The 71,854-nt window shown below is 43.3% G+C and overlaps 1 protein-coding gene and 1 non-coding gene across 2 annotated transcripts; one reads left to right on the forward strand and one right to left on the reverse strand.

The window, feature by feature from the left end:
- Nucleotides 1-6,789: 6,789 nt before the first annotated feature.
- Nucleotides 6,790-6,894, reverse strand: LOC123462533. Its single transcript, XR_006638345.1, has one exon. It is a non-coding gene; the product is annotated as a U6 spliceosomal RNA (small nuclear RNA).
- An 866-nt stretch (nucleotides 6,895-7,760) lies between these two features.
- Nucleotides 7,761-52,055, forward strand: Snx3 (sorting nexin 3). The gene is made up of 4 exons (XM_004660613.3): nucleotides 7,761-7,998; nucleotides 39,595-39,690; nucleotides 49,204-49,328; nucleotides 51,334-52,055. The coding sequence occupies exons 1-4, from the start codon at nucleotides 7,837-7,839 to the stop codon at nucleotides 51,437-51,439; spliced, it is 489 nt and encodes a 162-aa protein (XP_004660670.1). The 5' UTR covers nucleotides 7,761-7,836; the 3' UTR covers nucleotides 51,440-52,055.
- The last annotated feature ends 19,799 nt before the right edge of the window (nucleotides 52,056-71,854 follow it).

Raw genomic sequence — 71,854 nt, forward strand, 5'->3', positions numbered from 1 at the left:
ACACCATATGCTGACCCTGGTGCTTTCCCGACCTTCTAGGTGCCCAGTTGAACAATGCTATTACCAGAGGTTTGGGACAGCTGTGCTATTCTGAGTGCCCAGCTCAGCGATCGACCCCTGACCACGCCCTGCTTGTGCAACTCCTCAGGTGGCTGCTGATTGTAAAGAAGAGAGAGACACCAAGAAGAACCAAGCTGCCATACGCCTAAACACCCATGTTGTCCCTTTCTAAAAAACATTTTATTTGCCGGGTATGGTGGTGCACGCCTTTAATCCCAGGACTCAGGAGGCAGAGGTAGGAGGATGGCCATGAGTTTGAGGCCACCCTGAGACTACATAATGAATTCCAGGTCAGCCTGGGCCAGAGTGAAACCCTATCTTGAAAAAAAAAAAAGACTCAGGGCTGGAGGAGATGGGTTAGCGTTTAAGGCACTTGCCTGCGAAGCCTAAGGACCCAGGTTTGATTCCCGGTCCCCACATAAGCCAGATGCACAAGGTGGCTCATGTGGCTTGAGTCCGTTCGAAGTGGCTGGAGGCCCTGATGTGTGTGCTATCTCCCTCCTTTCTCTCTCTCTCTCTCTCTCTCTCTCTGTTTTTTGCGAGGCAGGATCACACTCTAGTCCAGACTGACCTGGTACTCACTTTGTAGTCCCAGGCTGGCCTTAAATTCACATGGATCCTCCTAATTCTGCCTCCAAGTGCTAGGATTAAAGATATAAACCACCATGCCTGGCCTATCTCTCTCTCTCTCTCCACCTCTCTCTCTCTCTCTCTTCCTCTCTCTCTCATATAAATAAATTAAAAAAAAAGAGTTAGGCAGGAGACTTAGCAGGTAAAGGGCACTTGATGTGCAAACATGAGGACCTGAGTTTGAATGTCAGCACCTGTATAAAAAGCCAGTATAGCCTCACACACCTGTTCTCCCAGCAGTAAGGGTGACAGTGACAGAGGGATTGCTGGGGCTTATTGGTCGGCCAGTCTAACTAAAAATGGCACAAGCTTTATGTTCAGTGAGAGACTCTATCTTAAGGAAATAAGGCAGAAGTCCTCCTGTGGCCTCCACATGCATTTGTACAGAACACATGCATTTGCACACATACATATGTGTACACTGTGTAAACATACATCACACATTGCCCCCTGCCACACACACAATCCAGACCAATTTCAAGTTTCTGCTTTTTTATGTTAAGGTTTTATTTTTATTTATTTGAGAGAGGGAAAGAGGCAGAATGAGAGAGAGAGAGAGAGAGAATGGGCGCACCAGGGCTTCCAGCCACTGCAAATGAACTCCAGATGTGTGCACAATGTTGTGCATCTGGCTTACGTAGGTTCTGGGGAATCGAACCGAGGTCCTTTGGCTTTGCAGGCAAGTGCCTTAATGGCTAAACCATCTCTCCAGTCCTGTTTTAATTTTTTTAATTAATTTTTTATTTATTTGAGAGCGACAGACACAGAAAGACAGATAGAGGGGGAGAGAGAGAGAATGGGCATGCCAGGGCCTCCAGCCTCTGCAAACGAACTCCAGAAGCGTGCGCCCCCTTGTGCATCTGGCTAACGTGGGACCTGGGGAACCGAGCCTCGAACCTGGGTCCTTAGGCTTCACAGGCAAGCGCTTAACTGCTAAGCCATCTCTCCAGCCCAATTTTTTTAAAATATATTATTTATTTATTGGAGAGAGAGAGAGAGAGAGGGAAAGAGGGGTGGGGAAGAATGGGTACACCAGGGCCTCCAGACTCCAATGTATGTGCCACTATGTGCATGTGGCTTATGTGGGTACTGGGGAATGAAACTGGGTCCTTAGGCTTCATAGGCAAGTACCTTAACAGCTAAGCCACCTCTCTAGCCTAAGTTTTATTTATTTATTTATATTTAGAAGTAGAGTCTCATTCTGTAGCCCAGGCTTACCTGGAATTCACTATATAGTCTCAGGGTGGCTTCTAACTCACAGTAATTCTACCTCTGCCTCCTGAGTGCTGGGATTTAAGGCATGCGCCCCACCATGCCTGGTTTAAATATTTTATTTATTTACAAACAGAAAGACAGCGAGACAGAAAGAGAAAGAGAGAGTAAGAATGGGCATATCAAGGCCTTTAGCCACTGCAAACAAACTCCAGATGCATGTGCTACTTTGTGCATCTGGCTTATGTGGGTACTGGGGAATCAAATCTGGGTTGTTAGACTTTGTAGGCAAGTGCCTTAACCGCTGATCCATTTCTCATGTTTCTGTTTTATTATTGCTTACTCTGAAACCCATTCCCAAGACTGTGGTATGTGGTTCTTATAGTTTATTGATATGATTTGTTACTTTTGTTATTTTTGAGATAGGATTTTAAAAATATTTTGTTTTTACTTATTTACTTCAGAGAGAAGGAAGGAGGCAGGGGAGAAGGAGGGAGAGAATGAGCACACTAGGGCTTCTAGCTGCTGCAAATGAACTCCAGACACATGCACAACCTTGTGTACCTGGCTAACATGGGACTGGGGAATTGAACCTTGGTTCTTTGGCTTTGCAGGTAAATGCTGTAACCACTAAGCCATCTCTCCAGCCCAAGACAAGATTTTATGTAGCCAGACTGTCCTCACATTTCATGATGATCAAGGTTTCCTTGAACTTCTGCCCCTCCTGCCTCTGCCTCCTGATTGCTAGGATTATGGCATGGTCATTTTTCTGTCCATATAGTACTAAAAGATTATAGAAGGGCTGGAGAGATGGCTTAGTGGTTAAGCACTTGCCTGTGAAGCCTAAGGACCCTGGTTCGAGGCTCGGTTCCCCAGGTCCCACGTTAGCCAGATGCACAAGGGGGGCGCACACGTCTGGAGTTCGTTTGCAGAGGCTGGAGGCCCTGGCGCGCCCATTCTCTCTTCCTCTAGGTCTGTCGCTCTCAAATAAATAAATAATTAATTAAAAAAAGAAAGATTATAGAAGCAAAAACTGTCTCATTTACCATCTTCCCTCCCCTTGTCCTGCTCACCTCTCATTCCATTCTTAATACAGTTTACTTAATACATATTTGATATATAAATGGTCAAAACGATCCCAGAATCCTGAGGAGGATATATTTATTCAGAGATCACAAGATGACATTGGTCTTGGAATAGGACCTTCTTTCATACCTACTAATAAATCAAATATATTTGTTTGTTTGTTTGTTTTTGCTTTTTTGAGGTAGGGTCTCACTGTAGCCCAGGCTGAATTGGAATTCACAATGTAATCTAAGAGTGGTTTTGAACTCATGGGTGATTCTTCTACCAGAGCATCCCCAGTGCTAGGATTAAAGGCGTTCACCACCACACCTGGCTGCCTTTTTTTTTTCAAGGTAGGGTCTCACTCTAGCTCAGGCTGACCTGGAAATCACTCTGTAGTCTAAGGGTGACCTTGAACTCATGGCAATCCTCCTACCTCTGCCTCCTGAGTGCTGGGGGATTAAAGGTGTGCACCACGCCTTTTTTTTTTTTTTTAATATAAAGCCGGGTGTGGTGACGCACGCTTTGAATTTTTTTTTTTTTGTTCATTTTTTATTTATTTATTTGAGAGCGACAGACACAGAGAGAAAGACAGGTAGAGGGAGAGAGAGAGAATGGGCGCGCCAGGGCTTCCAGCCTCTGCAAACGAACTCCAGACGCGTGCACCCCCTTGTGCATCTGGCTAACGTGGGACCTGGGGAACCGAGCCTCGAACCGGGGTCCTTAGGCTTCATAGGCAAGCGCTTAACCTCTAAGCCATCTCTCCAGCCCTTTTTTTTTTTTTTTTTTTGAGACAGGCTCTCACTACATGGCCCAGACTCACAATCCTACTGCTCCAGCTTCCCAACTAAAGGGTTTACAGATGTGTGCTGCCTCACACCCTCTCACCAAAAGCTGTTTATGAAGTTAAAGTCTCTCAGGTGATCTTTAAGAGTTGTCCTGCACTTGGAAGGCAAAGATAGGAGGATTGTCATGAGTTTAAGGCCACCCTGAAGCTATATAGTAAATTTCAGGTCAGCCTGGGCTAGAGCAAGACCCTACCTTGAAAGAAGAAAAAAGAAAGAAGAAAAAAAGAAAAAGAAAATTTATAGAGCCAGGTGTGGTGGCACATGCTTTTAATCCCAGCACTCAGGAGGCAGAGGCAGGAGGATCATCATGAGTTCAAGGCCACACTGATGGTTACTCTTTCCTATGAAGTCAGATTTCCTAATACTTGTATTCCTCTTGCAAAGAGAGCTCAGACTACAAGTCTCCTTGAGCTTTAAGGGAGACCATTAGGAGATTGGGCAATGGAGGGAACTGGGTGTTTATCCTTCAAAGCCACAATTCTTTGAGGCTTGGGATATCATTTTCTGAGCCCTAACACTGTTGGAAAAGATTCTCACCTTAAACAAACTGGTCAGTCAGGCTTCCTTGACTCTCCTGACAGCTCGTCCAGAGAACTGTTCTAGCAGAGAAACAGCTGCTCATACATCCTTTCATTCATTGGTTTAAGAAAAGGAATGGGTGCACCAGGACCCCTTGGCACTGCAGATTAAGAGTGAAAGAGGCAGATAGAGAGAGGGAGAGAATGGGCACACCAGGGCCTCCAGCCACTGCAAATGAGCTACAGATACATGCGCCACCTTGTGCATCTGGCTTACATAAATCCTGGGGAGTCAAACCAAGGTTCTTTGGCTTTCCTGGCAAACACCTGAACTACTAAGCCATCTCTCCAGCCCCCCCCCCTTTTTCCTTGTTTTTGGATTTTTTTCCATCTCCATTCTATTTTTTAAATTTTATTTATTTATTTGCTAGTAGAGAGAGAGATAGAAGAGAGACAGACAGAGAATGGGCACACCAGGACTTCTAGCCATTGCAAATTCCAGATGCATGTACCCCTTGTGCGTCTGGCTTACATGGGTCTTGGGGAGTCAAACCTGGGTCCTTTGGCTTTGCAGGTAAATGCCTTAATAACCACTAAGCCATTTCTCCAGCCCAATCTCCATTCTATTTCTTCTTTCTTTCTTTTTCTTTCTTTCTTCCTTCCTTCCATTCTCTCTCTCTCTCTCTCTCTTTTTTTTTTTTTTTTTGAGGTATGGTTTTGCTGTGGCCCAGGCAGACCTAGAATTCCTGTGTAGTCTCAGGGTGGCCTTGAACTCACCTCCATCCTCTTACCTCTGCCTCCCAAGTTATGGGATTAAGGGCATATGCCACCACACTCAGGGCCCATCTCCATTCTAAACAGACATTTTCATAGACAAAATAAGTTTGTTATTTTCACTGAGCCACTATATTCTCTTTTTTTAAAACTTTTTTTAATTTTTATTTATTTGAGAGTGACAGACAGAGAAACAGGCAGATAGATAGAGACAGAATGGGTGTGCCATGGCCTCCAGCCATTGCAAACTCCAGATGCACGTGCTACCTTGTGCATCTGGCTTATGTAAATCTTGGGAAGTCAAACCAAGGTCCTTTGGCTTTCCTGGCAAAAACCTTAACCCTTAAGCCACCTCTCCGGCCCCACTATATTCTCTTGATTCTAGTTATTTTTAGATTTCTATTCTACACTCTAGAAATACAATGGCTACTGAAAAATAAACAAGTTTTTCCTGATATTTACAGCAGAAAGGTCATTGTTAACAGTTTTCCTGTGCTTTCTTTTCTAGTGGCTTCCACACTGGGGGCATTTGCTGCTGCTCCAGGGTGCCCTGAACCTCAATGAACCAGACAGAAACTGTTTCTGAGAGTATTCCAAGATTGCTTTGTTCGATGTCACAATAGACAAAACAATGTTCTTGGAGTCCTTTTTCTCACCTCCTCTCTCTGCAGGGTCCTTCTGTGTGTTCCCTTTTCTCTTTCATATAAAGCCTTACCTGAGTTGTACATCCCAAGTGCAGTAGACACATTTACCACTTTAAAAACTTGTCAGGCCAGGCGTGGTGGCACAGCCTTTAGTCCCAGCCCTCTACAGCAGAGGTAGGAGAATCACCTGGAGTTCAAGGCCACCCTGAGACTTCATAATGAATTCCAGGTCAGCCTGTGCCAGAGTGAAACCCTACCTTGAAAAACAAACAACTTATCAGACAAAAGATTTTCAAGGCACCTTTTGGCCAGTCCATTATCTGTTAGTTTGTTTCAGGCAGGAAAATCTGTCTCCAGACAGATTTTGGCCATAGTTTGAACTTACCCAGGTTTAAAAAATTCCACTTTTAGTTTACCATCTTGGATTTATTCATCCAGATATGTGCCTGGTAAAATGTAGGTTTGTGTCAAGATTATTTGAGACCATTTGTCTGAAAGGATCTCAGTGACCTCAAATTTATTATTATTATTATTTTTGGTTTTTCGAGGTAGGGTCTCACTCTAGCCCAGGCTGACCTGGAATTCACTATGTAGTCTCAGGGTAGCCTTAAACTCAAGGTGATCCTCCTACCTCTGCCTCTGGAGTGCTAGGATTAAAGGTGTGCACCACCACGCCCGGCTTGACCTTGAACTTTTGATCCTCTTGCTTCCATATCTGTAGTGCTGGCATGACAAATGTGCACCATCATACCTGATTTTATGAGGGGCTGGGGATCCAACCTAGGCAAGCACTGTACCAAATAAGCTACATCCTCAACCCCCTTGTTTTTGTTTTTAACATTTTATTTTTTATTTGGGAGAAAGAGACAGAGATCAGGCAAGGCAGAGCCTATAGCCACTGCAAACGACCCCTAGACACATGTGTCACCTTGTGCATCTGACTTTATGTGGGTACTGGGGAATTGAACCTGGGTCCTTACGCTTTGCGGGTAAGTGCCTTAACCACTAAGGCATTTCTCCAGATGATTTTTTTTTTTTTTGAATATGGAACGTTTCACTAATTTGCGTGTGGGCCTTGGGCAGGGGCCATGCTAATCTTTTCTGTATTGTTCCACTTTTTTGTTTTTTCAAGATAGGGTCTCACTTTGGCCCAGGCTGACCTGGAATTCACTGTGTAGTCGCAGGGTGGCCTCAAACTCACTGATCCTCTATTGCTGACTCCTGAGTGCTGGTATTAAAGGTGTGTGTCACCACTTCAGGCTTTTTTTTTTTTTTTTTTTGAGGAAAAGAATCATGTAGCCTAGGCTGGCCTCGAACCCATTACACAGCCTTAGAAAACTTAACTCCTGATCCACCTGCTTCCACAAGGGCACGCGCCCCGACTCGAAGATCCCATTTGAGACATTTACTCGCGTCCATCTCAGAGTGGCATCTTTCCAGGGTACCCTCTCCCCCCATGAGGCAGTGGGCAGGTTGACTTAAGAGGCGGTTATGCCATCATCATTTACAGAGACACACTGCTCACTCCCTATGGCGTAGGACTTCTGCCCTCAAGCCAAGAGTGTTTCCGGTACGCTCCCGCAGGCCTAGAGGCACTCACAGAAACCGGAAGCAAGCGCCCATCCCAGAGCGTCCCGCCCTATACAGGGCCTCCGCCGTCGCTCGGCGGGGGCGCGCTCGCCCCGATGCATTGTGGGCGTTGTAGTTCGGGCCGGAACGTGAGCGTGACCGCAAGTCCCATGACAACAGGCTCGTCAGGAGCCTCCCCGTCCGCCCCCCCTCCCCCGCCGCGGCAGCAGCAGCAGCAGGAGTAGGTCGGTTGGGCCCGGCGGACGCGGCGTCCCTGCGGGTCAGCCGGGTCTTCTCCGCCCCGGGGGTTCACAGGCGGAAGCCGCAGCCGCTGGGGAGGAGCTTGGCGGGCCCCGCGGGTACGCCCGTCTACGTGCTCGTTCGCCTGGCAGCGCGGCGCGCGAGCCCCGGGTCCCCGCGGCGGCGGCGGCGGCGGCGGAACGCGGAGGGGGCGGAGGAGCGAGCGAGCGAGCGAGAGAGCGCGAGCGAGTCCGCGGCGGCCGCGGCCACAGAGAAATGGCGGAGACCGTAGCGGACACCCGGCGGCTCATCACCAAGCCGCAGAACCTGAACGACGCCTACGGGCCGCCCAGCAACTTCCTGGAGATCGACGTGAGCAACCCGCAGACCGTGGGGGTCGGCCGCGGCCGCTTCACCACCTACGAGATCAGGGTCAAGGTGAGACGTCCCTTCCCCTCCGCTGGGTCGCCGTCGCCGGGTCGCGGCGGCCTCGGCGTACCCCCATCTTCTCCCCTGGGTGGCCGCAGCCGCCCAGGCCCCCACCACCCTCCGCACGCAGACTGCGCAGCCCAGTTGCGGGGGAGGGGGTCCCCGAGCCAAGGTTCCCTCTTCATAACACCATTTGAATGGGGACAGCCCCGCGCTGGCACTTGGAGAAAGAAGAAGGTACTCGAAGAAGAAGAAGAAGAGGGCGTAGGTTGAGCGCCGTTTACCTCTCGAGGATCTTTGATCTGGAGAATGACATTTAAGTTGGAAAGTGCTAGATCTTTCGAGAAACAGTCCTCCGGGGAAGGGAGTTAGGTGTGTCTGAGAAAAGGGTTTGCGTCAAAGTTGAAGCCTTCCCAGTTTTCTTTTTCCTGGAGACTTCCCAAGACGTGGCCAAACCCAAGCTGGGCCGCTGCAGGCCCTTCTTAAGCTGCCCGCTAAGCTAGGCTGTTCTCAGCAAGAACTTGGTGGGACTTGACAAGAGGGTGACACATTCTTGGTAGGGTTGAGCCAGGCATGGACAGGGATTGGAAGTGGTTGACCTGAGCGCTCTTGGCCGTGGTCCTGCTGATGAAGGCCTAAGTGTGGAGAATGTCACCTGCCTCATTGTGTAAAAGTACAACTGCTTTAGAAACACCTATTCACTTATTTATTTGAGTGAGTGAGAGAGAGAGAATGGGCGTGCCAGGGCTTCCAGCCATGGCAAAGGAACGCCAAGATGCATGCGCTACCTTGCGCATCTGGCCTTATGTGGGTATTGGAGGATCGAACCTGGAGCCTTGGGCTTTACAAGGCAGGCGACATAACTGCTAAAACATCTCTCCAGCCCGATCTTGGACCCGTCCGTGTTTCCCTCCACCACCACCCCCCCAAGTGGGGTTTCACTCTAGTCCAGGCTGACCTGGAATTCACTATATAGTCTCAGGATGGCCTCTAACTCATGGCAATCCTCCTGCCTTTGCCTCCTGAGTGCTGGGATTAAAGGTGTGCACTACCAGGTCCGGCCCCAATCTTGCTCTTTTTATTTCGAGATTTTCGCTTCTTTGAATGGAGGAATCAACTGAAGTAGAAACATACCCTTGTAATTTCAAAACTAGTGTTTTTTGGCAGTAAGTAAATTCAGGAGATTTGAAAGCTATTAATTGAAAATAATGCTTCACTTTCACCTTGTAGTTTAGGATTAAGGATCTTGCCCCATTTTTGAAAGATGTTTAAAAATTAAGTATGGTAGGGCTGGAAAGATGGCTCAGAGGTTAAATACACTTTCTTGCAAACCCTTCAGGCCTGTGTTGGATTCCCCAGTACCCATGTAAAGCCAGATGCACAAAGTGGCACATGCATATGGAGTTCATTTGCAGTGGCAAAATTTCCCCCTCCCTCTCAAATTAATAAAAAAGTTTTAGCTTTAGAGAAATCAAAGTTTGCACAACAAGTTACTACTAGCATTTAAGGAGTAATTTTTATTTTGTTTATTTACTTATTGGTTTTTCATGGTAGGGTCTCACTCTAGCCCACGCTGATCTGGAATTTACTCTGTATTCTCAGGGTAGCCTTGAACTCATGATGATCCTCCTACCTCTGCCTTCTGAGTGTTGGGATTAAAGGTGTGTGCCACCACACCCTGCTTTTTTAAAAAAATTATTTATTTATTTGAGAGGGAAAGAAGCAGAGAGAGAGAGAATGGGCATGCCACGGCCTTTAGCCATTCCAAACTAACTCCAGGCACATACATAGGTCCTAGGGGAATCGAACCTGGGTTCTTTGGCTTTGCAGGCAAGCTCCTTAACTGCTAAACCATCCCTCAACCCTCTATTTTATTTTTATTTTTATTGGTTTTTCGAGGTAAGGTTTCACTCTAGCCCAGGCTGACCTTGAATTCACTATGGAGTCTCAGGGTGGCCTCAAACTCGCGGCGATCATCCTACCTCTGCCTCCTGAGTGCTGGGATTAAAGGCGTGCGCCACCACGCCCGGCACAACCCTCTTTTTAAAAATAAAGTTTATGAAATATGTTTTATTTATTTATTTTTGGTTTTTTTGAGGTAGGGTCTCACTCTAGCCCAGGCTGACCTGGAATTCACTGTGTAGTCTCAGGGTGGCCTCGAACTCTTGGTGATCTTCCTACCTCTGCCTCCCTGAGTGCTGAGAGAGAGAGAGAATGGTCATGCCAGGGCCTCCAGCCACTGCAAACAAACTCCAGATGCGAGCGCCCCCTTGTGCATTTGGCTTATGTGGATCTTGGAGAGTGGAACTGGGATCCTTGGGCTTTGCAGGGAAGTGCCTTAACTGCTAAGCCATCTCTCCAGCCCCCTTTTAAAGTTTTTTTTTTAGAGAGAGTAAGAGAGAGAGTCTGAGGGAGGAGAGAGGGAATTGGTGGGCCAATTAAACTCCAAATGCTTACTCCACCTGGTGGGCATGTCCGACCTTGCACTTGCCTCACCTTTGTGCATCTGGCTAAAATGGGATCTGGAGAGTAGAACATGGGTCCTTAGGCTTCACAGGCCAGTTCCTTAACCGCTAAGCTATCTCTCCAGCCCCCTCTTTTACTATTATTATTGATAACTTCCATAATTATAGTCAATAAGCCATGATAATTCCTGCCCCCTCACTTTCTCCTTCATAGCTACATTCTCTATCATATCCCCTCCCCCTCTCAGTCTGTCTTTTACTTTGATGTCATCTTTTCCTCCTGTTATGGTAGTCTTATATTGGTAGTGCCAGGCACTGTGAGATCATAGATAATCCAGGCCATTTTGTGTCTGGAAGAGTGTGTTTGTTGTAAGGAGTTTTACCTTTCCTTTGGCTCTTACATTCTTTCCGCCACTTCTTCCACAATGGGCCCTGAGCCTTGGAAGGTGTGAAAGAGATGTTTCAGTGCTGAGCACTCCTCTGTCACTTCTTCTCAGCACTGTGGTGCCTTCTGAGTCATCCCAGAGATCACAGCCATCTGAAAAGAGAAGCTTCTCTAACCAAAAGTGAGAGTAGAGCTGGGCGTAGTGGCCCATGCCTTTAATTCCAGTACTTGGAGGCAGAGGTAGGAGGATCTCCATGAGTTCGAGGCCACCCTGAGACTACGTAGTGAATTCCAGGTCAGACTGGACTAGAGTGAAACCCTGCCTCGAAAAACAAAACAACAATAAAAAGAAGTGAGAGTAGCGTGAGGAGTAATTTCTTTTGTGAGTGTGATGAACAAAATTTGTCATCTTTTTGGGGGGGGGGCGGTTTCAATATAGTTTCTGTAGACCCAGGCGCTATGGTACACGCCTTTAATCCCACCACTCAGGAGGCAGAGGTAGGAGGATCACTGTGAGTTCAAGGCCACCCTGAAACTACATAGTGAATTCCAGGGCAGCTTGGGCTGGAGTGACACCCTACCTTGAAAAACAAACAATACATATAATGTCTTTAGTCTAGTCACTTTATGCATCTGGTTTTATGTTGGTAGTGGGTAATTGAACTCCGGTTATTAGGCTTTGTAGGCAAACGCCTTAATTGCTAAACAGCTTGCATATATACGTGTGTGTGTGTGTGTGTGTGCGTGCGTGCGCGCGCGTTTTTTTAGAGGTAGTGTCTCTCTGGTCCAGGCTGACCTATAATTCACTATGTGATCTTAGCGTGGCCTCAAACTCACTGTGATCCATCTACCTCTGCCTACTGAGTGCTGGGCTTAAAGACAAGTGCCACCATGCCTGGTTTGCCATCACCTTTGTTTTTTTTTATTTTGGTTTTTTGAGGTAGCATCTCACTGTGGCTCAGGCTGACCTGGAATTCACTATGTAGTCTCAGGGTGGCCTCGAACTCACTGTGATCCTCCTACCTTTGCCTCCCGAGTGCTGGGATTAAAGGTGTGTGCCACCATGCCTGTCCTTAGTTTTGTTTTTTTTTTTTTTTAATGTCTCTTATTTATTTATTAGAGAGAGACTGGACTGCCAGGGCCTTCAGCCACTGCAAACAAATTCCAGATGCATGTGCCCTCATGTGCAGCTGGCTTATGTGGGTACTGGGGAATTGAACCTGGGTCCTTAGGCCTCATAGGCAAATGCCTTAACTGCTAAAGTCATCTCTCCAGCCCCCTTGTTAGTTTTTTTTTTTTGAGGTTAGGTCTCACTGTATCCCAGGTTGACCTGGAACTCACTCTGTTGTGACAGGCTGGACTCAGACTCACAGGGATCCTGCAGCTTGCCTCCCCAGTGAGTGCTGGGATTAAAGGCATGTGCCACTATGCAAGGCTAATTTATACACTTTCAATGGACTGTTTCTAATGTCAGTGTGTTGGAAAAATGCTAATCAACCACAACAACAAAGCTAATCATCAAACTTTAAGATCTGAAACTTCATAGTTTTATCTTACAGTCTACTGCTTCCCTTGACTGTATGAAACATGAGCTATAACTGTCTTGTTACAGGCAAACTGCAGAGTGTCTGCTCCAGTAGACCTAGGAAGTACACTGTTATATAAGCCTAGTAAAAAAGAAAAGGAAGCCGGGCGTGATGGCGCACACCTTTAATCCCAGCACTTAGGAGGCAGAAGTAGGAGGATCACCATGAGTTCAAGGCCACCCTGAGACTACATAGTGAATTCAGGTCAGCCTGGGCTAGAGCGAGACCCTACATTGAAAAAATAAAAAATAAAATAAAAAGACATAAAAAGGGGTTCTGTTGTTTGGTTTTAACTTTTGGAATGATTTTTAGTTGTCTTTAACGCGTGGCTGATACTAAAAACAACTTCCTGTCTTGTCCTTACTCACTAGCATGTTTCCCCAATTTTTTTCCTTGCACCAACACAAAACTTGGAATTCCTGTTTCTAAATTTCCATAGCTAGTACTTCCTGTCATACAGTTGAGCTGGAATCTCCGCCTACACTTCCTCCACTTAACAACTTTGTGCTCATCTTGCTGAATACATTGTTAAGTAGATTCTAGCATGATAATTCTCTTTCTAAAAATACATGATACCTTATTACCAAATTGTTGCTATGATAGTGGATATAAATTGTTTATGGCATGGTCATTTACAGGTATAGAAAAATAATTATTTTAAGAGTGATTAGTGAGTTAAGGAATTAATAAATTATATACCTATCCTGGTTTTTATTTTTATATAAACCAGTTGGTTATGTGTTAATGACTGTTATGGTCATAAATGTAAGAGCCCAATAATAAAACATAATTTAGTTTTCAAGCTTATGAAATGCTGCTGGAGTGTCTTGGAGTATCTCTTAGTGGGCAGTGTATTAATTTACAACTCACGATGCCCTGTAGAAAGACCATTTAAGCAGCCTATGATTTTTGGAGAGTTACTTTGATCTTATGTTAAGGTAGTTTGGCTATGAGATGAATAGGTTAATCATTTTGTAATTTATTAGTACTTTTGAAATTTATTATTTTTGTTAGTAGTTTTATCTTTTAAAATATTTATCTGAAAGCCAGGTGTGGTGGTGCATGCCTTTAATTCCAGCACTTGGGAGGCAGAGGTAGGAGGATCGCTGTGAGTTTGAGGCCACCCTGAGAATACAGAGTGAATTCCAGGCCAGCCTGGGCTAGAGTGAGACCCTACCTTGAAAAAAAAAAAAATTATCTGAGAGGGAGAGGAAGACATAGGTGTGTGTGTGTGTGTGTATGTATGTGTACACACACACACACACACACACACACACACACACACACATAGAGAGAGAGAGAAGAAAGGGTGCTCCAGGGCCTCCTGCCACTGCAAATGAATTTCGTGTACATATGTGCATATAGCTTATGTGGGTACTGGGGAATGGAACCTGGGTCCTTAGGCTTCATAGGCAAGCACCTTAATGGCTAAGCCATCTCTCCAGCCCTATTTTTGTTTGTTTCTTTGTTTTGAGGTAGGGTCTCTCTGTAGCCCAGGCTGTCCTCAAACTCACAGTGAACCTCTAGAGTGCTGGGATTAAAGTTGAGCACCACCATGCCCAGCCCTGTTTTGGTTTTTTGAGGTAGGGTCGGTCTCTAGCCTGGGCTGACCTGGAATTCACTCTGTAGTCTCAGGCTGGCCTTGAACTCAGTGATTCTCCTACCTCTGCCTCCCAAGTGCCGGGACTAAAGGTGTCACCAGCATACCTGGCTCATCTGGAGCTCTTTTGCAGTGGGCAAGAGGTCCTGGTGTACCCATTTTCAAGGTAGGGTCTTTACACTCTAGGCCAGGCTGACCTGGAATTAGTCCCAGGTCTAAGGGTGGCCTTGAACTCATGGCAGTCCTCCTACCTCTGCCTCCCAAGTCTGGGATTAAAGGCGTGTGCCACACCTGGCTCCAGCTTGTAATTTTATTTACTTATACTTACTGACTTAATTATTTTGTTTTTTTCGAGTAGGGTCTCACTCTAGCCCAGGTGGACCTGGAATTCACTATGTTCGAGTAGGTCTCACTCTAGCCCTGGACTCATGGGGATCCTTCTACCTCTGCCACCCAAGTGCTGGGATTAAAGGCGTGCACCACCACGCCCAGCTTTGTAATTCTGTTTATTGCTACTGTTCTCAACTGTTGCTGTTCTCCCTATTCTACTGCCTGCCTTTTGCTATTGAACTTGCCCTGTAGAAAACCATTTTATGTTTCAGAATTTGGGCCCTTAAACTGTCTTATAGTTACTCTAAATCTTGAGAAAAATGTTCAATTTTACAGGATCTGATTGAAATTACTCCAATTTACAGGGTAATTTTCTCTGGATGGTGGTACTTTAGAATACAAGCCTCCCGATCTCCATTTATCTTTTTTGGTTTGAGAATAGTGTTTAAGACTATTAGGATCACTTGATTAGTATCTCTGGGCTGCTTTTGAAAATAATTGGCTCAGTGTTAATGTTTTTTGAAAATTGTTCTAATGGGTAGGTACAGCACAGAGCACCATACGTGATTAAAGGTTTAGGAAAGCTGGGCGTGGTGGCGCACACCTTTAATCCTAGCACTCAGGAGGCAGAGGTAGGAGTATTGCTGTGAGTTCAAGGCCACCCTGAGACTACATAGTGAATTCCAGGTCAGCCTGAGCTAGAGTGAGACCCTACCTCGGAAAAACAAACAAAAATAAATAAAAGGTTTAAGAAAGACTTGGGTCTAGAATTATTTTGCCATCTTAAAAGAGAAGGCTGAAAGGGAAATTCATTTGCTGTTTTTGAAGTTTGTCCTATAAGTTTTGAGGGTTTTACATTATTTAAGATCTGTTGTCATTCTTGGAGACAACTATTCAAACAAGAGTGGTGATAAGGATCTTTTTTGAGTTTTGAGATCTTCTTGGGTTCAAAGAATAAGTATCATTTTCCATAGGGTAAGGTACAAAAAGAAAATCAGTGTTCCACTTCCTCTCTGAAATATATATCTGAAGGCTGGAGATGGTTCAGTGGTTAAAGGCTCTTTCTTGCAAAGCCTGACAGTTGGGTTCAGTTCCCCAGTATCCATGTAAAGCCAGATGCACAAAGTAGTACATGCATCTAGAGTGCATTTGCAGTGGCTAATGGAACTGAAGCACTCATTCTCTCTCTGCAGATAAATAATAAAAAGCAGGGCTGGGGAAATGGCTTAGTGGTTAAGGCACTTGCTGGCAAAGACAAGGGACTCAGGTTCAATTCCCCAGTACTCATGTAAAACTGGATATACAATGTGTATATGGAGTCTGTTTGCAGTGTTAGAAGCTCTGGTGTGCTCATTGTCTCTATCTGCCTCTTTCCTCTCTGTCAAATAGGAAAATGAATAAATAAAAAATTCTCTGTTTGGTTTTTCAAGGTAGGGTCTCGCTTAGCCCAGGCTGACCTGAAATGCACTAAGTAGTCTCAGAGTGGCCTCAAACTCATGGTGATCCTCCTACTTCTACCTCCCTAGTGCTGGGATTAAAGGCGTGCGCCACCATGCCCAGCTTAAATTAAAATACATTAAAAAAATTTATTTGATGTTAGTACCTTCTTCATAGGACTCAAATAAAAAATAAATATAAATAACCAAATAAAATATAAAGCTATATATTTGAATAAGTGTAACCATAAAGATTAATAATGTTGGCTGGTAAAAAGTTTTGACAAGATGCTCATTAAAGTGACAACTTGATAGCAGTTACTATTCTAACCTTATATAGGTTATTTTTCTTTGGTCAGCTCTCTAATAATAAACTTCACATCATTAGTGTCCATGTTTGCAACTGAGAAATGAATGCTAATTTATGGCCTTATTCTTAGGATAGACGTTTTACTAAAGGGTCAAAAATAATAGTTACTGGATACCGTCTTGTAACAACCATTTGCCAAGTGCATCTGTTGTTTAATTTGATGCACCTCTGGATCTGGGATGAAACATTGAATTGTCTTCCCTGGTTCTCCATTGGGTGTACAGTCTATGAACTTTCAGTGGCATTTTAAGTCCTCTGAAGCAGTATGGTATTATGTGTGTGATCCATAGCACATACAAGCAGAGTTTCCACTGTAGGATGTCTGCAGATAGTTGAATAAATAAATCTTTAATGGAAAAAAATAATAGTTACTAGTATTTTTATACATATATACCTATACGTATATTAGTATATATTTTTTCTTTATCCCAACAGAATCGCATTTATATTTGAAAGTAAACAACTCATTTGACAAACAAATATCAAAGATTTGCTAAAGGACTGAGAGAAAAAAAAGAACCAGGTATGGTAGCACATACCTGCAGTCCCAACACTGGGGAAACTAAGGCAGCAGGATCATGAGTTCAATGCCTGCATAGATTACATAGTAAGACCCTACCTCAAAAAATAAAAACATGTAGCCAGGTATGCTGGCACCTGCCTTCAGTCCCAGCACTCAGGAGGCCAAGATAGGAGGCTCACCATGAGAAAGATTCTGGAACTGGGGATGGAAACCACAGCAGGGTGGCCAGGTATCTGCCCTTTGGAATGTGGGGACAAGGAGGTGCTAGGCCATCCTATCATTTCATGATATAACTCACTTCCAAGTTCAGGTCCAGAGCAAGGCACTGCAAGCAGTCAGGGTCCCTATTGCACCTGTCTTGGTCTTGCTGGCTGAACCTGCTGCCTACTTGATGGCTACCATGGTGAGCTCTAATCCCTGACTACACTTCATGCCATACCACAGGATGGCTTTAAACTGGACTCAAAGACAGGTCGCCTCAGCTGCCGCTCCTTGCCCGCCAGCATGCTGGCCTTCCAACCTGGGAAAGTCAAGAGAAACAGTGCCCTCTAGCCTGGTCAGTCCCTGTGCCCAGTCCTATTTTGTTTTTGTTTTTAAAAAATATTTATTTATTTGGAGAATGGGCACACTAGGGGCTCCAGCCACTGCATACAAACTCCAGATGCATGCACCACCACATGCATGTGGGTTATGGGGAATCGAACCTGGGTACTTAGGCTTTGCAGGCAAATGCCTTAACTGTTAAGCTATCTCTGCAGCCATATTTATTTATTTATTTGAGATAGTGCCTCAATGTAGCTTAAGCTGGCCTTGAACTCACTGCAGTCCTCTAATGGGAGAGAGGGTGGGGGGAGGGAGAGAGGATTGGCACAGGAGGGCCCCAGCCACTGCATTTGAACTCCATATGCTTGCACCACCTAATGGGCATGTGTGACTTTGTGCTTGCCTCACCTTTGTGCATCTGGCTTACGTGGGATCTGGAGAGAAGATTGAACATGGGTCTTTAAACTTCACAAGCAAGCACCTTAACTGCTAAGCTATTTCTCCAGGTATGGCTGCACTCTAGCCTAGTCTGACCTGGAATTCACTGTGTAGTCTCAGGCTGGCTTTGAACTCGCAGCAAACTCCTGCCTCTCCCTTCCCAAGTGCTGAGACTAAAGGCAAATGTTAGGACTAAGGTGTGCACCACCATGCCTAGCTTAGTTTTTTTTTTTTTTTCTTTTTTTGCGGAGGCTTTTTTGAGGTAGGGTCTCACTCTAGCTCGTGCTCACCTGGAATTCACTATGTAGTCTCAGGGTAGCCTCGAACTCATGGTGATCCTCCTACCTCTGCCACCCAAATGCTGGGATTAAAGGCGTGTGCTACCACGCTTGGCTCTATTTATTTGAAAAAGAGAGAAAGAAAGAGGCAGAGAGAAATAGAATGGGCATGCCAGACTTCTAGCCACTTCAGACAAACTGTAGATGTATGAGCTACCATGTGCATCTGGCTTACGTGGGTACTAGGTGGTCCTTAGGTGTTGCAGGCAAGTGCCTTAGCTGCTAAGACATTTCTCCAGCCCTTAATTGTATATTTTTGAGGGAGGCTACCAGGTTGTTGAGGGAGGCTACCATCTGGAGTTTGTAACTCAATGTTACTCGAGATTGGCCTCGAGCTGCTTGCTGATAGTCCTGCCAATACCTCCCAAGCGTTGAGGATTACAAGCATGCCACCATGCCCGGTCAAAATATTTTGGAAGCCAGGTGTGGTGGTGCACACCTTTAATCCCAACCCTCAGGGGTCTTAGGTGGGATGATTGTCATGAATTTGAAGCCAGTCTGGAACTATAGACTGAGTTCAAGGTCAGCCTGGGCTAGAGAGAGACCCTATTTCCACCCCTAAAAATATTTAGAGTTTCAGGTCATTTTGATGCCAGAGGAAATTTGCAGAATGTCTATGCTGCTCTCTCAGTTGGCCATGAGATGATGTTGAGTACACTTTTCTTTTTTGCTTTTTTTTAAAAATACCACATTTTATTCAGATCTTACAAAGATGTAGGGAAGAGGGAAACTTGGGGGGAGGGGAGTAAGGAAGGAAAGATAAAGTGAGGAGAGGAGAAGGGAGATATGCCATGTGGAACCCAGAAGTCCACGTATGCCACGTGGAGCCCAGGAGCCCACATAAATAAACATGGATCTTGGGTGGGGGGCGGACTTGAAAGGGTTTTTTTTAATTTTAATTTTTATTTTTTTCTCAACTTTTATTAACATTTTCCATGTTTATAAAAAATATCCCATGGTAATATCCTCCCTCCCTCCCCCCACTTTCCCCTTTGAAATTCCATTTTCTATCATATCCCCTCCCCATCTCAGTCTCTTTTATTTTGATGTCATGATCTTTTCCTCCTCTTATGATGGTCTTGTGTAGGTAGTGTCAGGCACTGTGAGGTCATGGATATCCAGTCCATTTTATGTCTGAAGGGAGCATGTTGTAAGGAGTCTTTTTTGCTTTTTTGAGGTACGGTCTCCCCCTAGCCCGTGCTGACCTGGAATTAACTATATAGGTTCAGACAACAGTTTCTGTAGTTTTGTGGTTATCACACTCACCTCACACTATGTAGGCTCATGCTGGCCTCCTGTCTCTGCCTCCCAAGTCCTGGAATTAAAGGAGTGTACCAACATACCCAGCAGTAGCCCTAGTCTTTTTATTTTATTTTTAATTTTTTTTTTGTTTATTTATTTGAGAGCAACAGACAGAGAGAAAGAGGCAGGGAGAGGGAGAGGGAGAGAATGGGTGCGCCAGGTCTTCCAGCCACTGAAAACGAACTCCAGACGCGTGCGCCCCCTTGTGCATCTGGCTAACGTGGGTCCTGGGTAATCGAGCCTCCAACTGGGGTCCTTTGGCTTGACAGGCATGCGCTTAACCACTAAGCCATCTCTCCAGCCTTTTTTTTTTTTTTTTTAAAGTATTTTTATTTATTTGTCTGCATGCAGTGTGAGATAAAGAGACAGAGCCTGAATGTGCTAGGGCCTCTAGCCACTGCTAAGGGACTTCAGATGTATGCACCACTTAGTGCAACTGGCTTTAATGTGGGCACTGAGAAATTGAACTTTGGTCATTAGGCTTTGCAGGCAAGTGTCTTAACCACTAAGCCATCTCTCCAGCCCCGTATTCTTTTATGTTGGCTTTGTGGGGGCTCTGTTCTGTACTACATGTATAATAAATTCTGAAACCAACTAGTTGTCTTTCAAATTAAGCTCTAGCTTAGAATTCGAGCACAAGTATACTGCACTAAACTCTTGATGTCTACATTGTAGTTTGGGGAATGCTTTCACATGTTTGAACCCTTCTGCAGGCTATTCCAGTGTTGGCACTCCTAGAAGTTACCATCAGTAGCTAAGGTATACTCTGTAGAAGCAGCTGAAAAGAGCTGTTCAAATTCTGTTCATTGAAGACGTGACCTGAAGAAAGAAACGTTAATGATTGCCTAGTGATACTAGTAAAAGGTGTACTTCCTATGCAAGTTAAAGCTGAAATGTAAAGGATGTATCACTTAATAGAACTAGCAGTACATTGCTGTGCATGTAAACCCATCCCTGGTGTAACCAGCAGAGTGGACAGGAAGTCCTGATGTGCAGATGGAAATGTGAGTGCATTCTTCTTCTTCTTCTTCTTCTTCTTCTTCTTATTCTTATTATTATTATTTTGAGGTATGGTCTCACTGTATCCCAGTCTGAACTGGAACTCATGGTGATTTATCTACCTCTGTCCCAAGTGCCAGAATTAGAGGAGTGCCCTACTATACCTGGCCAGTGTATATTTTGTCATGATTTATTCATATATTTATTTGCAAGCAGGGAGAGAGTGAGCAAGCAAGAAAGCCTATCAGGGCCTTTTGCTGTTGAACTCCAGATGCATGTGCCACTCTGTGCCTCTGGCTTTTATGTTGGTACTGGGGAATCTAACCCAGGCTTTCAGGTTTTGTAAGCAAGTACCTTCCTTTAATTGCTGAGCCCTTTCTCCAGTTCCAGTGTACGTGGGTTTTTTTTTTTTTTTTCTTTTTTGGTGGTATTTTTGAGGTAGGGTCTCACTCTAGCCTAGGCTGACCTGGAACTCACTATGTAGTCTCAGGGTGGCCTTGAACTCATGGATCCTCCTACCTTTGCCTCCCAAGTGCTAGGATTAAAGTCTTGAGCCTCCACACCCAGCTTGTTTTGTTTTTTTGAGGTAGGGTCTTGCTCAAGTCCAGGCTAACCTGGAATTCACTCTATAGTCTCAGGATGTCCTCGAACTCCTGGCAATCCTCCTACATCTGCCTCCCAAGTGCTGGGATTAAAGGTATGTGCTATCACACATCACTTTTTAAAGAAATTTTTATTTATTTATTTATTTGAGAAGGGAGCAAACAGGCAGGTATATATATAGAGAGAATGGACCTACTAGGGCCTCCAGCCACTGACAATGAACTCTAGAAACATGCACTACTTTGTGCATCTGACTTTATGTGGGTCCTGGGGAATTGAACCTGTGTCCTTTGGCTTTGCTGGCAAGTACCTTAACTGCTAAGCCATCTCTCCAGCCCCAGTGTATGATTTTTATCTGCAATCTATTTGCTTGATTTTTATTATTGGTGGGGGAGTAGTGGGGAGAATGGGCACCCTAGAGCCTCTAGCCACTGCAAACAAACTCCAGATGCATGTGCCACCATGTGCCTCTGTGGCTTTTGGGGAGTAGAATCTGAGTCCTTAGGCTTTGCCAGCAAGCGCCTTTACCATTAAGTCATTTCCATTCCCAGTTTCTTCTAATTTCTGTTTATATTTGCTGCCTTAGATTGGAGCTGCTCCTGGGAGCCCGCTACTTGTTTGATTGAGCTCTTGGAATGCATGGTTCAGTAAAACACGTTGCTGAATTAAATTCCCACAATTGCTGGGTATGATGGCTCAGGATGTATAATCCCAGCACTTAGGAGGCTATGGCAGGAGGATCAACATAAATTCCAAGCCAGTCTGGGCTGAGAAGTGAGATTCTGCCTCTAAAAAGAAACTGAAAAAAAAAAAAAAATTAAAAAAAAATTTTTTTTTTTCACATCAACTTGAAAGAGCACTAGATTTCTCTGACCAGTTTTTTCCCAAACCCTCCAATAAGTGAACATTTATGAGTTATATTGTGGGACAGATGCTGTACTAGACATTGGCTAAAAGATGAATAAGGTTATGTGTAGCTCTTAAAAGCCTGTAAACAAGCTGGGAGTGGTGGCGCATGCCTTTAATCCCAGTACTCGGGAGGCAGAGGTAGGAGGATTGCCATGAGTTCGAGGCCACCCTGAGACTACATAGTGAATTCCAGGTCAGCCTGAGCTAGAGTGTGACCCTACCTCAGGGAAAAAAAGAAAAAAAAAGTGTGTAATGTGCAGTGGGGATCCAAATCTGCACTTCAGAGCCAAGAATACTGGAGGCAGAAGATAGGCCAGTAGGACTCCAGGTGGGGGAGCACCTGTTTTGTGCCAACATCTGATATCACAGACCTACCTGCCCAAGTCATATAATAATATACAGGATTCTGACCACTTGTTATCTGACTGAAGCATCTGAAACATTTTTCTCTATGCATTTTTATCTTTCTACCACTCCCAGTCGTCCCCTTCTGACTCTATGTCAAATACACTCCTTTACCATCTTGTTTCCCTGCCCTCTCCATTAATACTTCACCTTCTCTGTCACAGTCCTCTTTCTACTTTCATATTCCACGTGTATGTAAGTTTGAATCTAGATTTTACATAAGAGAAATCCATCTTTCTGAGTCTGGTGCCCCCCCCCTTGAAATATTTTATTTACTTGTGAGAGAGAGAAAGAGGCAGATAGACTGGGCACACCACGGTCTCTAGCCACTGCAAACTCTAGATGCATGTTCTACCTTATGCATCTGGATTATGTGGGTCCTGGGGAATTGAACCTGGGTCCTGTGGCTTCTCAGGCAAGCACCTAAACCTCTAAGCCATCTCTTCAGCTCAAAATTTTAAAATTTTAATTTTTTTTGTTTTTGTTTTTGTTTTTGTTTTTGTGGTTGGGTCTTACCCTAGCCAGGGCTGACCTGGAACTCAGAATGTAGTCCCAGGCTGGCCTCGAGCTCACAGCAGTCCTCCTACCTCTGGCTTCTAAGTTCTGGGATTAAAGGTGTATATCACCATGCCCAGCAAACTATGGTGTTTCTTTTGTTTTCAAGGCAGGGTCTTACTCTTGCCTAGGCTGACCTAAACTCACTCTAGCCTCCTGATTGCTGTGATTAAAGGCTGCACCACCAGGCCTGGCACCATCATACTTTTAATTCTGTTTTTCTTTTGATTTTTTGAGGTAAGGTCTTGCTGTAACAGGGGCTGACCAGGAAATCAGTATGTAGTCCCAGACTGGCCTAGAACTAAGTGATCCTCTTACCTTGTTCTCCAGGCTATTTTGTGTCTGGAGGAGCACGTTGTAAGGAGTCCTGCCTATCCTTTGGCTCTTACATTCTTTCTGCCGCCTCTTCCATAATGGACCTGAACCTTAGAAGGTGTGATAGAGATATTTCAGGGCTGAGCCCTCCTCTGTCACTTCTTAGCACCATGGTGCTTTCTGAGTCATCCCAAGGTCACTGCCATCTGAAAAGAGAAGCTTCTCTAACCAAAAGTGAGAGTAGCATTAATATATAGGTATGAATGTTAAGAGAAGTGCTTACTGGGCAGTTTGATGAGCATAGTATACTCATTTAGCCAGGCAGCAGCAGACATTACACCCCTAGGACTCATGACTACCCATGTTTTAGGTTTTCAGTATCAGGGATGTATTCCCTCCCATGGAGCAGGCCTGCAGTCCAATTAGAGAGCAGTTGGTTTCCCCCATACCAAACGTGCCACTATTGCACCAGTTGGCTCATTTGGCCTAAATTCTTTTTTTGTTTGTTTGTTGTTTTTTTGAGGTAGGATCTTACTTTAGCTCAGGCTGACATTCTTTTTTTTTTTAAGTTTAATTTTTATTTTAGAGAGAGACAGAAAAAGAATTGTGCCAGAGCCTCAGTCACTGTAATTGAACTCTGGATGCTTGTGCTACTTAGTGGGCATGTGTGACCTTGCCTGACCTTTGTACATGTGGCTTACATGGGATCTAGAGAATCAAACATAGGTCTATAGGCTTTGCAGGAAAACACCTTAGCTGCTAAGTTATCTCTCCAGCCCCCTCCCTTTTAAAAAATATTTTTGTTTATTTATTTCCAAGCAGAGAGAAATAGATAGACAGAATGGGCACACCTCAGCCTTTAGCTGTTGCAAACAAACTTCAGATGTATGCATCACTATGCATGTGGCTTCATGTGGGTCCTGGAGAGTCAAACCAGGGTCCTTAGGCTTGTAGGTAAGCATCTTAACCACTTAGTCATCTCTCCAACCCGGAAAATATTTATTTATTTGCAAGGAGAAGGAGAGAATATGAGAGAGAATGGGCATGCCAGGGCTTCTAGCCACTGCAAACGAACTCCAGATATATGCATTAGTTTGTGCATCAGGCTTTATGTGGGTACTGGGGAATTGAACCTGGGTTCAGGCTTCGTGGGCAGGTACCTTAACCACTGACCCATCTCTCCAGCCCCTACTTTTAATTCTTTAAGTATGATTTCCTTTTGTTCTTTGAGCATACTTATTAGAGATCTTTGAAATCCTTATCAGCTGTGCCTACTGGTTGATCACACTTAGTTTCTTGGGCCGGGGAGCTTGCTTAGTGGTTAGTACTTGCCTGTGAAGCCTAACGACCTAAGTTCAATTCTCCAGGTCCCCCAGAAGCCAGTTGTACATGGTGGCACATGCTTCTGGAGTTCATTTGCAGTGGCTAGAGGCCCTGGTATACCCATTCTCTCCCTCTCTCTGTCTTTCCCTCTCTATAAATAAATAAAAATAAAATATTTTTAAAAAATGAAACAGTTTCTATGCTGAAGAGATGGCTCAGTGGTTAACTGCACTTCCTGCGCCAGCATGAGACCTTGAGTGGACTTGAGACTGCTGGAGTTCAAATATCCAGATCACACGTAAAGAGCTGGGCATGGCCTCGTGTACCTGTGACCCAGCCACTCAGGGGAGCAGAGACCTGAGAATCTTAGGAGCTAACTCCTGAGTCAGGATAAAGAGCAGTGCCGCTGGAGGGGGATACCTCATTTCCACTTGGGCCACAGCTGGCCAGCAACCCCTACCACAAGAGAGCACATGAGGTACTGCAGTGATAAAGCAATTTGGGGTGTCTTTGACAGCACCAAGGCCTTTCTCTGCTCATGTTGAGCTATAATCTAGGATTTGGGGTTCTGGACTGTCACCGTTGTATAAAGTTCAACTGAGTCAGCCTTTAGGCTCTTGTCCTAGAAATTCAAAGAATTGAAACCCACAGACTAGAGGGTAAATTTGGAGCAATTTTATTATAGGGATTTGTAGAGCTTAAGGTTCTTAAGGAAAGAGGACGGAATGCAGAGAGCTCTTGTCCCAGAGAAATGGGAAAGCCCACTTAGAGACCGAGACTTGGGTGTTTTCTAGGTTCTGGAAGAGGCTGAATTAACCAGGGAATCTGGTTTAATCTTTCCAGGAATCCAGCAAAAAGCTGTTCTAGGAAAGGGGAAATCCTGGAAAGGAGAAAAGGCAGGGTGACCTGGTAACTATGTAGTCTCAGGGTAGCCTTGAACTCCCGGTGATCTCCTACCTCTGCCTCCCAAGTGCTGGGATTAAAGGTGTGTGCCACCACGCCCGGCTTTAGGTGTATTTCTTAGGAGGTGCTTAAACAGTTCTCTCCTCACCCATCCCCCAACCCTAGGTAGGGTCTCACTCTGACCCAGGCTGACCTGGAATGCACTGTGTAGTCTCATGGTGGCCATAAACTCATGGTGATTCTCTTACCTGGGCTGGGATTAAAGGCATGTGCCACCACAGCCAGCATTTATTTAATTTTTAAATATTTTTATTTATTTAAGAGCGAGAAAGAGGTGGGGGGGCCAGGAGTGGGTGTGCTAGGGCCTCCGGCCACTACAAACCAACCCCAGATGTATGCACTGCCTTGTGTATCTGGTTTTATGTGAATACTGGTGAACTGAACCCAGGTTCATAGGCTTTGCAGGCAAGCCATCTTTGAAGCCCCACTATGGTGGTTTGCATAGATGGCCCCCTATATATTCGTTGTGTTTTTTTTTTTTTTTTTTTTGAGGTAGGGTCTCACTCTAGCCCAGGCTGACGTGGAATTCACTATGGAGTCTCAAGGTGGCCTCGAACTTATGGCGATCCTCCTACCTCTGCCTTCCGAGTGCTGGCTATATATTCAGTTTTTTGTTTGTAGTTTGCATCTGCAGCCACCTGGCAGGAGGCAATGTCACTGGGTGGATCTTAAGGTGTGGTGGTGGGTTTCAGATTTCAATCTAAAGATATGCAAAGTGTGCCTTGCTGGAGTTCCTGAAGTGTGCTGTGCTGTGTGGCTTCTCTCTGTGAAGGCAGGCCAGCTTCTTCTGTCACTATGGATCTTCCCTTGGATCTGTAAGCTTCAATAAATCCCTTCCTCCATAATTGTGTCTGGTCTGAAAGTTCATCTCAGTGAACCTGAAGCTGTCTGCTACACTGATCTTAAGTAGGTTTCAAAGGCCTTTACTATTACCTAACCACTTGCACATAATTGTTAACAATACTTATCAAATGCTCTTTTAGTGGATTTTTCTTCTTTTTTTAATATGTAAAAAAAATTTTTTATTATATTTCATTTGAGAGAGGCAGACAGAGAATGAGTGTGGGCATGCCAGGGCTTCTAGCCACTGCAAATGAACTCCAGATGCATTTGCCAGTTTGTCCATTTGGCTTTACATAGATACTGGGGCATCAGACCCTGGCCATCAGGCTCTGCAAGCAAGCAACTTTAACCTCTGAGCCATCTCTCCAGACCTTTTAAAGTCTTGTTTAACATGTGCTTTGATTGGGTACTATGGCTGTAATGTGTCTTGAGGGCATGAAATTGAAGTAGCACATGGGCAAGATCCCCTTTTTGCCCATTAAAAGTGATTCTGAGCAAGTTACTTCTCCCTTCTTTGAGTTTCTTGTGACATAAAGATTAGAATTTTTTTTAAAAATATTTTTTGTTCTTTTTTTTTATTTATTTGAGAGCGACAGACAGCGAGAAAGACAGATAGAGGGAGAGAGAGAGAATGGGTGCACCAGGGCTTCCAGCCACTGTAAACGAACTCCAGACGCGTGCGCCCCCTTGTGCATCTGGCTAACGTGGGACCTGGGGAACCGAGCCTCGAACCGGGGTCCTTAGGCTTCACAGGCAAGCGCTTAACTGCTAAGCCATCTCTCCAGCCCAAAGATTAGAATTTATAGGGCTGGAGAGATGGCTTAGCAGTTAAGGCGCTTGCCTGCAAAGCCAAAGGAGCCAGGTTCAATTCCCCAGGACCCATGTAAGCCAGATGCACAAGGTGGCACATGCATCTGGAGTTTGTTTGCAGTGGCTGGAGGCCTTGGAGCGCCCATTCTCTCTCCTTTGCTCCTGCCCTCGATTAGAACTTGTCCTCTAATAAGTAACCAATTAAGAGGTAACATAGGTGAAGTCATAGTAGTTCTGCTCTTTTTGTTTTGTTTTGTTTGTTTGTTTTCAAGGTGGGGTTTCACTCCAGTCCAGACTGACCTGGAACTCACTATGTAGTCTCAAGGTGGCTGCAAACTCATGGTGATCCTCATACCTCGGTCTCCTAGTGCTGGGATTAAAGGCATGTGTCACCACGTCTGGCTGTAGTTCTGTTCTGAAGTTTGCGCAGTCTATATTTCCACCAACACTGTACAAAAGTTCCTATTCATGTTCTCAAATACTGTCTTTATTGTTTTTTTCCTCTGAGGTAGGGTCTCACTCTAACCAGGCTGACCTGGAACTCACTCTGTAGTCTCAGGCTGGCCTTGAACTCACAGCCATTCTCCTATCTTTGCATCCTGAGTGGTGGGATTAAAGGCATGCACTGTACCATACCCAGTTCTTAGGCATATTTCTTTTACCAGCATCTGGTAGGATTGTGCAAATAGTGAATTTTCTTTTACTGTGGAATTAATGGATTGCTCACTGCAAACCTTGCATGTGCTTATTCGCAAATGAAAAATATGGACAACAGATGAAGAGTACATGAATTATGTGGTTTGTGCATTTAACTAATCTAATACTACCTTGTCTTTATTTTTTTATTTTATTTTTTTTTTTTGGTTTTTCGAGGTAGGGTCTCACTCTGGTCCAGGCTGACCTGGAATTAACTCTTTAGTCTCAGGGTGGCCTTGAACTCACAGCGATCCTCCTACCTCTGCCTCCCTAGTGCTGGGATTAAAGGCGTGCGCCACCACGCCCGGCCCCCACTACCTTGTCTTTAAAATACATATACCCTAAAGGATATGCCTTTAAAATAATCAGTACTTGTATCCCTGGAAGGCCTTGTCCTTATTTTTAAAAAGTGGGGGGAGAGAAGAAGACAAAAAGAAAGAAAGAAAATACCTTGGCCTACTGACAATCTACATTTCAAAGGTTCTTCATAGTAAAAGCTTATTCTTCATTTAAGTGACTTCTCTCCAGCCGAAGTTAGGAGTTCATCTGGGTTATAAACCATATCGCCCGTTATTCATGCTGTTCCAGATTGGGTAAAACAAGTATTGAAGGGAACGGTAATAGCTTAGGCACTTCTCAGCTTATCCTTTATCTGGAGATGGAGATACTTGAAGAAATGCAACTGCTTAATGAGAACTGGAGTGGGGCATCCATTTACATCTCTTAGGATTGGTTGAATAGAGTGTGGTCTATTGAGTGGACTTTTGATGTTGTTGCCAGTCTGTTTCAAATGTACACGTGACACTATCTGAAGAAACATTAGAAACGCCTAGTAAACATTTTTCTAATATCTAGTGTTAAGCTATATTCTGTGATTGCATTTTGAAGCTTGCTTTTCAGCTTGGCTCTCAGTGATCATCAGGTTACATATAGGGTATATGTGAGCTGCTGACTTGACTAGGTCAGTCTTTGTAAGTGCATAAAACTTGCCTGTTGGAGACTAATGATGTGGCAGTTTTCTCTGCTTAGACTTGAAGGGAACATTTGTTTTAGACCTCTACACCATGGCGTCAAAAATCTGTCTTTAGCCCGTAATGTCCCTTTAGATTCCTGCTGGCCTTACCTTGTGTGGTTAGTAGTAGTGTCTGTGTTTCATAAGTAGCAATTGTAAGTATGAGGCACACAGACATCTCTCATAGCCTTTTGCTTTTGGTGCATTGTTTAGAGTAAATAAATAGCAACAAAATAGTATTACACATTTCTCTTCTGGGTTTTGGTCTTGTTCTTTTTTAGGTTTTTGAAACAGCATGTCATGTAGCCTGGGCTGGTCTTGAACTCACTATGTAGCTGAGGGATGACTTTGAACTGCTGATCCTCCTGCCTCTTCTATCTCCCAAGTTCTGGGATTATTGGCATGCACCACCATGCCTGGTTCCTTGTTTCCTATACGACCCAAGGTTTTGTAAGCAAAATGCAATGTCACTGGGTGGACTTGCAAATGAAAAGGCAAGAAAGGCATATAGGACCTTAAACCTGGCCCTGGATTTCTTCAGGAATAAGTACAGATATTTGATCCTTCTTTCTAAGCCAGTTGTCTTTAAGACCTCTTCGCATTTGGTATACTATAAATCAACAAATTGTGAACATGAAACACATCTGCTTATTTAGGCTTCGCAAGAATAGCTGTTTTCTGTGAACTAGTCTTTCCTGTAGTGGTTAAAATCAGGACAGTGGGGTTGGTGATGTAATTCATTGTAGAATGTTCAATCCTTAATTACTACCAGAAAAAAAGGTAAAATCCATGGCTGGAGAGATGGCTTAGCAGTTAGCGCTTGCCTGTGAAGCCTAAGGACCCTGATTCAACTCCCCAGGACCCACGTAAGCCAGATGCACAAGGTGGTGCATGCATCTGGAGTTTGTTTGCAGTAGCTAGAGGCCCTAGTGTACTCATTCATTCTCTCTCTTTCTCTCTGCTTGCCTGTTTCTGTATCTCTCTCTCAAATAAATAAAAAAAAACTTTAAAAAGAAACTTAAAAAATACTTGAAAGAGGAAAAGAAAGGGCAAAGTGATCAACTAGATGGTAGATTGAGCATTAATGAAGCCTTGGGTTTAGAGTCCTGTTCTGCAACATAGTAATAAGAAGAGGAAGAAAGAAGGGAAGGAGATGAAGAGCTAACTAAATGGACCAAATAATGTTGACAGGTAGTCCATACCTTGACAGAGTGAGTCAAGTGCCCAGAGCTCATCTGATATGTCCTCAGAAAGCAAAATGTGTAACATGGGATTGGTCATGATGAAACAAACCCAAATGTAGATTACAGGGCTGGAGAGGTGGGTTAGTGGTTAAGGTGTTTGCCTGCAAAGCCAAAGGATTCTGGTTCGATTCTTCAGGACCCATGTAAGCCAGATACACCCAGCACAACTGGCTGGCCTAGAGTCCTTTTTTTTTTTTTTTTTTTTTTTTGTAAATATTGCATCCGGTCACTTCACTAATATTGTTAATATTATTTTGGTTTTTCAAAACAAATTTGTTTGCCAGGCATGGTGGTGCACACCTTTAATCCCAGCACTTGAAGGGCAGAGGTAGGAGGATTGCTGTGAATTTGAGGCCAGCCTGAGACTACAGAATGAATTTTAGGTCAGCCAGGGATAAAGTGAGGCCCTGCCTTGATAAAACCAAACATAAATAATTAAATTTATTTCTTAAAAATCTTCATTTGTATACGGAATGTACCCAGATGATAATTCCCTCCTACCATCTCCTTTGTCCCCCATACCTTTTCATTGAAACCCTCTTTTATTTAACTTATTTTGGTTTTCGGGGTGGGATCTCACTCTAGCCCAGCTGACCTGGAATTCAGTATGTACTCTCAGGCTGGCCTTGTGGTGATCCTCTCACTTCTGCCTCCCAAGTGCTGGGAATAAAGATGTGCTTCCCCATCTGGGCTCTGCTTCTTACATTCTTTCCGCACAGTGATCTCTAAACCTTGGAGGGTGCGATAGAGTTGTCTCACTTAATGCTGAACATTCAACTATCACTTCTCAGAACTCTGAGGGATTGTGAGTCTCTCCAGCAGTCACTTCCGTCTGCACAGAGAAGCTGTTCTCACCAGAGCTGAGATCAGCACTAACACATGGGCATAAGCATACTTAGTTTTGGTTTCTCTTTTTCTTTTCTTTTTCTTTCTTTCTTTCTTTTTTTGTTTCTTTTCACATTTTTTATTAACATTTTCCATGATTACAAAAAAATATCCCATGGTAATACCCTCCCACCCCACCCCCCGCACTTTCCCCTTTGGAATTCCATTCTCCATCATATTACATCCCCATCTGAATCATTGTACTTACATATATACAATACCAACCTATTAAGTACCCTCCTCCCTTCCTTTCTCTTCCCTTTATATCTCCTTTTTAACTTACTAGCCTCTGCTACTAAGTATTTTCCTTCTCACACAGAAGCCCAATCATCTGTAGCTAGGATCCACATATGAGAGAGAACATATGGCACTTGGCTTTCTGGGCCTGGGTTACCTCACTTAGTATAATCCTTTCCAGGTCATCCATTTTTCTGCAAATTTCATAACTTCATTTTTCTTTACTGCTGAGAACTCCATTGTATAAATGTGCCACATCTTCATTATCCACTCATCAGCTGAGGGACATCTAGGCTGGTTCCATTCCCCAGCTATTATAAATTGAGCAGTAGTAAACATGGTTGAGCATGTACTTCTAAGGAAATGAGATGAGTCCTTAGGATTTATGCCTAGGAGTGCTATAGCTGGATCATATGGTAGATCAATCTTTAGCTGTTTTAGGAACCTCCGCACTGATTTCCACAATGGCTGGATCAGATTGCATTCCCACCAGCAGTGTAGCAGGGTTCCTCTTTTTCCACATCCCCGCTAATATTTATGATCATTTGTTTTCATGATGGTGGCCAATCTGACAGGAGTGAGATGGAATCTCAATGAAATTTTAATCTGCATTTCCCTGATGACTAGTGACGGAGAACATTTTTTTAGATGCTTATATGCCATTCGTATTTCTTCCTTTGAGAATGCTCTTTTTAGCTCCATAGCCCATTTTTTGATTGGCTTGCTTGATTCCTTATTAGTTAACTTTTTGAGTTCTTTGTATATCCTAGATATTAATTATCTATCAGATATATAGCTGGCGAAGATTTTTTCCCATTCTGTAGGTTGCCTTTTTGCTTTTTTCACTGTGCAGTTCAAAATCTTTGTAATTTCATGAGGTCCCAGTGATTAATCTGTGGTTTTATTGCCTGAGCAATTGGGGTTGTATTCAGAAAGTCTTTGCCAAGACCAATATGTTGAAGGGTTTCCTCTACTTTTTCCTCTAGCAGTTTCAGAGTTTCAGGTCTGATGTTCAGGTCTTTAATCCATTTGGACTTAATTCTTGTGCATGGCGAGAGAGAAGAATCTATTTTCATCCTTCTGCAGATATATATCCAGTTTTCCCAACACCATTTGCTGAAGAGGCTGTCTTTTCTCCAATGAGTATTTTTGGCATTTTTACCGAATATCAGGTGGCTATAGCTACTTGGGCTTACATCTGGGTCCTCTATTCTGTTCCATTGATCTACATGTCTGTTTTTGTGCCAGTACCACGCTGTTTTTGTTAGTATGGCTCTGTGGTATAGGTTAAAATCAGGTATGGTGATACCACCAGCCTCTTTTTTGTTGCTCAGTATTATTTTAGATATTCGAGGTTTTTTGTGATTCCAAATGAATTTTTGGATTGTTTTTTTCTATTTCCATGAAGACTGCCTTTGGAATTTTGATAGGATTGCATTAAATGTGTAGATTGCTTTTGGTAAGATTACCATTTTCACAATTTTGATTCTTCCAATCCAGGAACAAGGGATGTTTCTCCACTTTCTATTGTCTTCTGCAATTTCTCGCTTAAGTGTTTTAAAGTTCTCATTGTAGAGATTCTTTACTCCTTGGTTAGGTTTATTCCAAGGTACTTTATTTCTTTTGATGCAGTTGTGAATGGGAGTGATTCTCTGATTTCATCCTCTGTGTGTTTGTTGTTAGCATATATGAAGGCTACTGATTTCTGTGTATTTATTTTGTATCCTGCTACATGGCTGTAGGTTTTGATCAGCTCTAACAGTTTGCTAGTAGACTCTTTAGGGTCCTTTATGTATAGAATCATGTCATCTGCAAATAATGATAACTTGATCTCTTCCTTTCCAATTTGTATCCCTTTTATGTGTGTCTCTTGCCTTATTGTTATGGCTAAGACTTCCAGAACTATATTAAATAAAAGTGGGGACAGTGGACACCCTTGTCTTGTTCCTGATTTGAGTGGAAAAGCTTCCAGTTTTTCCCCATTTAGTAATATGTTGGCTGTAGACTTGTCATAAATAGCTTTTATTATATTGAGATATGTTCCTTCTGTTTTCAGTCTCTGTAGGGCTTTTATCATGAAGGGATGTTGGATTTTGTCCAACGCTTTCTCTGTATCTAATGAGATGATCATGTGACTTTTGTCCTTCAACCCATTTCTATAATGTATTACATTTATAGATTTGCGTATATTGAACCATCCCTGCATCTCTGGGATAAAGCCTACTTGGTCAGGGTGAATGGTCTTTCTGATATATTCTTGTATTCTGTTTGCCAATATTTTGTTGAGAATTTTTGCATCTATATTCATGAGGGAGATTGGTCTGTAATTTTCTTTTTTTGTTCTATCTTTGCCTGGTTTTGGTATCAGGGTGATGCTGGCTTCATAGAAGGAGTTTAGTAGAATTCCTTCTTTTTCTATTTCCTGGAAAAGCTTAAGATGCAATGGGGTTAGCTCTTCCTTGAAGGTCTGGTAAAATTCAGCAGCGAATCCATCTGGGCCTGGGCTTTTTTTAGTTGGGAGATTATTGATAACTGTTCAGATCTCCATGCTTGTTATAGGTCTATTTAAGTGATTAACCTCATCTTGATTTAATTTAGGTAGATCATATAAATCAAGGAAATCATCCATTTCTTTCAGATTTTCATACTTTGTAGAGTATATGCTTTTATAGTATGTCCCTATGATTTTTTTGACTTTCTCTGGAATCTGTTGTGATGTTACCTTGTTCATCTCTGATTTTATTAATTTGTGTCTTTTCTCTCTTTTGGTCAGATTTGCTAAGGGTTTATCAATCTTGTTTATCCTTTCAAAGAGCCGACTCTTTGTTTCATTAATTCTTTGGAATTTTTTTGTTTCTATTTCATTAATTTCTGCCCTAATCTTTATTATTTCTTCCCGTCTACTGATTTTTGGTTTGCCTTGTTCTTCTTTTTCCTAGGCTTTAAGGTGAAGCATTAGGTTGTTTACTTGTAACCTTTTTAATTTCTTAATATAGGCTCTTAAGGCTATAAATTTACCTCTTAGAACTGCCTTCATTGTGTCCCAGAGATTTTTTTTTTTTTTTTCCTGAGGTAGGGTTTCAGTCTAGTCCAGGCTGACCTGGAATTCACTATGTGGTCTCAGGACATAGTGGTCTCAGGGTGGCCTCAAACTCACAGTGATCCTCCTACCTCTGAGTGCTGGGATTAAAGGTGTGTGCCACCACACCCGGTTTATAAACGTATTTAGAGGGCAGTTTGGTGGCCATAATATATCCATGTAGCCAAACAGTAGTAGTGGCTCCCTCCCCCCATCCTCAGGGCTTAGGACCTTTCCAGCCATAGGCTTTTGACTAGGTTTTCAGTATCAGGCATCAGTTTCCTCCTTGAAGCAGGCCTCATGTCCAGTCAGAGAGCAGTTGGTGACCCCATACTGGACATGCCTCCGTCTCACTAGTAGACAGCTTGCCTGGCTGATCAGGTGTAGAGCTTGCAGGGCCCACTGCTGGTTAACACCACTGGCGATTTCTTCACCAGGAGCTTGCCTAGCACTTTCCCGTGCGATGATGGGAGTCCCCTCCAGCTTGAGTTGTCAGAGTTCCACATTGCAGCATGTGTCTTCAAGAGCAGGCTCTTACCATCTAGTGTTGGGGGCCCAGCAGGAGCTTTGGCAACTGCCTGTGTGGTTTTGGGGGCCACAGGGATCACCATGACCCACTCCCTGGACATAAGGACAATGCTGGGATTTAGCTTTAGCAATTGATGGCTTCTGAGTACAGCTTGTCTACCCCAACAGGGAACCTCTACCCAAGCTTTTTATTGTTTTTTTGGTTTTGTTTTTTTCCAGGTAAGGTCTCAGTCTAGTCAAGGCTGATCTGGAACTCACTCTGTAGTCTCAGGCTGGTCTTGAACTCATAGTGATCCTCCTACCTCCTACCCAAGCTTTTTAAAAAGCTATATATTTTGGGGATTGGAGAGAGTCCTTAGTGGTTAAGGCGCTTGTCTACAAAGCCTAAAAGCCTGGGTTCAGTTCCCCACTACCCATGTAAGCCACATGCATAAAGTGGCGCATGCAAGACCTACTTGAAAAACAAACCAAAGAACAATAATAAAACAACCACAACAACAAAAAGCATGAGGGGGGTATCTAGCTGGGCCTCAGTTTGTAGCCCAGGCTGGTCTTAAATCCTTCCAAACTGGTCCTCCGGCCTCAGCCTCCTGAGTCCAGCCAGTACAGGCTGTATGTACTATCTCACCCCTGATGCTTGACTCTTAAAATTTTATATTGGTTTTTCGAGGTGGTGTCTCATTCTGGCCCAAGCTGACCTGGAATTCACTATGTAGTCTCAGGGTAGCCTCAAACTCATGATAGTCTTCCTATCTCTGCCACTGCAGTCCTGGAATCAAAGGCATGTGCCCCTTCATCCGGCTCTTTCAGGTTGTTTAATGTGCTTTATTCTAAAGAAGCAAACATCGGAATTTTTCTTGTGTATCATAAGAGGCTGTTAGTCACTAGGAACTGACCCTTAGGTAGCTTTAAGTTTTAGGCGGAATATTTTAATATATATAGACTTACTTCTCTACTCACTTGCACTTTTTTTTTTTTTTTTTTTTTTTTTTTAGGTAGGAGATCTCATTCTAGCCCAGGCTATCCTGAACTCATTTTATAGTCCCAGTGTGGCCTCAAACTTAGTGATCCTATACCTCTGCCTCCTGAGTGCTGGGATTAAAGGCAGGGGCTGCCACGTCCCATTTGTTTACACATTTTAGTAAAGTTGTAACTATTAACACATTAAACCCTGAAACCGTTTTCCTCTTATCCTTTAAGCAGAGGCTCAAAAGTAAACTCATTACAGCATGGGAAATCACAACCCTGGGCTGTTGCAAAAGACTTGTCAAATGTATCCTGTTTAATTTGGAGGAAAACAAGCAAAGCAGAAAATGTAAGATGCTCAGTTATGCGATAGCCTTGGTGCATGGTGTGGTATGTTCCCAGCTGTTGTAGTTTAAAACTTATAAATAAATAAGTAGTTGAAATAAAGTTTTATAGGTGATACTCCTATACTTCTCCCCTCCACCCTAGGTAACCACTGAGCTCTATCCTCAGCTCCAGAAGTCTTCTATTGGAAGACACATTGGTTGTACCCCACCTGCCTTTGTAACTGGAACTTAGTAGCCATCGGGTAGCCTTTCCCTGTCCTTCACCAAAACATGACTACCTTCATCTTCCACCATACTTGGTCTTGTAGCTCCTCCTTTAAATACACTTAACCTCATTTTTAGAGTTTCCTCTAAAAGGATTTTTTCCTTTGTTTTATTTTTATTTTCATTTATTTATTTGAGAGATAGAAAGAGAATGGCCATGCCAGGGCCACTAGCTGCTACAAACTCACTCCAGAGACAAGTGCCACCTTGTGCACCTGGTTTACGTGGGTCCTGGAGAATGGAACCTGGGTTCTTCGGCTTTGTAGATGAGTGCCTTAATTGCTAAGCCACCTCTCCAGCCCATTTAGTATTTTGTTGTTGTTGTTGTTGTTTTTCCCCCCAAATTTTTATTAACATTTTCCCCTTCTTTAGTATTTTAAGGAAGGTTATTGCTCCAGCCCAGGCTGTCCTGGCATTCAGTATGTAGTCTCATGCTGGCCTTGAACTTACCATGATCCTTCTACCTCTGCCACCACGCCAAGCCTGAAGTCATCAGGATCTTGCCTAAGCACTAAGCAGACTGAGGCAGGAGGATGAGTTATGCAGTGAGACCCTGTCTCAGTCATTGTTACTGTCATCCTGGCCACATCAGTTGTCCATTTCTTTATGCTTTTTTCCCCTCCTTTGCAGTGCTAGGAGGATCAGACCAAGGGCCTTACATATATATACTGGACAATGGCTGAACCAGTGGTCCAAACTCTCAAGCCCTGTTTGTGGTGTTTTCAACCACACAAACTTAAAAATATTTTTTTTCTTTTTTTTTAATGATTATTGACAACTTCCATAGTTATAGACAATAAACCATGATAATTCCCTCCTCCCTCACTTTCCCCTTCACAACTTCACTCTCCATCATATCCCCTCCCCTTCTTAATCTCTCTTTTATTTTGATGTCATCTTTTCCTCCTATTAATGATGGTCTTGTGTAGATAGTGTCAGGCACTGTGAGGTCTTGGATATCCAGGCCATTTTGTGTCTGGAAGAGTACATTATAAGAAGTCCTACACTTCCATTCTTTTTGCAGTGGACCCTGAGCCTTGAAAGTTGGGATAGAGATGTTGCAGTGCTGAGCACTCCTCTGTCACTTCTTAGCACTGTGGTGCCTTTTGAGTCATCCCAGAGGTCACTGCCATCTGAAAAGAAAAGCATCTCTAATCAAAAGTTAGAGTTGCATTAATATATGGGTATGAACATTAAGAGAAGTGCTTACTAGGCATTTTGGTGAGCATAATATATGCATTTAGCCAGATAATAACAGGTGTTAACACCCCTAGGGCTCATGACTTCCCCTTTCATAAGTCTTCTCTTCTCTTCTCTTCTCTTCTCTTCTCTTCTCTTCTCTTCTCTTCTCTTCTCTTCTCTTCTCTTCTCTTCCCTTTTCCTTCCTTGCTAATAAATAAATAAATAAAAATATTTAACAAGCAAACAAAAACTCCAGAGTAGTTCTTGTGCAAAAAAGAAACCAGAAGCCATAGCTTCTGAGGAAACTGAAGTAAAAGTTTTCTTAAATTTACCACAGTCAGACTTCTAGATACAGAAGGAAGGGACTTTGTCCCTCCTCACTTGATCAGAGTGACTCACATGTAATCATGATTGTGTCAAAAGTTCAAAAGGGAAAATGGAAGGTAAAATGAGCTGAATTGGCACTCTTCCCCCAACATTGTACCTGTAAGCTTGATATGTTGTTTCAGAGATTAACTTTATAGACTTCCGTACCCAGAAGTACAAAAATTCTTAGGAACCTCTTTTCACAGGCTTGATCTTAACCTACTGAATAAAGAGAGCAGTTAATCCCTTTTGTAAAGTAATTTGAGAGGAGGGAATTCAAAATGTAAAATCTCACCTGCAGAAAAGACTCTGCTCTGTAAAGACCTTTCTATCTTTAGACACTTACAAAGGCTTAATATTTTAATGCGGAAGGGTGAGCTTGGTTAAGAAGCCAGTGGATGAAATTAGAGAGAAATAATCCAGTGCTTTCTTTCTGGGAATTATCATCCTACTCTCCAGGGGACCTAATTTTATTCCTTGTGAGGAATGAGAATACCCTTGTGTATAGCAGGCCAGCATCTCTAAATACTAGCTTGACTTTTAGTATAATAAGAGACTTGTTAGGTGCAATTTTGCTCTTAGTCATTAATACAATGAACAAATGTTGTGGTTACCTGGGAAAGAAAATTCAAGTGCTTTTAAACCTCTTGAGAGATTTGGTTTCATGCTTGAAACCTATACGCTGTTATGCCCAATAGCATCTGTAGAAGATTCTAGGCTCTAAGGCATACAACATAGAAGTTAATACATTTTGGGAAAAGTTGACACCACTACAAAATGGATTTAAGCTCTTGGGCAGAAAGCTTTTCTTTTGCTAAATGACAGCTATTTGCTAGTGGCATTAAGTTTAACAAATGAGTAGAATTTTCTTGGCAGTGAATTTATGAGATGATGATGTTCTGATCTACAAAGAAGGAAGCTAGTCTTCCCTTCAGGTGGCACTTCTTTTCTTCTTACCTGTAAAACACTCTATAATTCTGCAAGTGCACATACTCAGTTAAGAACAAAAGTTACTCTAAGAGAATATGTAGTATTAAGTAGAATTTGACAGAGCATGGCATTTATTGCATCAAATTATTTGTCTTCTACAAACTTTGTGATAGGCACTTTTTTAAAAACATTTTTTAATATTTTATTTATTTGAGAGAGAGAGAGAGAAAAGAGAGAGAATGGGTGCACTAGTGCCTCCAGCCACTGCAAACGAACTCCAGATGCAGGTACCACCTGGTGCATGTGGCTTACGTGGATACTGGGGAATTGAAGCTGGGTCCTTAAGCTTCATAGGCAAAAGCCTTAACTGCTAAGCCATCTCTCCAGCCCTAAAAAGCCAGTATCTGGAATCTCAAGTTGGCTGTGCTCCACTCTTGAGAGTCAGTCCTGGCAGCTTGTGCTATTCCCGAATAAAAGCTTCCATCTTTGCCTCAGAGTGGTCCCCGGTGGTCTTGGTCACTCCCGAACCGTACAGTGCACACCTTTAATCCCAGCACTTGGAAAATTGAGGTAAGAGGATTGCCATGAGTTTGAGGCCAGCCTGGAGCTGCCGAGCTCCAGGGTAGAATGAGACCTTGCCTCCAAGCAAAATACAGAAAAAGAAGAAGGGCTGTGGGTATGTAGCTCAGTGGTAGGACATGCAATAACTTCATGATTTTCTTAAGGTAAACATGCTAGTCATATTATCAGTTTGACAAACATACCCCTCCCCACCTTCTGAAATCTCTTTTAATGTACTTCAGTTTAAGAGTGCCTTCTTGGTTTCAGACAAATCTGCCTATCTTCAAGCTGAAGGAATCCACTGTTAGAAGAAGATACAGTGACTTTGAATGGCTTCGAAGTGAATTAGAGAGAGAAAGCAAGGTAAGAATTACATTTGCATCAGCAAAGCAGTCCTCTCTTCATTTTTTTTAAACAATGTGATAATGTCTGTTAACTTTGAGTTTACTCACATTTTTTCTTCTTTTTATAATTCCCTCCCCCCTCCCCCACTTTCCCCATCATAAATCAGCCCTCCGTCATACCCTGTCCCCCTCTCAATCAGTCTATTTTATTTTGATGCCATCATCATTTCCTCCTGTTATGATGGTCTTGTGTGGGTAGTACCATGCACTGTGAGGGCATGGATATCCAGGTCATTTTGTGTCTGGAGGAGCATGTTGTAAGCAGCCCTCCCCTTCCTTTGGCTCTTACATTCTTTCTGTACCTCTTCCGCAATGAACCCTGAGCCTGGAAGGTGTGAGAGGCATGTTTCAGTGCTGAACACTTTCTGGCCACTCCTCAGTACTATGGTGCCTTTTGAGTCTTCCCAGTGGGTCATCCCTTTTTCATTTTTTTTTTTAATTTTTATTTATTTATTTGACAGTGACAGACACAGAGAGAAAGACAGATAGAGGGAGAGAGAGAGAATGGGCGCGCCAGGGCTTCCAGCCACTGTAAACGAACTCCAGACGCGTGCGCCCCCTTGTGCATCTGGCTAACGTGGGACCTGGGGAACCGAGCCTCGAACCGGGGTCCTTAGGCTTCACAGGCAAGCGCTTAACCGCTAAGCCATCTCTCCAGCCCGCCCTTTTTCATTTTTTGAGATAGGATCTTATATATCCAGAGATGGCCTCTAGCTGGCTTTGTAGCTGAGTATAACTTTGGATTTCTAAATATATATAATTTATTTGCAAGCAGAGAAAGGAGAGAAAAGAGAAAGAATGGGTGTGCCAGGGCCTCCAGTTGCTGCAAACGAACTCCAGATGCATGTGCCACTTTGTGCATCTGGATTTATGTGGATACTGGGGAATTGAACCCTGATTCTTAAGCTTTGTAGGCAAGTGTCTTAAACACTGAGCCATCTCTTCAGCCCCAGATTTTTTTTGTTGTTGTATTATTTTTATTATTTGAGAATGACAGACAGGGAGAAAGAGGCAGAAACAGAGAGAGAGAGAATGGGCACATCAGGGCCTTTAGCCACTGCACACGAACTCCAGACGTGCGCCCCCTTGTGCATCTGGCTAACATGGGTCCTGGAGAATCGAGCCTCCAGCTGGGGTCCTTAGGCTTCACAGGCAAGCACTTAAGGTAAGCCATCTCTCCAGCCCCAGATTTTTGTTAAAACAAAACCCATATTCACATTATATACCATGATCATAATGCCCCCTACCACTCCCTTTTCTTCCCCTACCCCCTTTACTGAATCCCTTCTTCTTTCCAGTTAGTCCCTGTTCTATTTTTATATCATAGTTTTTTCTCTAATATTTACCTATTTGAGAGAGAGAGAGAAAGAGAACAGGCACACCAGGGCCTCCTGCCACTGCAAATGAACTACAGATGCATGTACCACCTTGTGAATCTGGCTTTATGTAGATACTGGAGAATTGAACCCAGGTTGTTAGGCTGTGCAGGCAAGTGCCTTAACCACTGAATCATCTCTCCAACCCTTGATGTCATAATTTTTTGTGCATTTCCCCCCTCCTGTTATGCAGGTGGAGTCAGCCACTAAGAGGTCATGAATACCATGGCCACTTTGTGCTGAAAGACAATAACTGCAAAGCACTCCTCCCCTTCCTTTTCTTTCTACCATCTCTTCTGCAATGGTCCCGAGCCGTGGATAGTGTGATGGAGATGTCTCAGTGCTGAACACTCCACTGTCTCTTCTCAGCATTTTGATGAGTTTTGAGTATCCCCAGTAATGACCCTAAATTTCTAACCCTGCTTCCTCTGCCTTCTGAGTGCTAGGATTACAGGTATACACCACCACACACCCTGTTTATGTAATACTGGGGATGGAACCGGGACTTCATATATACTAAGCTAGCATCCTCAGCCTCTGTTAGAAATTTCAGTGTAAAAACTCTAAGGAAAATTACCTTAAAATGTGTAAAAGAAATATATGTATATGCTTTCCCCAAATGGTTTTATGTCATGTTATTCCATGGGAGATGGAAGAGTCTCTAGCCAGGCATGGTGTTGTATGGCTTTATTCCCAGCGCTCTGGAGGCTGCGGTAAGAGGGTTGCTTTAAGTAGTAATTACTAGCTTGTCCCCCAGTTCTTCACCTTCCCTAGGCAGTCACTAGCTCACTGATGTCCTTTATGGCCTGCTTCCTCTAGTCATATCACATAAATGGAGGCACAGAATGTGTGGCCTTTCATATCTGGCTTGCTGGCTTCTTCTTTGATTTTTCATGGGTCTCGCTCTAGCCCAGGCTGGCCTGGAATTCACTGTGTAGTCTCAGGGTGACCTCAAATTCATGGCGATCCTCTTACCCCAGCTTCCTGAGTGCTGGCATTAAAGGCATATGCCACCACACCCAGCAGAGAGGAAGAGAGACAGCATGGGTGCTCCAAGGCCTCTAACTGCTCCAAACAAACTCCAGACACATATGCCACTTTGTGCATCTGGCTTTACATAGGTACTGGGGATTCAAACTTGGGATGTTAGGCTTTTTAGGCAAGCAACTAACCTGCTGAGCCATCTCTTTGGCCTCTTCAACATTCATTCATTCGTTTGTTTGTTTATGAGGGGGCTGGAGAGAAGGAGCACCACAGGACCTCTAGCCACTACAAATGAACTCCATACACATGCACTACCTTGTGCACCTGGCTTTGCATGGGTACTGTGGAATCAAACTTGGGTCTTTTGGCTTTACAGGCAAGCACCTTAACTGCTAAGCCATCTCTCCAGCTCATTATTATTTTTACTTTTTTCTTTATTAATTAGGAACTTAACTATATGGCTAGTGGAGTGTTGGTCCTGTTCCCCTCATGTTATCCTCTTATATCCCATCTTCCCAGCACCCATTCCACTGAGGGTTCTCCTCAGTGGGGTTACTGGTATTCACCATGGGGTTATGAATGTGTCAATCAGTCTCTGTGGGGTGATGGGGTCAATGTCTCAGGATACGCTTTCCCACCCTGTAGCTCTTATAATCTTTCTGCCCCCTCTTCCACAGTGCTCCTTCAGCCTTGGCAGGTATGTTGTCAGTCTCCTTTATGGTTGAGCTATGTGAAGCCTCTGGATTTCTGCTTTAATGATTTTGAGTGTCCTCATTGTCTGTTGCCCTATCTCCTCATTGTCTCGCTGGAGCAGGTTGTCAGGCTAGCAGTGAGAATAGCACTCATGCTTAAATTGCCACTTCCTCCATGATGCTTCCTGGGGCTGGCAGATGTGCTAGAGATGGCTTGTTGCATGCTAGGCAGTTGGCTATGTTTTCGTGTCATATTGATGAGTAGGTACTAATTCTTCCTCATCTTTTTACCATCTTTAAAGGAGTAAAAATAAAAAAGAAAATTCTTCAGCCTGGGCTTGACCACCCAGTGTTACTCACTGTCTGGTGCCTTGGGGTGGATCTGCTAGGGAGCTCTCCTTTGGGCCAGGGCAGAGGCTGGGACTTTGGGGTGAGATCTGATCAGGGGACTCTCCTGGAAGCTAATGCCTGCCTGGTCACTGTGGTCTCAGCACCCACCCTCCTTCAGTTTTCTTTTTTCCCCTGTATGGGGAAAGTCCCTTCCCTTAGATGTGCTATTGCTAGTTAAGGCGGTGCTGGGCCACACGTATGGAAGCACTTGTTGTATGGAAGCTCTTGTTGGTAGCTGCCCATTGGAGCTGATCCTCGCTGATCCCTCCTATTTCTCTGCTGGGATCTCCCTTCGGTTCATAATTCCTTATACACCTTCACTTTTTTTGTTTGTTTGTTTGTTTTGTTTTTGTTTTTCGAGTTAGGGTCTCACTCTAGCTCAGGCTATGCTGGAATTCACTATGTAGTCTCAGGGTGGCCTTGAACTTGCAGCTATCCTCCTAACTCTGCCTCCCAAGTTCTGGGATTAAAGGCATGTTCCACTACACTTGGCTTACATACCTTCACGTTTGGTAGAAGAGTGTGTGTTGTATTATCTTGTCTTCTCTTTCCCCAGGTTTCTTTGGCAGGACTTCTAATCTGCCATCTTAACTGGAAGTCCCCTTCTTTGAGACAAAGTCTGCTATGTAGTTCAGGTCAGTCTCCCACCTTGCTTTGCAGCCCAAGCTGGCCTAGCGTCCTGGGCTCCAGTGATCTTGCTACCTTAGTCTCCTAAGTGCTGAAACTATAGACAGTTCATGCCCCCCTCCTGTGCTTCTCTCCCTGTCTTCATGTTGACTATTTTCAGTGTTTATGAAGGAAATCCATTGTCTTGGTTTTCATTCCATGACAAACATAGATGGTGATCTTTTCATATGCTTACTGACCATGTAGAATGTTTGCAGAATGGTTACTGAAATCCTTTGCCTACTTAATTGGTTCATTTGTCTTTTTTTTTTTTTTTAATTTATTTATTTGAGAGCGACAGACAGAGAGAGAAAGACAGAGGGAGAGAGAGAGAATGGGCGCGCCAGGGCTTCCAGCCTCTGCAAACGAACTCCAGACACGTGCGCCCCCTTGTGCATCTGGCTAACATGGGACCTGGGGAACCGAGCCTCGAACCGGGGTCCTTAGGCTTCACAGGCAAGCACTTAACCGCTAAGCCATCTCTCCAGCCCTCATTTGTCTTTTTATTATGCAGTTCTTTCTAAAAGTTTAAAAAAAAAAACAACTTTAAGTCTTTTATATAAAATCTGATTTGTGAGCTGGACGTGGTGGTGCACCCCTTTAATCCCAGCACTCGGGAGGCAGAGGATCACCATGAGTTCGAGGCCATCCTGAGAATACACAGTGAATTCCAGGTCAGCCTGAGCTAGAAAAAAAAGCCTCAGAAAAAAAAGAAGGAAGGGAGGGAGGGAGGGAAGGGAAGGAAGAAAGGAAGGAAAAGAAAGAAAGAAGGAAGGAAAGAAATCGATCTGATTTGCAAAACTCCTAGCATTTTTTAACTTTACATTTAACAGACTAGGAAAATCTCATGGGAGTTCAACCTCTGAAAGTCTCCCATTACTAAGAGCAATGTAATCAGGTTTTTCAGGTTGGTATATCCTAAACAGCACCTAGTAAACTAAACTAAAGGCTCAGTGACTCTTTTTTTTTTTTTTTTAATAAAAACTATATATTTGTTTGCTTGAGAGAGAGAATATGGACACACCAGGGCCTCCAGCCACTGCAAATGAACTTCAGATGCATGTACCTGGCTTTATGTGGGTACTGGGGAGTTGAACCTGGGTCCTTTGAATTGCTGGCAAGTGCCTTAACTATTACTAGCCCACTTTCTTTCTTTACTTGTCATTAGGGAAGGTCAGTCTTTTGGCTTTCATTCCAATGTACTTTAGGGTACAGGTATCTGCCTATCTATATTTTGTTGTTGCTGTTGTTGAGATAGGGTCTCACTCTAGCCCAGGCTGACCTGGAACTCACTCTTAGTCCCAAACTGGCTTTGAACTCACAGCGATCCTCCCACCATTGCCTCCTGAGTGCTGGCATTAAAGACATACACCACCTTGCCTCACCTCGTGTCTATTTTTGCCACATATGTACGTGTATATCCTTGGATTCATAGTTTTTGCTGTTGTTATTTTGAGAGAGAGAGAGAGAATGGGTACACCAGGAACTTCGTCTACTGGAAATGAACTCCAGATGCTTGTCCCATCATGTGCATCTGGCTTAATGGGTACTGGGGAGTTGAACCTGGGTCCTTAGGCTTTACAGGCAAACGTCTTAATGACTAAGCCATCTCTCCAACCCATATTTTTTTTTTGTTTGATTTACCTTTTGTTTTAGAAAGATTTTTCTTTTTTTTTTTTTAATTCATTTATTTTGTTAGAGGGAAAGAGAGAAAAATACGCAGATAGAAAGAGAGAGAATGGGCATGCCAGGGCCTCCAGCTACTGCAAAGGAACTCCAGATGCATGTGCCACCTTGTGCATCTGGCTTACGTGGGTACTGGGGAATGGAACCTGGGTCCTTAGGTTTCACTGGCAAGCACCTTAACCACTAAGCAGTCTATCTATCCCTGTTTTGTTTTGTTTTTGATATATTTTTATTTATTTTCAAGGAGAGGAAGAGAATATGACTGTACCAGAGCCTCTAACCCCTGCAAATGAACTCCCGACATATGTGCCACTTTGTGCATCTAGCTTTACATGGGCGCTGAGGAATCAAACCTGGGTCCGTAGGCTTCACAGGCAAACATACCTTAACTGCTAAGCCATCTCATCTCTCCAGCCCTTGTTTTTTTCTTTTTAATTTTATTATGTATTTATTTATTTAAAATGGAGAAAAAAAGCTGGGTGTGGTGGCACGTGCCTTTAATCCCAGAATTTGGGAGGCAAAGGTAGGAGGATTGGTATGAGTTCGAGGCCACCCTGTGAGACTACATAGTGAATTCCAGGTCAGCATGGGCTAGAGCAAGACCCTACCTCCAAAAGCCAAAATCATAAAATAAAAAGCTAGAGAGAGTGCACGCAGCAGAGAGAATTGGTGGACCAGGGCCTCCAACTACTGTAAACAAACTCCAGATGCATGTACCACCTTTTGTATTTGGCTTATGTGGGTCCTGGAGAATCAAACCTGGGTTCTCTGGTTTTACAAGCAAGCGCTTTAACTAAGCCATCTCCCCAGCCCAGAATCATAGTTTTTAGATTTTCTTTTTCTTTTTGTTTGGTTTTGGTTTTGTTGAGATTAGGGTCTTGTATATACCCAGGCTGATTTTTAACTAATTATGTAGCTAAGGATAACCTTGAATTTCTGATCCCCCTGCCTCTGTCTCTTACATGCTCGGATTACAGACATGTACTATCATGTTTGACTTTTTATTTTATTTATTTTTTAATTTTTAAATTTTTATTAACATTTTCCATGATTATAAAAAAATATCCCATGGTAATTCCCTCCCTCCCCACCCCCACATTTTCCCCTTTGAAATTCCATTCTCCATCATATTACCTCCCCATCTCAATCATTGTGTTTGACTTTTTAAATTGGTGTAAGGGAGCCAGGCATGGTGGTGTGCGCCTTTAATTCCACACTTGGGAGGCAGAGGCAGGAGGATTGCTGAGAGTTCAAGGCTACCCTGAGACTACGTAGTGAATTCCAGGTCAGCCTGAGCTAGAGTGAGACCCTACCTCAAAAAGCAAAACAAAACAAAACAAAACAAAATTGGTATAAAGGGGTTGGAGGGATGGCTTAGTAGTTATGACACTTGCGGGCAAGGCCAAAGGTCCCAAGTTTGATTTCCTGGTACCCAGTAAAGGCAGATGTACAAGGTGTGGCCTATGTCTGGAGTTTGTTTGTAGTGGCTAAAGGCCCTGATGTGCTCATTCTCTATCTTGTTTTCTCTCTTTATTAAATAAAAATAATTTCAATTGGTATAAGATTTCTAATTAGATTTTTTCAGGTTACTTAAATAAAAATAAAAATATTGATGCTTAAGAGTACCTTTTTTTGGGGGGGGGGTGTAAGGCCTCACTCTATTCCAGGCTGATCTGGAATTCACTGTGTAGCCTCAGGACTCAGGATGGCCTCAGGCTCATGGAGATCCTCCTGCCTCTGCCTCCTGAGTGCTGGGATTAAAGTCATGCACCACCACGCCTGCTGATCCTATTTTTTTGCCATCATGCATTCGAATGGCTATTTCAGCACTGTCAGGGAGAATGTTTATATACAGAAAACAATGTGTCTGGGCACATTGGCACAGGCCTGCTTCATGCATACATACATACATACATACATGCATGCATATATATATATATACACACACACACATATATATATAAAGCTTATTGAGTATTTTCTTGTTTTCTGAGTTTTTGTTGTAGGCCTTGCTTTTCTTGATAAGTAGGCTAAATAAAGCAGGGTCTTCAATTTGTAAGACTGATGGTTCTCCCTCTGGGGTGGCTTTGTCTCTTTGGTGACATTTGACAATTTTTTTTTTGTCCTAAGTGGAGCTGCTACTGGCATCAACCAGATGGAGGCTGGGGATGCCACTCACTCTTGCAGTTAAAGCCCCACCCACTGCATCACAGAGTTGCCTGGTTCACAGTGTCAGGGTGTAGTTCTGTAGTACAGGGCTTGTTTAGCAACCCCTCCAGAAATCAGGCCAAGGTTGTGAAACTCAAGGATGGACAAACAAACTGACCTGTGAGGTGCTGGGTGATGTCTAATTGAAACAAATATTTGCATGTTAGGTAAATCCCAAAAGGGAGGAGGGGTCAGCAGGAGATTAGCCTAGACATTGAAGGGATATCTGAAATATGGGAAGGAGCAGAATCACAGATTTGGGAGCCAGCTTGCCTGTTCCTTAGCTTAGGAAATAGTGTGGCAGCAAACACTTTTTGACTTTTTCATCACCTCAAACACAAGTAGGAAACATGCACATGGTCACTTCTGTGAGACGTTGAAGAAACTGCAGGCTGCTTGTAGAAGTGGCATGTTGCAGAGAGGATATTTGATTTCTGTAGTTAGCACTTGAATTTGGTCTCTACAGCTTCCATTGCCTAAGTAGCAGCAGAAGTGTCTGGGAGGCCAGGTAAGCAGTTACAGGCTGATGGAAGCTGTCTTTGTAGGCCTGTGCTGTGACAAGTCCAGGACAGTTGTGGGCTCTACTTGTGAGGTGCTCTGGTGTTCTGGGGTTTTCTACAGTCAGTGATCTTGCCTCTAAATACTATCTTTTTTACAGGTTTTCCCCTCCCCCATCCCACCCAGTATTAGAAATTGAACCCAGGGCCTCACGTACGCTAGGCAAGCACTGTACCACTAAGCTGTATCCCTAACCCTTGGAGTATTTTTTTTTTAACTTTATTTTACTTATTTTGAGAGGGAGAGAGAGAATGGGCACACCAGGGTTCAAGCCACTGCACATGAACTCCAGATGCATGCACCCCTTTGTTCATCTGGCTTATGTGGATCCTGGAGAATTGAACCGGTATCCTTTGGCTTTGCAGGTAAACACCTTAATTGCTAAGCCATCTCTCCAGCCCTCTTGGCATATTTTTTATATTTAAAGTTTGAGAGAGAGATGGCTCTTACATTTAAACTTTTTTTTCTGAGGTAGGGTCTTACCCTAGCCCAGGCTGACCTGGAATTCACTATGTAGTCTCAGGGTGGCCTCGAACTCATGGCACTCATCCTACCTTTGCCTCCTGAGTATAGGGATTAAAGGCATGCACCACCATGCCTGGCTCTATACTTTAAGTGAGAGAGAAAGAATTGGCATTCTAGGGCCTGTGGCCACTGCAACTGGACTCCAGATGCGTGCACCACCTTGTGCACATGTGATACCTGTGCGTCTTATGTGGGTTCTGGGGTCCTGGTCCTTGGGCTTTGCAGGCAAGTGTCTTGACCAGTAAGCCATCTCTCCAGCCCTATTTAAATATTTTGAGAGAGAGATACTCTCATGGTACAGTTTGTACCTTGTCTACATGTCTGTCTTTATACCCTTTCACAGCCCAGCAGAACAACCTAGGACGTTCTTTGTTCATGTTGTTTTAGGTTGTCGTCCCCCCGCTCCCTGGGAAAGCATTTCTGAGGCAGCTTCCTTTTAGAGGAGATGATGGAATATTTGATGACAATTTTATTGAAGAGAGAAAGCAAGGACTGGAACAGTTTATAAACAAGTAAGTGCTTGCTACTACTTGAGAGGTGATGGGACAGTACTTTGGGGTGACATCAGGTAACAATAATTTAAATTCTAAGGATTCTGAGCCCATGTAACATGCCTTTCCCTTTGGCTCAGTGTTTTATTTAAACAAGGTAAGAGGATCTGGTAGGTTGAATGCCATGTGTCAAATGCTAACACACATTTATTTATTTGCAAGGGAGAGAGGTGAATGAATGGTATGCCAGGGCCTCATGCCACTGCAAACAGACTCCAGACGCATGTGCCACTTTGTGCACCTGCCTTTATATGGTACTGGGGATTTGAACATAGGCTGTCAGGCTTTGTAAGCAAGTACCTTAACCACTGAGCCATCTCCTCAGCCTAGTTCTTTCTATTTTACTTTTATTGACAGCCTCCATACATATAGATTATATACCATAATCCTAAATTTAATTTTGTATTAGTTTTTCTTGGCTAATTTATATAAATTACATTTAAGATTCTAGCATTTAGAAAGTACAGTTTTACTTAGATTCTGAATTAAGGTGTTAAGGTTCTCACATGAACAACAAAATGTATATTTGGCAATTATTTTTGTTTGCTTGTAGACAGTGGTATTATCAGCATATTTTATGTAAAAGTATATAAGTCTTTCAAGGCAGGGTCTCCCTCTCTAACCCAGGTTGTCCTAGAATTCAGTCTTTAGCCCTAGGCTGGCCTTGAGCCCTTGATAACCATCCTCTATGAGCCTCCCAAGTGCTGGAACTAAAGGAGTGTACCAACTTTTAGTAACAGGTTTTTAAAAATATATATTTTGATTTATTTGACAGAGGGAGGGAGAGAGAGAGAAAAAAAAGGGGGGGGGCACGCCAGGGCCTCCAAATGAATGCCAGACACATTTGTCACCTGTGCATCTGGCTTACATGGGTCCTGGGGGATTGAACCTGGGTCCTTTGGCTTTGCAGGCTTTTGATAAACCAGTGTTATTTTATAAAGTCATGTGGCCCAGCACCCAGAAAGCTTGAGTCAGAAGGGCTGTGAATTTGAGGCCAGCTGGGGTAACAGGGTAAGATGTTGTTTTCAAAAGGAAGGTGGGGTCAAAGAGAAGGGAGGGAAGGAGAGAGAAGGAGCACAGATACTCATAGTTACTTCCCAGAACTGTGGTGGTCATGGTCCCCCAGCCTCAGCCTCCCAAGTAGCCGGGATTGCAGCTGTGCTGCTGTACCTCTAATCTGGTCTTAACTTTGTCCAAGATAATCAAATCCTAGAAAATATGTGTGGACTTCGACACTGATATTTAACTAGTGACTTGAAGATCAGTGAGAAGTAAATAAAAGAGAAAGAGGGAACATACAGAGAGTGTGTGAGAGAGTGCATGTGTGGGGAGGGTTATTTGGACACAAAATTTGCAACTTATTATATAACCTAGGCTGGCCTCAAACTCCACAGTGCTGGGCTTACAGGCGTGTACCCCCATGCCTGGCTGCAGTGTGTCTACCAAAAGAAAAGACCAGTAGCTGACAGAGTATAGAAATATGGACAATCCAGAATATTACTTAATTGCTAACAAATTACATATACTTATTAACCTAAAAAAAATACTTTTTTTTTTTTGAGGTAAGGTCTCACTCTAGTGCAGGCTGACTTGGAATTTACTTTGTAGTCTCAGGGTAGTCTCGAACTCACATCTGTCCTACCACTGCCTCCCAAATGTTGGGATTAAAGACGTGCACCACCACGCCCGGCTTCTAAAATATGTGTTTTAAGAGGTTAGGGAGATGGCACAGCAGTTAAAGGTGCTTGCTTGCAAATCTTACTTGCCTGAGCTCATTGACCCAGGTACCCGCAAAGAAATGGTGCGAGTGGTGGTTGCTTTTTGTGTGCAGCAGCAAGTGACCCTGGAGTATGCACACATACATGTGCAAATAAATAAATGAACAGGTGAATAGATACAGTGATGTGTGCTTCGACTACCTACCAGCTTCAAAATATGGGACTAAATTTCTTTCTTTTATCCTCAGGGTCGCTGGTCATCCTCTGGCACAGAATGAACGTTGTCTTCACATGTTTTTACAGGATGAAATAATAGATAAAAGTTATACTCCATCTAAAATAAGACATGCCTGAAATGTGGCAAGAAGAGACAAAATCGTGACCATTGATGATTCATATGCACCAGTGACAAAGTTGTAACTAACAGCATGCTGCACAGAGGCCAGTCTAACATGCCCTGGTATCTTAACACTCATATGCTCCGTTTGTTTGGTTTTGGCACTTGACAAGAAGTTAATTTGCTTTAGTGAAGAAATCCCTCACACAGCCTTTCTCTGAATAGCTCTCCCTCGCGTTGCTGTGCACACTGTAGCCTCCCAGCCGCCCCCATAGCTTACGCCGTCCTAACTAAAGCTGCTCACTTGGTCTGATCTGAAGTTTTTGTGTCATGTCTGCTTCTTGAATCTGGTTGACTAGAAATTTCCTCCTCCCCCTTTAATGTGTACTGTCGCTTGATCCTGATTTATGTGTAGGAGCACTACACCACTTGTTTCCAGTGCCACACGTATAAGATACACTCTCGTGTGCTGAATGTATCTTCCTTCTGGCCTGTGATCCCTTTCACATGGAAGATTAATGAGGGAAATCTTTATATTCTGTATAAAAACAAAATCAAATTTATATACTAAAATCATTTGTCTAAAAATTTAAGTTGTTTTCAAATAAAAGTAAAATGCATTTCTGAGATGCACTGGGTTGTGTCGCCTCCAGCCTTTCTTTTCTTTTCTCCTCATGGCTTTACCAAACTCACTCATTGAGAGGGATTATTTGCTAATTATATACTTCTCATTCCTGTAACTCCATTCCCCTTTAGATGGTGGTGATATCAAATAGGCTACCACCTTTTGAATGGGGTGTTTTCTTCTAAACAACAAAAAAAAGTGATGCACTGAAAAAGCATTCCAGAGGCTCACTGTGCCCCTACAAAGGACTGTACTTGAGAGAAGCTTTGTGTCTCCAGAGTCAGTGCCATGCCTCCTGTTTCTCAGGATTCTTTTCCTAGGCCTTCTGAATGACCTGTATAACCTTAGCCAAGGGGGGAATAAGTCAGCATATGGATGTTTCTCTGTATGTAGACTTGGCTGGTGACACATGTCATTCTGCTTAAGGGTATCGTGTTTAGCCTGACTTGTATAAGTAATGGGGCCATAAAATACACTATGTCTTCCTGCCTCAGCCTCTGCAGTGCTGAAATCATAGGCATGCACAAACACACAGGACTTGTTGAAAGGAAGCAAGGTTGGGCTTTGGCCAAACTTAGGTTATCTACCAAGCAGACCAGATAGCAACATCAGCAGAAGGAATCACAGCTGTAGCAAAAGCCTTTGGTTGCTTAACAATATTTCATATCCATTAAACTCATTATTTAAAACACTACAAGAAGGTCCGGGGGCTGGAGAGATTTTGCTCAGCGGTTAAGGTACTAGCCTGCAAAACTGACGACCTGGGTTCAATTTCCCAGCACCCACATAAAGCCAGAGGCACTTATGCACCCATTCTCCTTCTCTGTCTTTTCTTATTTTTTTATTTTATTTTATTTTTTTTCAAGATAGGGTCTTGCTGCAGCCCAGGCTGACCTGGAATTCACCATGTAGTCTCAGGCTGGCCTCGAACTCAGCAGCTCTCCTACCTCTGCCTCCCAAGTGCTGGGATTAACGGTGTGTGCCACCATGGCTGGTTCTCTGTCTTTCTACTTGCAAAAAAATAAATATTAGGGTGGGGGGAAAGGTCTGAAGCACTCAACATGGTAGGGATATCTGTAATCCCAGCACTCAGAAGGTAAAAGGCATCCTGGTATGGTGGAATATACCTGAAATCCCAGCACTCAGAAGGTAGAGTCAGGAAGATGGCAGTGAGCTTAGGGTAGGTAGCAAGACCCCTGTTTCAAAAACAGGAAAGGGCTGGCAGAATGGCTTAGTGGTTCAGGAGCTTGCCTGTGAAGCCTAATGACCCAGTTTCTACTCCCCAGTTCCCACACAAACCAGATGCACCCATTCTTTCTCCCTCTGTTTTTCTCAGATCAACAAATAAATGTTTTAAAACTCAGGAAGAAAAAATAAGGTATAAATGTTATGTAGATTGCAGTATAGCAGTTGTGCTAAACTGAGTAGTCCTCTAGAGTAGAGGTTCAACCAGGAGTGATGTTTCTTAAAAATGCTGATTTATTTTTAAATATTTATTTGTAAGCAGAGCAATATAGAGAGAAGAAAGGGGAAATGGGTGCACCAAGGCCCCTAACTGCTGTTAAAGAACTCCAGATGGGTGCATTACCTTGTGCATATGGCTTTACATGAACACTGGGGATTTGAACTCAGGTAGTTAGGTTTTGCAGGCAAGCACCTTAACTGCTGAGCCATCTCTTCAGCCCAGTATTTGTTTACTTGAGAGAGAGACAGGAGAGAGTGGGTATGAGTGCTCCAGGGCCACTTGCCACTGCAAATGAACCCCAGATGCATGCATTACTTTGTGCATCTCATTTTGTGTAGGTACTGGGCACTCAAACCCAGACTTTCAGGATTTGCAAGCAAGTGCCCTGGGATGCTGAGCTATCTTTCCATCCCTTTATTTATTTTTGCTATTTTATTTTTGAGAGAGAGAGAGAATGGGCACTCCAGGGCCTTTCCACTGCTGTGAACAAACTCCAGTTGTGTGCGCCCCCTTGTGCACATGTGCAACATTGCATATGTGTGTCACTGTGTCTGGTTACACAGGACCTGGAGATTTTTTTTTAAATTTATTTATTTATTTACTTGAGAGCGACAGACACAGAGAGAAAGACAGATAGAGGGAGAGAGAGAGAATGGGCACGCCAGGGCTTCCAGCCTCTGCAAACGAACTCCAGACGCGTGCGCCCCCTTGTGCATCTGGCTAACGTGGGACCTGGGGAACCGAGCCTCGAACCGGGGTCCTTAGGCTTCACAGGCAAGCGCTTAACCACTAAGCCATCTCTCCTGGGCCCTGGAGATTTGAACATGTGCTTTTAGGCTTCACAGGCAAGCGCCTTAACCTCTAAACCATCTCTCCAGTCCTCCATCCTTGTTTTTTGTTTTTTTTACAAGATTTATTTTTATTTATTTATTAGAGACAGAGGGAGAATGGGCACAGCAGGGCCTCTAGCCACTGCAAATGAACTTCAGATGCATGTGCCACTACGTGCATATGGCTTGTGTGGGACCTGGAGAATTGAACTTGGGTTCTTAGGCTTCTTGGGCATACATGGGCCTTAATTTTTTTTTTTAAAGGGATGGGGTGAGGGACTGGAGAGATTGCTTAGTGGTTAAGGTGCTTGCTTGCAAAAGCCAGAGAACCCAGGTTCAATTCCCAGTACCCACATAAGTCAGATGCACAAGGTGGCATATGCATCTGGAGTTCATTTGCAGTGGCTAGAGGCCCTGGCACACCCATATTTCCCCTCCTTTCTCTCTAATAACTAAATAAAAGGTTTTTTGGTTTTTTTTTTTTAATGTAACTCATTTATAAAGAGAAAGAGAAAATGGGCATTCCAGGGCACAAACTCCAGATGCATTGGCCACGTTGTACATCTGGCTTTACGTGGGTACTAGGGAATCAAACCCCAGTTGTTAGGCATTGCAGGCAAGTGCCTTAGCTGATGAGCCATCTCTCCAGTTCCAACCAGGGGTGATTTTACACCCCAGGGGATAATCACCAAAGTCTGCACATCTTTTGTCACAACTGAGGTCCTGGAATAGAACAGGTTGCCAGGATTCAGTGTCACCGGCCAGGCACGAGACAGCTTCCCAAACAAGAGAATAGTCAAACCAAGATTTCCACTCACAGTGGAATTCTTTTGATTTTTTTTTTTTGTGTGTGGGTATTTCTTTTGATTTTGATCCTTATACATAAGGGAATGATGCTGTTTAGGATGGGCCATACTGCCTTGCTTGCTTTTTAAATCTTTTTAAATTTATTTTTGAGAGAGAGAGAAAGGCAGAGAGAAAATGGGTACACCAAGGCCTTCGGATACATGCATCCCTTGTGGTGGTGCATGTGCAACATTGTGCACTTTGTATCACTGTGGCTGGCTACGTGGGACCTGGAGATTTGAACATGAGTTCTTAAGCTTTGCAGGCAGGTACCTTAACCGCTAAGCCATCTGTCCAGCCCACTGCTTATTTTTCTTAGAAATAAAATGCTTTAGCCGGGCATGGTGGTGCATGCCTTTAATCCCAGCACTTGGGAGGCAGAGGTAGGAAGATCACCATGAGTTTGAGGCCACCCTGAAACAACATAGTGAATTCCAGGTCAGCCTGGACTACAGTGGAACCCTAACCTCAAAAAAAAAAAAAAAAATGTTTTATTCCTATCACATATATATATAGTTCTGTTTTTTGTTTTTTTTTTCAATTAAAGGTGTGTGCCACCATACCCAGCAAATCAAAAGTTTTAAACTGGACAAAAAGTTGATTATTTCAAGTCACATTGTGTTGCACAATGTAATGCACTGATTCTCAGTGCTTCATGGGGCTCTGAGACCCTGACCTCAAGTAAAGACACAGGTGGTATTTATTCAAACCATATCAGACCGAAGTCCTAAGTGGGTCATTGTAAGGAATTTCAAGTAATAGTTCTGTGCCAGCTTCTGCCAGCTGTAAACGGTCAACATCAGTGGTACGTTCACTAACTTGTAGGCTGTGATTTGAATCTGAAAGGTCCGCCACAGACCCATGTTGTGAGTGTTTGCTCCCCAACTGGTAGCATCGTTTGGGGAGGGTCTGTGGAGACTTTCTGATACGGAGTCCGGCCAGCAGAAGCAGGTCACTAGGGGCAAGACTGAATTTCAGCTCTGCTTTGTGGGCTTCTGTGTGAGTAGTCACCTCTGTGGAGGAGCCTCCACTGCCCTCAGTCCAGCCATGCGTCCTACGATGGCATGAGATCCCCAGAAACCATGATTCAGAATGCATCCTTCCTCCTAAGCTGTCTCCGACAGATATTTTGCTTTCTGTGACACATACACACACACACACACAATCTGTGGGGCTGGCTCAGCAGTTAAGGCACTTGCCTGCAAAGCCTAATGACCCAGGTTTGATTCCCCAGTACCCCCACATGTGCAAGATCCTGGTTTCCAAAAGGACAATGGTACATACATGTGCACAAATACACACGTGCATGCCACTGAACAAAGTCAGTGATGGTTGGACTTGTTAGGTTGCAGAGCAGATTACCACCCCAACGTGGAGGAGATAGCACATCTAGAGAGAGACACCACTTCCAGTTTATTGAGAGGAGCCACTGGAGGTGGAACCCAGTTAGGAACGTGGAAATGACTTGCTGCAAGCTGAGTGTGGGCTAGCGTTAGAGCTCCTGGAACCCCTACCAGAGTCTCACAGAGAACGTGGATGAATTCCCCAGTGGCCCTCACAAAAGAACAGGATTGCAATAGTTTGAACGTGTGGCCTCATAGGCTCACGCTTGAAACTTGAGTCTCCAGTGGGCAAAGCTCTGCTGGAAAAGGTTGATGTCACTGGGGGTGGATCTTGGAGCGCAGCCCTAAGGTGTGTTGGGGGTGGCAGATCCTCAGAACAGTCTGAGCTCTGGAGGTTTTGTGGCGCTGCCTGTTGGTGGTGTCTCCCTGCCTGGATCTATGAAAGGGAGCCAGCTTCCACCATTCATGCTGCTTGCGTGGGCTCTGGAAGCCTGAGTCAACCCCTTTGCCTCCCATAAGCTGTGTCTGCTTTTTTTTTTTTTTTTTTTTTTTTTTTTTTTTGGTTTTTCGAGGTAGGATCTCACTCTAGCCCAGGCTGACCTGAAATTCATTATGGAGTGGCCTCGAATTCATGGCAATCCTCCTGCCTCTGCCTCCCAAGTGCTGGGATTAAAGGCGTGCACCACCAAGCGTGACAAGCTTGGCTGTTTTTTCTCGCAATGTGGAGCTGACTGCAAAAAAGCAATAAGGTTGAATAACCACAGTAAAAGAATATTCTTCCTCAGAAATTCTCTCTCTCTTTTTTTTTTTTTTTGGTAGTTTTTTGAGGTTGAATCTCTTTTACCCCAAGCTGACCTGGAATTCACTATGTACTTTCAGGGTGGCCTTGAATTCACTGATCCTCCTACCTCTGCCCACCAAGTGCTGGGATTAAAGGTGTGCGCCACCATGCCCAGCTTGAATCTTTTTTAGCCTGCATTTCAGCATAAAAAAAAAAACATTTCCAGAGGGCCTAGAGAGATGGCTTAGTGGTTAAGGCACTTAACTATGAAGCCTATGGACTCAGGTTCAATTCCCCAGGACCCACATAAGCCAGCTGCACACAGTGGCGCATGTGTCAAGTTCATTTGCAGTGGGTAGAGGCCCTGGCACACCCATCCCCACTCTCTTTCCAAAAAAAAAAAAAAAGGGCTGGAGAGATGGCTTAGCGGTTAAGCGCTTGCCTGTGAAGCCTAAGGACCCCGGTTCAAGGCTCGGTTCCCCAGGTCCCACGTTCGCCAGATGCACAAGGGGGCGCACGCGTCTGGAGTTCGTTTGCAGAGGCTGGAAGCCCTGGCGCGCCCATTCTCTTTCTCTCCCTCTATCTGTCTTTCTCTCTGTGTCTGTCGCTCTCAAATAAATAAATAAATAAACTTTAAAAAAAAAAAAAAAAAACTTCCAGAGCTTTAGTTCAAGTGGGGGCACACTTGCTTCCTCCTCCAGCCCACCAGTCTCTAGCTCCCTTCATCTTACCTGAGGAAAGGAACAGTAAAGAAGGGTTGGAACTTGAAGGTAACAGGAAGGAAGCAGCCAGGGAAGGGAGTGGGTCAGGACTAGAAGCTGAAGCACTGGACACATACTGTGTATGCCACAGGCCCACAGGAATGCTGACTTTTGACCTGAGATTATAGAGTGACACCCCCCACCCCAACTCACACACACACTGGTCAGCAGTCTTCTCTGAGGCATTAGGAGGTAAGAAGCAAAAACACACTAAAGGAGGGTAGGGCCTCTAGCCTTTAAAACAAACAGGGTCCAACTCTAGCGGGAATGTCATAACCTTCCTACTTGAGGCCTGTCTCCCTAAGAAGCGACAAAAGACAAGAAAAATGTCTGAAGAGATAAACCAGTCACAACCAAAGATTGATAACTCACAGGTGGTGGAATTGCCAAACAATTACAAAAAAACTGATTGCTATGTTAAAAGTTGTTAGGGAAACAGACAACATGTAAGAGTAAGTGGATAATGTAGAGAGACAGACACTTTGAATCCTCTATTTTGGGGTTTTTGAGGTAGGGTCTTGCTCTAGCACAGATTGACCTGAAATTCACTATGGCCTTGAACTCATGACCACCCACCTGTCTCAGCCTCTTAGTGCTGGGATTAAAAGTGTGAGCCACCATGTCCAGCAGAGTAAGACGGGAAATGGACATGGCAGGGCCTCTAGCCTCTGCAAAGGAACCCCACATGGATTCACCACCCTGTGCATCTGGCTTTATGTGGGTACCGGAAAATCGAACTCTGGTTGTTAAGAATTTATGGGCATCAATTGATACAGCTAAGAATACACAGCTAGCTAGAAAATCCAAGCATTAACTTAATCCAAGATGCAAAAATATATACATTATAACACAAGAAACACTAAAAAGCAAGACGATATAAATCCACCTAAAAGTATTAATGCATCAGAAATGTCCTCCAGTGAGAAAGAGTTAGAGGAAATGCCTGAGAAAGAGTTCAAAAGAATAATTATAAATATGTTCAAAGAGGTCAAAGAACACATGAATACAACCAAAGAAGAAATCAAAGAGGAAATCAAAGAGGAAATCAAAGGAATCAAAGAAGAGGCAGGACACCAATTTAATGAAATAAAGAAGGCAATACAAGACATAAATAGAGAAATAGAAATAATAAAGAAAAACCAGTCAGAATTATTAGCAATGAAGAACACAGTTAATGAAATAAAAAACTCTGTAGAAAATCTCACCAGTAGGATGGATGAGGGAGAGGACAGAATATCTAAGCTAGAAGATCAGGTGGCAGACCTAATGCAGTCCAACAAAGAGAAAGACAAACTTATAGAAAAGTATGAGTGGTAATTTCAAGATATTCGGGACACTATGAAAAGATCCAATATAAGAATTCAGGGCATAGTAGAAGGAGAAGAATTCCACTCCAGAGGCATAGTAGGCATCTTCAACAAAATCATAGAGGAAAATTTTCCCCAAATTGGGAAAGAGGTGCCAATACAGATACAGGAAGCCTTTAGAACCCCAGCCAGACAAAACCCAGAAAGAAACTCTCCTCGCCACATTATACTCAAACTTCCAAACACACAAACCAAAGAAAAAATATTGAAAGCAGTTAGAGAGAAAAATCAAGTTACCTACAAAAGCAAGTCCATCAGGATTACAGCAGATTATTCAACACAAACTTTTAAAGCCAGAAGGGCCTGGAGTGATATATTCCAAGTTCTGAAAGATAACAACTGTCAACCAAGGTTACTTTATCCTGCAAAGTTATCCATCCAAATAGATGGAGAAATAAAGACATTCCATGACAAAAGCAGGTTAAAAGAATATCTGAAGACAAAACCAGCTCTACAGAAAATACTTGATAGAATCCTCCATGCTGAACAAAAGGAAAAGCACACATATAAGGAACCTAGAAAAAACCAGCCATACTCAAATACCAGTTAACAGAAGAGAGCACAGGTAGAACAAGTAACACACACACACACACACAAATGGCAAACATAAATACACACCTTTCAATAATATCTCTTAATATCAACGGTCTCAATGCCCCAACGAAAAGACATAGATTTGCAGACTGGGTTAAAAAGCAGGATCCTACAATTTGTTGTCTTCAAGAAACTCACCTTTCTACAAAGGATAGACATTATCTTAGGGTGAAAGGTTGGAAGACGGTGTTTCAAGCAAATGGGCCTAGAAAACAAGCAGGGGTTGCTATCCTAATATCAGACAGGGTGGACTTTAGTCCGAAGTTAGTCAAAAAAGATAAGGAAGGTCACTTTATATTGATTAAGGGCACACTCCAACAGGAGGACATTACAATCCTAAACATATATGCACCTAACATGGGGGCTCCCAAATTCGTCAAACAAACACTATTAGAACTAAGGTCACAGATAACACCAAACACGGTGGTGGTGGGTGACTTTAACACCCCACTCTCATCAATTGACAGGTCATCCAGGGAAAGAATAAACAGAGAGGCATCTGGACTAAATGAGGTCATAGAAGATATGGACCTAACAGATATATACAGGACATTTCATCCAAAGGCTGCAGAATATACATTCTTTTCAGCAGCACATGGAACATTCTCTAAAATAGACCATATATTAGGACACAAAGCAAATCTTAACAAATTCAGGAAAATTGAAATAATTCCTTGCATTCTATCTGACCACAATGGAATTAAACTACAAATCAGTAGCAAGAAAGGCTATAGAGCATACACAAAATCATGGAAGCTAAACAATACACTACTAAATGATGAGTGGGTCAATGAAGAAATCAAAAAGGAAATCAAAAAATTTATAGAGTCAAATGATAATGAGAACACAACATACCAAAATCTCTGGGACACAATGAAGGCAGTTCTAAGAGGTAAATTTATAGCCTTAAGTGCCTATATTAAGAAATTAGAAAGGTCGCAAGTAAACGACCTAATGCTTCGCCTTAAAGCCTTGGAAAAAGAAGAACAAGGCAAACCAAAAAGTAGTAGACGGGAAGAAATAATAAAGATTAGGGCAGAAATTAATGAAATAGAAACAAAAAGAACAATCCAAAGAATTAATGAAACAAAGAGTTGGTTCTTTGAAAGGATAAACAAGATTGATAAACCCTTAGCAAATCTGACCAAAAGAAAGAGAGAAGAGACACAAATCAATAAAATCAGAGATGAACAAGGTAACATCACAACAGATTCCAGAGAAATTCAAAAAATTATAGGGACATACTATAAAAGCATATACTCCACAAAGTATGAAAATCTGAAAGAAATGGATGATTTCCTTGATCTATATGACCTACCTAAATTAAATCAAAATGAGATTAATCACTTAAATAGACCTATAACAAACATGGAGATCCGAGCAGTTATCAATAATCTCCCAACTAAAAAAAGCCCAGGCCCGGATGGATTCACTGCTGAATTTTACCAGACTTTTAAGGAAGAGCTAACACCATTGCTTCTTAAGCTTTTCCAGGAAATAGAAAAAGAAGGAATCCTACCAAACTCCTTCTATGAGGCCAGCATCACCCTGATACCAAAACCAGGCAAAGATAGAACAAAAAAAGAAAATTACAGACCAATCTCCCTCATGAACATAGATGCAAAAATTCTCAACAAAATATTGGCAAACAGAATACAAGAGTATATCAAAAAGATCATTCACCCTGACCAAGTAGGCTTTATCCCAGAGATGCAGGGATGGTTCAACATACGCAAATCTATAAATATAATACATTACATAAATGGGTTGAAGGACAAAAATCACATGATCATCTCATTAGATGCAGAGAAAGCATTTGACAAAATCCAACATCCCTTCATGATAAAAGTCCTACAGAGACTGGGAATAGAAGGAACATATCTCAATATAATAAAGACTATTTATGACAAGCCTACAGCCAACATATTACTAAATGGGGAAAAACTGGAAGCTTTTCCACTAAAATCAGGAACAAGACAAGGGTGTCCACTGTCTCCACTTCTATTTAATATAGTTTTGGAAGTCCTAGCCATAGCAATAAGGCAAGAGACACACATAAAAGGGATACAAATTGGAAAGGAAGAAATCAAGTTATCACTATTTGCAGATGACATGATTCTATACATAAAGGACCCTAAAGACTCTACTAGCAAGCTGTTAGAGCTAATCAAAACCTACAGCAATGTAGCAGGATACAAAATAAATACACAGAAATCAGTAGCCTTCATATATGCTAACAACAAACACACAGAGGATGAAATCAGAGAATCACTCCCATTCACAATTGCATCAAAAAAAATAAAATACCTTGGAATAAACCTAACTAAGGAAGTAAAGAATCTATACAATGAGAACTTTAAGACACTCAAGCGAGAAATTGCAGAAGACACTAGAAAGTGGAGAAACATCCCTTGTTCCTGGCTTGGGAGAATCAATATCGTGAAAATGGCAATCTTACCTAAAGCAATCTACACATTTAATGCAATCCCTATCAAAATTCCAAAGGCTTTCTTCATGGAAATAGAAAAAACAATCCAAAAATTCATTTGGAATCATAAAAAACCTCGAATATCTAAAATAATACTGAGCAACAAAAAAGAGGCTGGTGGTATCACCATACCTGATTTTAACCTATACTACAGAGCCATAGTAACAAAAACAGCATGGTACTGGCACAAAAACAGACATGTAGATCAGTGGAACAGAATAGAGGACCCAGATGTAAGCCCAAGTAGCTATAGCCACCTGATATTCGATAAAAATGCCAAAAATACTCATTGGAGAAGAGACAGCCTCTTCAACAAATGGTGTTTTGAAAACTGGATAAATATCTGCAGAAGGATGAAAATAGATTCTTCTCTCTCGCCATGCACAAGAATTAAGTCCAAATGGATTAAAGACCTTAACATCAGACCGGAAACTTTGAAACTGCTAGAGGAAAAAGTAGGGGAAACCCTCCAACATATTGGTCTTGGCAAAGACTTTCTAAATACAACCCCAATTGCTCAGGCAATAAAACCACAGATTAACCACTGGGACCTAATGAAATTACAAAGATTTTGCACCGCAAAGGACACAGTGAAAAAAGCAAAGAGGCAACCTACAGAATGGGAAAAAATCTTCGCCAGCTATATATCTGATAAAGGATTAATATCTAGGATATACAAAGAACTCAAAAAGTTAACTAATAAGGAATCAAACAGGCCAATCAAAAAATGGGCTAAGGAGCTAAATAGAGAGTTCTCAAAGGAAGAAATACGAATGGCATATAAGCACCTAAAAAAATGTTCTACGTCACTAGTCATCAGGGAAATGCAGATTAAAACTACATTGAGATTCCATCTCACTCCTGTCAGATTGGCCACCATCATGAAAACAAATGATCATAAATGTTGGCGGGGATGTGGAAAAAAAGGAACCCTTCTGCACTGCTGGTGGGAATGCAATCTGGTCCAGCCATTGTGGAAAACAGTGTGGAGGTTCCTAAAGCAGCTAGAGATTGATCTACCATATGACCCAGCTATAGCACTCCTAGGCATATATCCAAAGGACTCATCTCATTTCCTTAGAAGTACATGCTCAACCATGTTTATTGCTGCTCAATTTATAATAGCTGGGAAATGGAACCAGCCTAGATGTCCCTCAACAGATGAGTGGATAATGAAGATGTGGTACATTTATACAATGGAGTTCTACTCAGCGGTAAAGAAAAATGAAGTTATGAAATTTGCAGAAAAATGGATGGACCTGGAAAGTATTATACTAAGTCAGGTAACCCAGGCCCAGAAAGCCAAGCGCCACATGTTCTCCCTCATATGGGGATCCTAGCTACAGATGACTGGGCTTCTGTGTGAGAATGAAAATACTTAGTAGCAGAGGCCAGTAAGTTGAAAAGGAGACATAAAGGGTGGAGAAAGGAAGGGAGGAGGATACTTAATAGGTTGATATTGTATATATGTAAATACAATGATTGTAATGGGGAGGTAATATGATTGAGAATGGAATTTCAAACGGGAAAGTGTGGGGGTGGGGAGGGAGGGAATTACCATGGGATATATTTTATAATCATGGAAAATGTTAATAAAAATTAAAAAAAAAAAAAAAAAAAAAAAAAAGAATTTATGGGCAAATGTCTTAACCACTGAGGTATCTCTCCAGTCCAGATACTCATTTTACCAAGAGAAGAGTTAGGCCAGAACTTACTTTGAGGTCATGTAGCCAGCAAAGAGTGAAACTAGTCTTTGTGATGCTAAAACCCATGCATGTGCAATGGATGCTGCCTCTATTCAACAGCGTGACTTGTAGCGTTCAGAGCTTGCGCTGCTGCCTCGGGACTAGTGTGTTCAGAGGCCAACCTGAGCCTCCAGGGACTCCTGAGCCAGGGCTGAAGGAATATTAGCGGTCGAAGACACTTTGGTTATAAAACTGGAATGGCCGTGCCTAGTTGGCAGAGTAAACACTGCAGCCTTGTCATTAGCCTCTTGGTATATTTCCTTTCCTTTCCAGCTAGATTATACTTTAATCCAGTTGTTTTCATGTTCAGTAGATCCAAACCATGTTTAACCGGTTTATGTACCAAAGTGTCTCTGAGGTGAAGAAAGTTTTGTCCTTTCAAGCCGCGAAGGGATTTTCCTAGCCTGTAATCTGAACACTTTGACCTGTGGGGTTTCCCCCCACCAGGCATAAATCCGTGAGGCTTGACCCTTTGTGTGCTGTGTGGATCAGAGACAATGGCCTTCTGCTCTGGTGGAGGATGGTAGTAATTGGTGTCAGGAATGTTAATCATCAGGCTGCTTCTCCATTACCTGGCTGTTCTGCCCCTTTGGCCAACTCCTGGCTTGCATATCCTGTGTTGGGAGACACAGACCGATTTTACTCAAAGCATTTTGAGAGTTGACAGCTTGATTTCAACTGAAACAAGCGCATTGGTCTTAGGGTTGATGTCACCCTCTGTGGAGACAATTTGACAATAACTAAAAATTATAGCTGAAGAATCCTCCTCTATGAATTTTTCTCGTATTTTCTTTCCCTTTTTTTTTTTTTTCCTTTGTGTGTGAGTGTGCATGCATGTGTGGAAATCAGAGGACAGTTTCCAGGTTTCCATGTTCCGCCTTTGAGACTGCAAAGGACCATCAGACTAGCTGGTCCTTGAGCTTGGATTGTCCTAGCTCCACCTAATATTTTTGCAGGCTCGGGATCACATGTGCCACTTTGCATTCAGCCTTGCAAGCAAACACCTATCTTCTTTTAATAATATTTATAGAATATAGTTTTTTCTTTGACTACTAGTTGAACATCTCTATATGCCAGGCGTGGGGATGCACGCCTTTAACCCCAGCACTCTGGAGGCAGAGGTAGGAGGATCGCCATGACTTCAAGGCCACCCTGAGCCTACATAGTGAATTCCAGGTCATCCTGGGCTAGAGCAAGACCCTACCTCGAAAAACCAAAAATGAAAAAAGAAAAGTTAACATTGGCTTTATCCACAGAGCCATCTCTCGCCTATACTTTTTTTTTTAACTTGACTTTAAAAAATTATTTTTCTCAATTTTTAGTAACATCTTTCATGATTAAAAAAGTATCCCATGGTAATACCCTCCCTTCCCCCACTTTCCCCTTTGAAATTCCATTCTCCATCATATCTCCTCCCCATCTTAATCAGTCTCTCTTTTGTTTTTCTTTTAATTTTTTTTTTTTTTTTTTTTTTGGTTTTTCAAGGTAGGGTCTTACTCTGGCTCAGGCTGACCTGGAATTCACTATGTAGCCTCAGGGTGGCCTTGAACTCGTGGCAATCCTCCTACCTCTGCCTCCTGAGTACTGGGATTAAAGGCGTGCGCCACCACGCCCGGCTTTTTTGTTCATTTTTATTTGAGAGTGACAGACAGGGAAAGAGGCAAATATATATAGAGAGAGAGAATAGGCGCACCAGGGCTCTGGCCACTGCAAACGAACTCCAGACGTGTGCACCCCCTTGTGCATCTGGCTAATGTGGGTCCTGGGGAATCGAGCCTCGAACCTGGGTCCTTAGGCTTCACAGGCAAGCACTTAACCATTTAGCCACCTATCCAGGCCCCTCTCTTTTATTTTGATGTCATGATCTTTTCCTCCTCTTATGATGGTCTTGTGTAGGTAGTGTCAGGCACTGTGAGGTCATGGATATCCAGGCCATTTTGTGTCTGGAGGGAGCACGTTGTAAGGAGTCCTACCCTTCCTTTGGCTCTTAAATTCTTTCCACCACCTCCTCTGCATTAGACCCTGAGCCTTGGAAGGTGTGATCGAGATGTTACTCAGTACTCCAGTCACTTCTTTCCAGCACTATGATACCTTCTGAGTTGTCCCAAGGTCACTGCCATCTGAAAAGAGAAGATTCTCTACCCAAAGTGAGAGTAGCATTAATACAAGGGTATGAATATTAAGAGAAGTGCTTACTGGGCAGTTTGATAAGCATAGTATATACATTTATCCAGACATCAGCAGAAGTTATACCCCTAGGTTTTCAGTTTTCAGTATCAGGGATGTATTCCCTCCCATGCATCAGGCCTCTATTCCAATTAGAGGGCAGTTGGTTTCCACCATGATAGATGTGCCACCATTGCACCTGTTGGCTCATTTGGCCTGGCTGGCCAATTATAAGGCTTGCAGTGTCCACTGTTGAATGTCTTCACTGGTGGTATCTCTATCTCCCATTGAACATGTAGGATAGCTTCTTCTAGCTTTCTGTCAGCTGGTCTACATGGAGGAGGTTATCAGCTCAGTTCCAACAGGATTTCTCAGTGGCCTTGCAGCCCAAGTATGTGCAGTCTTCAGCAGTAGGGTCTTACCATCTATTCCTAGTGGGAAACCAAGGGCCTTGGCAATGGCCTATAATGTTTTGGGGGCATCAGGGACCTCGCTGGTCAACAACTCACTGGAAGGTGTCCCATCCCTGGCATTGAAAGTTTTCTAACAACGATCTATGGCTCCTGAGTGTTCCATTGTCCAAAACCGGAGGATTCCATATGATTTATTTATATCCTCTTAGATTTTGATTAGCCCTCCCTCCACCCTTCCTTTACTCACTCTCTTTCCCTGACCTCACTTTGGGCCTTTTCACCTAATTAATCTATTCTACTTACATATATACAATACCATCCTATTAAGTACCCTCCTCCCTTCCTTTCTCTTCCCTTTATATCTCTTTCTTAGCTTACTGGCCTCTGTTATTGAGTTTTTTCCTTCTCACAGAGAAGCCCAATCATCTGTAGCTAGGATCCACATATGAGAGAGAACATGTACGTCTGTACTTTGTTTACCTAGTTGACTTTGAAATTTTTTTAATGTTTAGTTGAGAGAGCAAGACAGAGCAAGAGGCAGATAGAGAGAGAATGGGCACACCAGGGCCTCCAGCTGCTGCAAACAAACTCCAGATGAATGCACCACCTTGTACATCTGGCTTACATAGGTACTGGGGAATCAAGTCTCGAACTGGGGTCCTTAGACTTCACAGGCAAGCACTTGACTACTAACTAAGCCATCTCTCCAGCCCCTGAGTTGATATTTAGAAATCCAGAGTATTTCCTCGAGAGCTATTTTTTAAATTATTTATTTGCAAATAATTAAATTAAAATTAAAAAAAAAGGGTACAGCCAGGTGTGGAGGCACATGCTTTTTTTTTTTTTTTTTTTTTTTTCGAGGTAGGGTCTCACTCTGGTTCACGCTGACCTGGAATTCACTATGTAGTCTCAGGGTGGCCTCGAACTCTCGGCGATCCTCCTACCTCTGCCTCCCGAGTGCTGGGATTAAAGGCGTGCGCCACCACGCCCGGCAAGGCACATGCTTTTAATCCCAGCACCTGAGAGGCAGAGGTAGGAGGATTGCTATCAGTTTGAGACCAGTCTGAGACTACATAGTGAATTCCAGGTCAACCTGGGGTAGAGTGAGACCTTACCTCGAAAAAATGGGAGTGGGGAGATGGAGAGATGGCTTAGCACCTTAAGGCACTTGCCTGCAAAGCCAAAAGGCCCAGGTTCAATTCCCCAAGATATAAGCCAGATGCACAATGTGGCACATGTATCTGGAGTTGGTTTGTAGTGGCTAGAGGCCTTGGTGCGCCCATTCTCTATCTTCCATCTATCTATCTATGTATCTATGTATTTACATATCTATCTATCTTATCTATCTATCTATCTATCTATCTATCTATCTATCTATCTATCTATCTGCCTCTGTCTCTCAAGAAAATAAATATTCTTTAAACTTTATTTATTTATTTGAAAGAGAAAGAAGCAGAGAGGAGAAGAGAGAGAATGGGTGCCCCAGGGCCTTCAGCCACTGCAGATGAACTTCAGACATGTGTGCCCCCTTGTGCATCTGGCTTACGTGGATCCTGGGGAACCAAACCAAGGTCCTTTGGTTTTGCAGGCAAATGCCTTAACCGTTAAGCGATCTCTTCCAGCTCCAAAAAAAAATTTTAAATGGGTACATATACTTGTATTTCCAGTGATGGGGAAGTAGAGACAGGTAGACCCTGGGGCTCACTGGCTGTTCTAGTTAGTGAGCTCCAGGCTCACAAAAAGTTGGGTGGTGTTTCTGAATATGGTACCTGAGTTTGTCCTCTGGTCTCCACATGTATCTGGCACACACACACACATACACCAATAAATAAATAAATAATTTCAAACTGGGGCTCTCTCACCCCCTGGCCTATACCTCTCCTGAGGAAGGAGTCCAAGGCTCTGTCAGGATGCTTCCTTCACCCTCTTGGCCCTCTCTCCTGAGACTGACAGAGCCTCTTAGAAAGAGTGAGAGCGAACGTGCACAACGTGAAACTTAATTCAAAAGCAAATAGGAGCCAGGTTGGTGGTGCATACCTTTAATCCCAGCACTTTGGGAGGCAGAGGTAGGGGGCAGGTTGCTATGAATTTCTGGCCACTCTGAGCCTACATAGTGAATTCCAGGTCAGCCTGAGCTAGAATGAGACCCTACCTTGAAAAACAAAAACAAACTAACAGCAACAACAAAAAAGCAAATAGGAATTTTAACAAAGTTCCATGAAAATCTGCATTTGGAAATCCTTTCTGAGACAAAGTGCTGGAGAAAACTCCATTGACTTTTCAGAGATGATGTATTTAGTTGCAGGCTTTCAGATTTTGTGGCCTCTCATGTCACTGTGCGCTCCTCCCTTATGCTGTGAAATTGCAGTAATGAGGCAATTAACGAAAGAGTGAAAACTAAAATTAGGTAAAATGTAAGGCTATGAGGAATATGGTGCTGATTGGGAAGTGGAAGTTGGGTTCCTATCTTTAGAAACCAGGTGATGCATGCTTAAAGTATTGAAATTATTCTATTCATGATTTTAAAATCTTCTTATATCTTGCTCTTCAAAGGAAGGCAAGGCTAATAATGAGCCTATGGCTGGGTCCCTGAAACAAACTTGGAATAGGACACTGAGAGGAGGCTGGTCTGACTTGCTGCTAAAGAGGTTTGAAGGTGAGCAGAGGGGTTTCCTCTGACCTTCTGAAAGCCACAGTCAGGGGGTGGAGGAATCACATAGCGATTTCTTCTCAAGTGGCTACTGCAGTCAACTCGGGCTACATCTGGGTGCTTCAAGAGTCTGCTTGGCTTGGGTTGGAGAGAGGTTAAGGTGTTTGCCTGCAAAGCCAAAGGACCCAGGTTTGGTTCCTTAGGATCATGTAAGCCAGATGCACAAGGTGGTGCACGCATCTGGAGTTTGTTTGCAGTGACTGAAGGCCCTGGTGCACCTGTTTTCTCTCTTTCTCTCTTAAATAAGTAAATAAAATATTTTTAAAAAACAACCTGCTTGGTGCTGGGCGTGGTGGCGCATGTCTTTAATCCCAGCACTCGGGAGGCAGAGGTAGGAGGATCGCCATGAGTTCAAGGCCACCCTGAGATGACAGAGTTAATTCCAGGTCAGCCTGGACCAGAGTGAGACCCTACCTCGAAAAACAAAAGGAAAAAAAAAAAAAAAAAAAAAAACCTGCTTGGGGCTGGAGAGATGGCTTAGCCATCTGTCTGTTGTTACCAAATAAATAAAATAAAGTAAAGTAAAATAAATCTTGTGTGGTGGCCGCAGCTGGAGCCTGAGTCTTTTGCACTGAGGCCCTGGTGTGGGTTTTCACAAGATGGTCAGTGAATTCTTGACAGGGAGACTTGGTGAACGCAGTCTTTTTCCAGAGCTGGGGAGAGTGGTTATAGCTATAGGTCTTGGAGATGGCATCAAAGGTGGCCTTAGCAAAGTTGCCCAGGGTGGCAGTGCAGCCCCTGGCTGAAGTGTAGCAGTCATCAATACCAGCCATCAGCAGCAGCTTCTTGGGCACGGGGGCAGAGACAATGCCAGTGCCCCCAAGGGCAGGGATAAGGTGTATCAACACAGAGCCACAGCGTTCTGTCACCTTACAGGGGACTGAGTGGGGCTTGCTGATCTTGTTCTCTCCCAGTAGCCTCTCTGGACAGACACATAGAGTGACTCACATTATTTTTTAAAAAAGAGTTATTTATTTGAGAGACAAAAAGAAAGAGGCAGAGGGTGAGTATGGGTGTGCCAGGGCCTCCTGCCACTGCAAATGAACTCCAGATTCATGCTCTGCTTTGTGTGTCTGGCCTTATGTGGGTTCTGGGGAATTGAACCCTTGTCATCAGGCTTTGCAAGCAAGTGCTTTTAACCACTGAGCCTTCTCTCCAGCTTTCACACTTTTTTTTTTTTTTTTTTTTTTGGTTTTTCGAGGTAGGGTCTCACTCTAGCCCAGGCTGACCTGGAATTCACTATGTAGTCTCAGGGTGGCCTTGAACTCTTGGCAATCCTCTTACCTCTGCCTCCCGAGTGCTGGGATTAAAGACGTGCGCCACCATGCCTGGCTTTTTAAACACTTTAATTTTTTATTTATTTATTTATTTACTTGAGAGAAAGAGGAGAGAGCAAGAGAATGGCTGCACCAAGGCCTCTAGTCAGTGCAAATGAACTCAGATGCATGTACCACTTTTTGCATCTAGCTTTACATAGGTCCTGGGGGATTGAACCTGGGTCCTTTGGCTTTGAAGGAAAGTGCCTTAACTGCTAAGTCATCTCTCCAACCCCGTTTAAAAACAAGCTTTTCTTTGTATATATTCATTGTATATAGTACTGTGTTACATAAGGGCATTTTTATGCTAGTATAATTGTGTGTTAAACATACTTCTCCTCATGTGTCCTACCCTCTCCTTCCTCCATCTCCACCTCCATCAGTCTCCTTTGTTCCAATATACAGTTTCATTTCTCCATTCCTATGACTCACACCTTTTTTAAAAAAAATTTGAGGGCTGGAGAGATGGCTTAGCGGTTAAGCGCTTGCCTGTGAAGCCTAAGGACCCTGGTTCGAGGCTCGATTCCCCAGTACCCACGTAAGCCAGCTGCACAAGGTGACACATGCATCTGGAGTTCGTTTGCAGTGGCTGGAGGCCCTGGTGTGCCCATTCTCTCTCTCTCTGCCTTTCTCTTTCTCTCTCTCTCCTTCTTTCTCTGTCTGTTGTTACCAAATAAATAAAATAAAGTAAAGTAAAATAAATCTTGAAGAAAATATTTGATGGGCTGGAGAGATGGCTTAGCAGTTAAGGTGCTTGCCTGCAAAGCCAAAGGACCTAGGTTCAATTGCCCAGGACCCATATAATGCCAGATGCACAAGGTAGCACATGTATCTCGAATTTGTTTCCAGCAGCTGGAGGCCCTGGCATACCTATTCTCTCTCTCTCTCTCTCCCTCTCTCTCTCTCTCTCTCTCTCTCTCTCTCCCCTTCTCTCTGCCTCTAATAAATACATTAAAAATATTTATATCTGGGCTGGAGAGAT

The sequence above is a fragment of the Jaculus jaculus genome, chromosome 7 (genome assembly GCF_020740685.1).
Source record: "Jaculus jaculus isolate mJacJac1 chromosome 7, mJacJac1.mat.Y.cur, whole genome shotgun sequence".
Lineage (NCBI taxonomy): Eukaryota > Metazoa > Chordata > Mammalia > Rodentia > Dipodidae > Jaculus > Jaculus jaculus.

Bases quoted from the DNA above. Each gene is read 5' to 3' on its own strand.
- Snx3 (XM_004660613.3), top strand. From the start codon at position 7,837: ATGGCGGAGACCGTAGCGGACACCCGGCGGCTCATCACCAAGCCGCAG. The intron at 7,999-39,594 runs GTGAGACGTCCC...TCTTGGTTTCAG, and splicing joins CCTACGAGATCAGGGTCAAG to ACAAATCTGCCTATCTTCAA. The intron at 49,329-51,333 runs GTAAGTGCTTGC...TTTTATCCTCAG, and splicing joins CTGGAACAGTTTATAAACAA to GGTCGCTGGTCATCCTCTGG.